Genomic DNA, 72089 nt, shown 5'->3' with positions numbered 1-72089 from the left:
TAACACGCATATCATGCTGGGTAGTTGTTGCATTATTAAACACAACAATTAGGGAAAATCAACAATGTCCGATAGTAATAAACTTTTAATAGCTTTTCTCTTCTTATGCCAATAAGTATTAAGTACAGTCAAAGTGCAATTACTACCATCTTCCTTCAGTATTTTGTGTGAGGAGTCCCTTTTTATCATGCCTTGTAGATGAAAATAGTATGCTTTTTGAACGTTCATACAAAAGAATGGTGGAGCAGTGCTATTCAGTCTGTATTTATTTACTCTTTGGTTTGAAAATATGTAATTATTGTATTCAAGTGACCTGGGCCTATTTATTTGTCTGTCTATCAGAACAGATTGTGAACAAAAGGATATGCATCTTTAATAAGATTATTCACGTGAGTGAGATTATACCAAACTTGAAGTACTGGACTGGCATCTTCATTGTTTCTTCCTGATTTTCCACTGTTGTCCCATTTTCCAAATGTTTTCCTTAGTGAAATTCTGTACTGCAGGGACTACTACCCTATACGCCATGATTCAGTGTGAGATACTATCGTCTGACTTTTCATTCATTAGGCTTTATGTTCTGATGCTCCTTCCACCGCACCCTCCTGTCACTTCTCCTTTTTTTAAATATTCTTGGAAGATGCCTGGATTTTTTCTGCTTCCCAGGGAAGAGATTTTTTTAAAAGAATACAGTCTGCTGGGTATATTTTTATTTTGCAGAAAGATTGAGTATACAATATTGTTTTTCAGCATGTGAGACTAATATAAAAACCCAATTACCCGTGGTGGGAGGGGAAAACAAAAGGATGAAATTGGTTAGCCTTGTGAATACAAACAAAAGCAAACTCAGCCCATATCTGGCTTCAATGCCATCTTTTCTGTCCCCCAAAAAAACTTTTCAGCAATAAATGTCTTTAAACATACAAGAAAGAATGATTCAGCACTCAGACCTGATAGTAGGATGTGTCGGCTTCTTGTCGTGCAATTATACTGCATTGTGTGAACTCAAGCAGCGCAACAAGGTAAGGTGAACTGATGCTGTGCTGTTTTATTTTTGTTCTGTTTAAGAATCTAAAAAGAGAAGTTGTTCTCAAGATGCTACCTATATATACATGTGTATATATACATATATATATATGTTTACACATCTTTTCAACAAACTAGTAGAGAATTTTCTGTTGAAACATTGTAGGGAGAAGCATCAGAAAGCTTGGGTCAGGCAAAGTGTTTTCAAGACCCTTTTGAAGCCATGCATATGTTAAGCTGGCGTAGTGAATGGAGAAAATGTTTAGACAACTGCATATGAAAAAGGCAAAAGCCAAGGGAATGATCCAGTTCTACAGAAACAAAAGGATATAGGGACTCCGTGAAATACTGTGCAAAGACACCATCATTGGTCTTTGTTCCTGTGAGTATTATCAAGTGGGATATTTCTTCTTAGCAAACGCCTTAAAGGGAAGGCAACTGGTGTTGGGAAGAAAAGGTGGGGGATATTTTGTGTACTCAGAAGGCAGTCATGATATCATGATATGATGGTGGGGAAGGAAGAAAATGGAAAAATGTGTTATGCAAAGGTAGTAATATAAAAAGTGGCATGAAAGTTAGGGTACAAAGAATTACTGAAAAGAACCACATCAAGATTTTCTGAGTACTTGTCCTACTGTGCCTCTGATTTTAACAAGCTGTACATTATTTTGGATATTCTTTTTCCTTTTGCACCAGATTTGCTGTAAAAGTATTTCTATTATTCCACTTGCACAGCTTCATGATGAACCTCAGAGCTCATGATATTATCCTAATTGTGACGGTATGTCATGCATATAGACTCGTGTTCATGTGCATGTACTCATGCATATGCTATATGTAAGGACTTCACTCCTCTTAGGGTGTGTATAGAAGCAGACTATTCTGGCCCTGAATAAATGGCATCTCACAGTCACCAGGGTATTCCGTGATAAGACCATATGCATGTTTCTAATTTAACTTTCAAAAGTTAAGCTATATAGGAGCCTAATTTTAGAAGACTTTCGTTTCAGTTCGGCTGGGTATAGTAGAAAATTAGCTGAAACACTGCATAAGCTGTCATGTTTTCTAACACCCTTTAAGCTGTAGCTGATATTTACAGCTTTGGGATGTGGTGAGTCTTTTCTCATGAGCAGTTTCTTAGCTTGCTCAGAGGAATGCCTCAAAGTCAGTAAAGACCTCCCCTGCTTGGCACTGTCTGCTACCCACATTAGAAAGTCACATGCAGGAATGATTCTCGTTTTCTCTGCCAGTGAAATGAGAGGGCTCCTCTCAACACCACCTTTGCTTTGAGTGGAGTGTATATGTCTTGTTATGTACAATTTCTTCTGGGTAATTTTCTGTTTAAACAGATCTATCTGCTTGGACCTTTCATCATATAGATCTGAATATCAAACCAATTTGTAAAGCTCAAATGTGTTCATGGATAATTCATAAATGGCTGGAGAGTTGTCTTTAGTTTTCATCTGTGAAACTACTGACACAGAGGGTTCACCAGTCTCACTGTAAAACTTAAAATGTAAATCAGCTCAAATCAATTACCTGCTGAATATTGCAACATGAAGAAAAGATTTTTGAGCTAGTCATGGGAAACTGAATGCTATGATTTTATACAGGATCCATGCCAAGGTCTCTGCTGAGATGGGATGAGTTTTCTGGCGCCGAGTTAGTAAAAGGAGGAAAAGCTGACTGTTTATATTTAATTTTACTTTTGCATTCATGTGGTTGAGAAGACTCTTCCACTTCTCCCTTTTGCTATAGCACTGTGGTGTTAGATGTTAGCTCACATACAGGTTTTGTTTTAAAATAAATGGAGATGGTTTTGTTAATGATATACTGATGACTTGTTAGATGTCTTTAAAGAGTTTTCATATCCTGTTTCAATTTGATTAAAAAACACTTGAGCTTATACAGAGAGTTTCAGGAAGGCCAAACCTGTTACAAAACGGACTTTTCCAAAATGGGCCTGTGTAGTTAAAAGAAGTTGTTTACAGCAAATATTTTGTTGTTTGTTAACAGTAGTTAAAACAATTTGTTCACAAGGACAAGAAGAGTCTGAGAGTCTACTGGTCCATGGTGAAACAGAGATTGCTGGATATCCGGGGCATGGCCATGAATTCCAGCTGGTTTAAAGACTCATGTTTTCCATCCATATGAAATAAAGTCTGGAAAGATACAGTTTAGCTAATAATAAGAAAGAAAGTGGATCTGATGAAAGTAAAGCTAGCAAGGAGAGAAGGTCTTGTTCTTGAGAATTTTTGAGTTTAGCATCATTGGATACTTTTTTTAGTCAGCTGCTGCTGGCTTATGTTATCACTTGTGCAGATGGACCAGCAATAGCAAACGCGCTGCTGTGCGTAATTGGCACGGTAATTTAGAGACCTGTTCTTAATGGTTAGCCAGGGTTTGGCAACAGATAACTTGCAGATGTTGGTGTATGGGAGGCAGTATGCCTACAGTGACCCCTGGTAGGTGTGTTATAGTGCTTTATTCTAATAGGTTTATTGTTGGTGTAGAGGCCAAAGCACTACCCTTTCTTTCCACTCAAGTCCACTTCCCTTCTTCACCTCACCTTTCCCAAACCTCCCCCAAATTATGGCTGAAACTGACATAATTTCCAGATCATGTGGGTGAAACCTTTGACCAGAATGGTGTTATGCTTGATTCTACTCTTGTGTAAAGCACTAGGCTATCGCTTAAGTATTTTAAAATAGATTTCAATAGATTTTTGTCCAGACACTGGCTTACTCTGGGTTTTGCTTTATTTATTAATTTTTCCCCCCTTCTCTTTTCCTTCTTTGACCTTTGGTGGCAAGGGGAGGGGAGTAGTTCCTATGAAGCTGGCATGTGAAAGGCTAAAACTGAGCAATTCTCACATTAGGGTTATTCAGATCTTGAATTCTAATTACAGCCAACACAAAACATAGACATAAAGATTTTTTTTGGCTGGATAAGGATTTTGAAGTGTAACAGTCTGTGTTACGCATTTGGAGTTGAGCCAAGTAGAAACAAATACAATCTCAGAGAACAAGAAAATCCTAGAGGAATATTACAACAATAATTTGTCAATGAAATCAAAATGGAAGTAGGATAGTTGTGGGAGCAGTATGATATGCCTCAAAAAACAGTGTCTTTGCTAATTGTTTAGTTTGATAATAAAGATATATTATATGTTAAAGTTGTGAATTGGACTGTGTGTGGGTTCCGTGATCAGATATATTTAATTTATTTTATAAGCCATTGATCAGGCTGAGCTTTTCAGATGACAGGACTTTTGATAAGGTAGTTCTGAGACCTCAATGTGGAAGTGATGTTGGTTAATGCTTGTTTTGATAAGATGCCTCACAGTGTAGCTGCATAAATTGCGTAAATAAGAAAAAGATGTGTCTGAAGAATGTTTTGAGAAAACTTTACCCAAGATGATATTCCACACCATTTGTTAGCCAACTTGTTTTATCAAGCCAAGGATATTCTGAAAAAGGCATCACAAAGTTTTCCTCTGTGGAAATGTGTTTTTTGCCTCTAGTAAAGGGTTAAATTTGCCTCTTAATTTCTTCTTAACCAAATTTAAAATTTTGTGGGACAGATTAAATTCTGCTCAGCCATATAAGCTTCCCAAAAATAACAGTAAATAATTGAATATTATCTAACTCCATTGTAACCTAATGGTCAGTGTGGGAAATGTATTTTTATTGATCATAGTAATCACAGAGAATAGCCTTTTAATGTATCCTAACCTGGTCATAGTAAGGTGGACACACAGTATGATATCCTCCTGTTGATTTTTTTATTTCTTTTTCCCTTTCCAGGACAGTGTCTAAGGTTCTATAATTATCACTTTAAACTTGGTGAGTTGTTTTTCAGGCATATACCTTTAGTATTAGATAGCATGCTTTCTCCATTTCTATGTTTCTCATTCATGTATGTTTGTTATAATTCATATCATGATTAAGTATAAAAGGCAAATTCTTCATCTGTTCTACCAATAATTCCCTATGAAAAGAATTGTTTTCTGGAGGATGCCACAGCAGGAATTTCCTCTTTCTAGTTATGCAACACCAAAGGGTAAATCTCCTACTGGTTAAATTATGTGTAAAAACTGCTTCAGTTTATGTGCTAAGTGATGCTTTAGCACTTAAGGCTAAATTAGTACTAATCATGTTTGTGTAACTCTTGACAGTTGTTATGACCTCTGGCTTAGTCTTTAAAAAGATGGGTATGTTTAATCTTCAATAGTAGATTTTAGTTATCCATAATTAACATTAAGAATTAATTACAAGCTAGGGGGGAGAAATAGCTGGGACAACAGAGCCAATGACAATTGCTCTCCCCAGTGGATGTAAGGACAAGGAAAAGGGTTAACTCTAAGTGGTGACCTGACTACATTTTCAAAGGAATTCCTTAATTTTTCAAAAATGGGCGCGGGGGGGAAGTTAAAATCTGTGTCTCATCCAAAGCAATCAGAAAAATCCTTAGTGACCTGGGTAACAAAAATAGTTACCTTATATAAGTCTGTGTCAATTTATACTGAAGTAAAGCTCAGTTTTGATATACCTTTTCCAGGTGACTGCGGGGAAGTTATCTAGATTCATAATGGTGAGAGAGAAGAGCCATTTATAGCAAAATTATAGCAATTTGCCAATTACAACAAAAGATCAATAAGCAGGATGAAATTTGTCATGACAGTGGTTACTCTTGGAATCTTTTTCAACATCTGTTGAATTCATATGAAATATCAGTAAATTTGAAGTAAACCTTGCTTGGAGGAACAGTATGACTACTTTCTTCCAGAAGGCTATGATTACAGTTTGTTGGGGACTTTTTCCCTCAGTAAGAAACTTTACAATTTGTTGTAAATTCTTTCCTCTCCCTCCTCCCCACCAAATAACATTTCTAGTAAAAATAGACTTCTTCATATTACCTATCTCACATTCAAATAAGATATATACGTCTTGTGAATATATTACACTATATAAGATATATAGTCTCAGAGGTAAAGCAGAATGGTCGTGACTAATCTTCTGCCATCCACACCCCAAGCCCTGGCTTTGGCCCATGATGAGAACAGGAAAATCTCAATCTAGGAGGACCTAGTCTGTCTCACCTTAGTGGGCACTATTGCCTACGATTACCCTGAGGACTAATTCTTATTCCAGGTATGGTGGAAGAATAATTGAACTTTGAGTTTTTACTAGCCACTTGACCAGGTTTCCTAATCAATCCAGACTTTTCCTCAGGAAGGTATGTAAGTATTTCTATCCCTACTATCCAACAATACAGACTCTAGTTCTCAAGATAATAGGTCTAACTCAACATCATCAAATATGTCTCATTCATTAAATGTATGAAAATTTAATGGCCTTCACATCACAACCTTCATACATTTCAAAAGAGAGTTGTTCTTAAAGCATCACTACTGTTCTAACAATTTCTTGTAAAGTCATTGATTTTATGTTGCTTCAGGGAAGGTGCAATTTATTACTGTTAACAATGCTTCCGTGATTACATGAAAGGTTCCTTGTTGCCACCAATTAATTAACCCATCTGAAAGTATCCTTCCTTTTAGAATAGATGATGATGGTTTTTTTATAATATTTATCTGACATCTCTGGTCATCATGTAACAAGCTTTATAATGTGAAAATTCTGGAAAACATCTTTTGCTTAATTTTTCTGTAAACATCTGGTTCAAGTCTCAGCACAGTCAGGTGTTTGGCAAATTATTTGCTTAATCAGTTGTTACACTGTCTGCTTATGCAGTGGGATCTTAGTCTGTGGTTGGATTCATGTTATTATACTTGGTTATCGGTTGATTCAGTGAAATTACTGTCTTAGTGCACTTTGTGATGGGTCACTGGAAAAATCAAAGGTTTATAAGCTTAAGTAGCCAGTTGATGAGATTTTTTTCTACATACCTAAATAAGTACCTCATACTTGTCGCGCTGGGGAAAGGAGGGCTACCTGTAGTGTTGTACCCACAGCAATAGCTAAACATTGAGATGGTATTATTTAGGCTTACTGTTGCAGATGGTCATGTATAGCAGTTGTGAAATTCAGCAGTGCCACTATGAGAAATTGTCTTGGTGACGGATAGTCCAAGCAAAAGCATGTCAGGTTTGTTTCCTGTTGGGTCCATGCTGGTTGCTGCAGAGGCGGCTCTGAACATCAGGTGTGTGGGGGCACAGAAGCAGTGAGGGAAACAAAACCTTCAGTGCTAACCTGTTCCTGTTGACATCTTCAAGCTCTCAGTTGGAAATCTGGGCTCATCTTGTGTATGCATGGTTAGTATTGCAGCATTCCTTGTCTTTCTAAATACTTTTTGGAACACCTTCCAGGATTTTCTTTCTGTTCTTCCTACATATTCTCCTTTCTCTTCTCACCTGGCTCATTGCCTGGTTGTCTGAAGTTGCTCCATACCTTTTATATTGACTCATTTTATTTCTGTCTTGCTGCTGTTAGCTTATATGATAAAACACATCTGCACACCCATAAAGGAGCTCAGAAAGGCAGTGGCAGGAGGGGGATCCCAAATAATACCCTGCTGGGCTACTCCTAGGCCATCACAGGGGCCATCAACCCATCCAGGGCCCATATGCACATGACCAGAGAAGCACAGGAATGCATGATGACAGGTGGGAACCTGAATTGAGGACTCCAAAGGAACCATCACCTTGTCCTAGCCCTTCAAAGAGCTGTTGCAGCTGAGCCATCAGCTCCAGTGTCCAGGCATGAAATCCATCATGACAAGTCATTGGGAGCAGCTCTCTTTCACACTAAGAGGAGTTGCTGCCTAGGGGTGGGATACGTTGTGGGATGCAAGGGAAAAGCAGTTTGGAATCACACAGGATTTATGGGGTGTTTAGGGCAAGCATTAGTGGTAGGAAAAGGGAGGGGTTTAGGTGATTTTGGTAGGAACAAGAGTGGGAAAACAGGGAGGGAAAAGCAATTAAAAGGGTCCATCACATGTAAATCACAAGTACTCTTGTCTGGCCTTGCCCCACACATGCTCACCGCAGCTTGTCCTACTTGTTAATTTCCTTTCCAGTTCTTCCCTGAGTGGGTGCGTGCTCTTCTGTGTGTGTAGGGGGGTCTATGTGCAGCAACTGGGGTAAGATCCCATGGGGCAGAGGGCCGATGTGTTCGTGGTGCTCGCAACTGGAGCAAGTGCAGGTCTGTGAAAGTGTGTGTGAGCACTAGCGAAGATCAAGCCAGACAAGCTGGTGCGTAGAAGTGACCTGGGAGCAAGATGGTGAGCAGGTCTCTAGAGCTGACTCTGGGTGTGAGAGCACCTAGGTGTCTCTAGGGGCAAGACAGCACAGCAAAGGGTGGCTATTGGGACCTAGACATTCCTGGTCAACTTTGTGTATGTGTGTGTGTGATGGTCTGTCCCAGCAACTTGAGCAGGGCTGCAGCTTCTGTGTCTCTTATATCTAGATGCTAGCAACTGGGAAGCCTGGGCTCCAGGGACCAGCTGCTGGGCACACTGTGTGTCTGAGCCCATCTGCTGGAGGGATCCACTTTCTGTATGTGTGTGTGTGTCTATACACACACACACACTTATTCTAACTAGCAGACCTCCATTCTGTCCAGCCAGAGGGGAGCAGGATGAAGAGGCTGGTGCTGTCTGTTTGTATGAATGCTCTGTGTGTCTGTGATCTGTGTGGCCAGCTGTCTCTGTGTGTGTGCGTGTGTGCGTGCTCCTGTCCGTGTGCCTGCTGGGAATGTTATCTTCAGCCTCGCTACTGGCTGGACCTGGGGACGTGGAGCAGCAGCCTCATCTCTTTTGGGCTGTTGACCCATGAAAAACACATTTCTCCTGACAGCTCCCATGCTTCCACTATAGATGAAGTCTATTCCTGTGATCGGATATTTTTTGGTAGGTGTCTGGAATTGTAACCGCTGCAACTCAATATTTTGCGGTTTCTCCCCTCCCAAATCAAATAAAGCATTATATTTGTCAAGACTGTATCGAGCCTGTTTACATTGATTTGCTGTAGAGCTAGTAATACCATTATATGCTGACATTGAAATGCAGTCATGGTGATCACGTGGTTGCATGTAATTAACTAGTATCAGGATACATTTTTTGTTAGGTAGTCTGGCTAAACGCTAACAAACACAAAGACCAAGTAAGGATCATAGGAATAATGATAGGCTGGGACACCGGAGTATAATCAATGAAAGCTGAAAGGAGCACATCCAGTTTGCTTCTCAATAAAGCTATCAAAGGCAAATGATTTAGACCATTGCAGCTGAATTGCCCAGAAATGAGTCAGGAAAAATCCCTGAAAGGCTACGAAAAGCAAAAGGTTATTGCCTCTCAGGGGCATAGAACTTACAAACGGAAGAGAATTTGGGGACTGTTAAAAAATATAATGTTTTAAGGGGATTGTGGTGGGGTGTGAAACTTTACTATGAGACCAAATGTGGGGAAGGTTCAAGGTGGACCAGTAGGTCCATCTTGAACAAGTGTGGAGAAAAATAGACAGATGAGTAAAAGAAGGGTAAAAGAGGCTGGTTGAGGGCATACATGTTGACGGTTAATACTCTTGTCTGACTGACGACAGACTGTGGTAGTCAATCTATGTTTTTCTTAAATGCTGTTTCTAACCATCCTCCATCCACGCAGCACAATCTCTGCTCTGTATGTGGGTGAATGCCAGCAAACTGCAGATCAGACTAGTCCTCAAGTAGGGTAAGAGGTCTGAGTACCAGCAACTCCAGTGAGCATAAATCTCAGGGACATGATGTAGCAGCTGCTGGAGGAGCCCTGGGGTCTAGAAGCCAGCTACTGACCAGGCCAAGTGTCCACAACCAGTTAATGGAGAGGCAGGCAACGTATGTGTGTATCTGTCTGTTCCAGTGGTGGACTTGGTTCTGATCAGCCAGGGAGAAAGATCAGGCCATCTGTACTATTCCTGCTTGTGAGAGCCTTGTGCTTTTTATGGATACTGGTAAAGGCACTACTCTGTCTATGCGGATCTGTGTGACTGGATGTGAGTGTATGTAAATATATGTGGATAAGTATACGTTTATAGTGTGTGGCTGTCTGTCTGGGAACACGTGGGCAGCCTTGCCACTGGCTCCAACTGGAGACTAGGAGTCACTGCAGCCTTGCATCAACCCAGCTGCAGTAAGAGGAATCCTCCTGGGTCCTGAAGCCTGGCAGATTTGGCAACCTCTAATCTTAACGTCTTTTTGAAAGAAAAACAGGTAAATGCATTCAAAACGTGATCTTGACAACTGGTAACTACATTTTAATTTTAAATGTCTAGTGCAGTATGTGCACGTACTACTCATTCATTTTGTTAAACTGAAATATGACTTAGAGTAAACACCAAAGTCTGGTACAGAGCAACAAGTACTAATGAATTTTAACTTGCCTTACTGTGTAAATGGGTTCTGATTACCTTCCTATGCTGATTGCTAAAATGAGACTTTCTGAATAGAAAAGTCATGTAGACTTAATTCAGGAAAACAGTAATACAAAAATTGAGCTTTGCTCACTGGAAAGTATAAAATGAGGATTCCTAGAGAGATAACAAATTACCTGAGAATAATTTGGCTAATCAGTCAGCCATTGAAAGTGGTGCTCCATACTTTAGTATTCTTAGAGCTTTTGTGCATGTTTATATATTTTAATTTGAAAAAATACAGATTTTTGCCACCTGGTGTTTTTACATGCTGCTTAGCTGTGGGATATGAATAGATTGCGATATATGGACTAATAATCTAAATAATAACATAGCTATTAATTCAATATTATAGTGAAAAGGAACAACATGACTTGAGTGTACTGAGTGTATTCCTGCCTGCCTTTCTCACAGAGTTGTTAATCTACATATAAAAATTATATTGAATTACTGCTTGCAAAGGAGAAATTGACTGCATAGGGGATGATGCTATTGCTTGATAATAATGGTGTCTTTAGTCTGTCAAGCAAAGACATAACAAGATCCAACAGCTGGAAGTTTAAGTCAGTAAAGCCCAAACTGGAAAGACAGTGAAAACTGCTGGCAGTGAGGGCAAGTAACCATCGGAGCAGATTACTGAGAGGCATGCTAAATTTTTCATTTTCTTGTTGCATGTCTAGTTGTCTTTCTTGGGAATATAATCTGATTTGGCAGATACTGAAATTGTATGAAGGATTTTTATATTCTGTGTAATGCTCAAGGTTGAGCTAGTTCAAAAGAAGAAAATACCAACTGTAAGTTATGTCTGTCTTTGTCTAAAATGTCTTAACAACTGAAAAGATTCACAAAAGGCAGCTCAAAAAGTTCAGTGGGCTAGTAGGTCACAATGCAACAGTATTTAGCTTAAGTGACTTCTCATAGCCCATATGGTGGTGGGAGAGGCATATTTTGGTGACAGAATTTAACTAGGAAGAGTATATGACTGGTATATTTATCCCTCACTATTGTCAGTTCCTGCTGGAGTGGTGAGTTCCATGTCATGGGCTAGATGGTGAAAGGCCTGCTGCTGCTCACAAAGTGGTTTTGGTCTTGCTTGTTCTGGGAAAAAGATTACTCCCTTGCATCAGTTTACAGGATCATGGGAGTTGCTCAGACAAGCTAGGATGAAACAAGACAGTGACATTTGTTGAACTGCAATAATGTGCTGGAAATCTGCCTTTATGGCATCTAATCAACCTTCTGAGTGATACCTGGAGGAAGAAGACAAACTACTGTCAGTATGTTCTGCTGTTGGTCTTTGCTTTGGTCATGGCCAAACATCCATCAATGAGGGAAAGAAAGTTTCTTTTCTGTTTTTGTCTTTAGGATATCTTGGCCAAGTTAAACGTTTGTTTAGTTACAGCATGATTTAGAAGGTACCTGGATGTCGGTATAAAATATACAGGCCCTTGGAGGAGAGCAGTTGATTCTGTTAGAAATTGGTGCAGCTTGATTTGCAGGAGGATGATGTGACGGATACTTTGTTAACCAGACATCACACATAAAGTGTAGAACTGTAGAATCTTAGTGTAAAATTACAAGTTTATACTATTTTTGGATCTGACCAGTGCCACCATACTAGTTTGATACTTTTGTTAATGTTTAATATGTTTCTTGAACAATAATTTGCATTTTTTCAAAACAAAACAAGAAAAAACTATGATGGTTAAATTCCTTTTGCTACAGTTAATAGCAATGACTAACAAAATGAGCACAGAGTAACTTTTTTTGATAATATGAAGCACAAAGAATAGGGAATAAAAGCAAGTGCAGTGCTTGTCAGAAATGGATAATAGAGGAACTGTAATAGGAGGAAAGAATTCAGTTAAATTGCATGCTTGAAAACACATGGCTAATAGATGGGGGAGAGATACATCGGTTACGTTAAAGTGGATCAATAATTGATCTTTGCAAGGAGGGATAAGAGGTAAGTGTGTGCCATTAATGAGAAGGTATTAAATACAATCAAAAAGTCAAAAGCATGCATCATAAAATATGAATAGTGAGACTGAGTGATGAAACAAATGAGACTTCTATTCAACGTGAAGTTTTGTGGTCTTGCTAATAGCAGCTCCTTAGCTTTATCGGAAAAGAGGAATAACCTTTCTGAAGAAATGAATGTACTTTCATTTGAAAGTAGAAAATTAATAGCTCTTTAAAATTCAAAACAAATTATTGTCTCTGAACCAAAAAAGTTACCTGTTATCCAATCTTAAATGTCTAAAGATGATGAGTATAGAATGTAGTTAGTAAAGAATTCTGGGCAACTATAACTAATGAAGCAAAATGCAATTGGTTTAAAAAGAAAGGAAAGAGGAGAAGAGGTGAACTGGGAGATGTAAGACTGACAGATTAAAAAGTCCAGTGCAGGTATTGAAAATGGTGACATCTTTATTTCACTAGAATTTTTCTGTTGTTGCACAAAAGGAAGACTAAAATGGCATAGAACTAAAGAAAGTCATACCTGTGTCCTTTGTGAATAAAGAACTGAAAAATTTAGACAAAACTCACTGCCTACAATAGTGAGAGTTTTTAAGTTGATAACTCTGTAGAGGAACAGAGGGGAAACATAAGAAAAAACCCACAATTTTTATACACATCAATAAATTAAGCAAGGAAAAGTTATTGACAGAAAAACAAAGAGAAGAAGTTGTTACAGTACAATGAGGAACAGAAATCATTATCTCATTTCCATGAGTAGCAGTTCCAGTATTTTTTACTGTAAAACGTGGTGTACATTTAAAATTTTACTACAGGCATAATAGTGTGTGAATCGGAGAGTCAAGCTCTTAGCAAGATGCAGTCTAATTTCTGTGGGTTCTCTATTAGAATTTGTCAGATTCAACCAGTTGCTTTTACTCCTGCCAGACCTCTGCTTCTGGCCCACATGTCCTGACCGTTACCATATTAGCAATTCTGTGATGCAGCCCTTTCCTATGAAAACTTTGTGTCATCCTGGTTCCTTCCCAATTCTGCTCTGGAAGAAAACATCCAAGAGGTCTGAAGGAGTTCCTGATTTACTTTTGGTAGGGACTATCGTGTATGGTTCCTGCACAGTCCCATGCTACTGGAGCTCACAAGTGGTTGTTTGTTTTTTTTTTAAATTCTGCTATTTAAATTCTGCTATTCTGGATGAAAAAATAGAGGGAAAGAGCTTCACTGAGGCAAGGTTTTACACTGATAATAAAGATATTGCTTACAAGCAATTAGTAACTGAATAAGGTAAGTTTGCAGGACTAGCTAGTTAAATATGTTCATAATACAGCCTTTTTCTATCTTCCTATGCTTTTTGTGATGAAAATGTTGAGATGGGAGGGGAAAAAAAGTAATCAGGATTTCATCCAAAGCTCACTTTAATTGATGAATCATCAGTAAGTTCTGGATAAAACATTCAGCTTCCTTTTTTTTTGGATTTTGGGAGTGGTTTTTTTTTTTTTTTAAAAGTCATTCTTATGATCTGGGAAATTCTTCCAAATGTTTTCACTCTAGTAGATCATTTAAAACTTTATAAATTAATCTTTGAAGGATGTGCTCTCTGAATACCTAGTGTAAGCTCCCCAGAATGCCGATGTGCTTTTTTGCTCTGTCTCTGCTGTAATAGCCATTTTGTGAAAGAGAAGGGAGGTCAACAGACACTGTTATATCTTGAACAGTGCATTATTTTCTCTTTGAATTAAGGCATGTGTTCAAGGGTTTGTCTTGTAATAGATACAGTATTTTTCCCCTTTTTTCTTTTTTTTTTTTTTTTTTTTTTTTACTATTTGAAGTTTATCAAGTCACTAGCTCTATCATCTTTACCTGTCTGCATTTGCCTTTTGTCAGGTGTTGACTGCAAAAAGTTTAGTGATGAAGAGTGGATGGTATTGCAGGGGGAGTAGGAGAGATGAAAACACCAGCTTGCCCCTATCCACTGGCAGAAGGTCTTGAATGTACTTACTCTTTCTTCCTTTGGACTAGATTACTTTCCCTACTCCCAAGGATGAAGGTCAAAGTCTATTCATTGTGCTGTTCCTGTCCTTATAACCTCAAGCTATAAGAAAATCATAGAACAGTTTAGGTTGGAAAGGATCTTTACATGTCATCTTGTCAAACCCCCCTGCAATGAGCTTCTTCTAGATCAGGTTGATCTTCAACTAGATCAGGTTGCTCAGAGCCCCGTCCAACCAGACCTTGCGTGTTTCCAGGGTTGGGGCATCTACCACCTCTCTGGGCAACCTGTTCTGGGGCCTCACCACCTTCAGAGTAGAGAATTTCTTCTTAATACCTAACCTAAATCTACCCTCTTTTAGTTTAAAGCCATTATCCCATGTCCTATTGCGAAAGGCCCTGCTAAAAAGTTTGTCCCCATCTTTCTTATAATCCATCTTTAAGTACTGAAAAGCTGCAGTAAGGTCTCCCTGGAGTCTTCTCTTTTCCAGGATGAACAACCCCAACTCTCTCAGCTTGTCCTCATATGAGAGGTGTTCCATCCCTCTGATCATTTTTGTGGCCCTGTTCTGGACCTGCTCCAACAGGTACATGCCTTTTCTGTGCTGAGGGCTCCAGAGCTGGACACAGTACTCCAAGCAGGGTCTCATGAGTGGAGTAGAGGGGCAGAATCAATTCCTTTGACCTGCTGGCCGCACTTTTTTTGATGCAGGGTACAGTTGGCCTGCTGGGCTACGAGTGCACATTGTCAGCTCGTGTCCAGCTTTTCATCCACTGGTACCCACAAGTCCTTCTCATCAGGGTTTCTCTCAATCCCTGCATCCCCTAGCCTGTATTGGTACCACAGGTTGCCCCGATCCAGATGTAGGACCCTGCAGTTGGCCTTGTTGAACCTCATGAAGTTCACACAGGCCTGCTCCTTGAACCTGTCCAGGTCCTTCTGTTATTAAAATTAATCAGCTAAGTACAGCACAAGCATGACTTGAGAATGCTTCCTACTATGCCTCATCGATGGGCATAAACACTTCTGAGTACATCAGTAATTGGTGTCATTTATAATAGTAGCTTTTATGATGTGGACACCTGTCCACTAGATGCTGGACTGAGAATAGTAAATTTTTTGTGTCTGGATGACAAAATGGGAGCTTGTGACGATGGTCCAAATCTCATAATTAGTGGAGAGATTTCTTTAAACAAGGTTGTAATGAAATTGCCCTACTGTGTCTGCATTATCCTGCTTGATCCCCCTAATTTTTGGAGACCGTATCTGAATAAGAGATACAATGTGGAGGCAGAAAAAGAGCAAAAAAAGTAGCACTCGGGGAAATATTAAAAATATATTTTCATTTTGTGCTAAAGGTATATATTCACACATAACTCACATACAGTTTTTAGGATGAACTTGAAATAAAAAATTTAAATATCTAATGTGCGTTTTAGAAGCAGTACCACCTTTGGTAGGGAGAGGGTAAGTGAGAATGGAAAAAGGAAGGAATTCCTGAGTGCATGTGATTCTGTGTCATCACCAATAGTGGTTGTTTTTTTTTTTACCCCCCCCCCAACTCTTATTGATAACTCTATTTTCATTGAAAAAATTCTGTTCTACTCAGAGGGAAACCCTTTTGATTCAGTTGGAAAGTAACTTCTGGCTAGTATCAGTAGAAACCAGTAGTTCTTATGTATGAAATAAGACACTGCCTGCAAGATTTCGACAAACCAAGAATTTTATAGTAATACAAGATACATCAACACTTTTCTGAAGATATAAGAAGTAAATAGAAGAAAATTGAGATAGGAATAAATGATAGTAAAATCCAAATATAAAATTTTAATAATAGCAGTCAGAAAATTCTACAGGTTATTGTAAAAGAAAGAAAAATAAATGCAAACAACCAACCCTGAAACCTTTAAGTATTTTCCAAATATATATGGGTGTAATAATCGGTGTAATATTTTGCTGGAGTTCACACTTTGTGGTAGATTAACTGGGCAATTTTTTTTATGGGCATACACCAGATAAATGGACACGTTTCATCTTTGAACTGTATCACCTTAAAACCATGGTAACACTTTTCGTGATTATCAACGTGATTACTACCAGGAAAAAATAAGAAGACAGAAAGGGAAGATAAATAACAGGAAGGGAAGATAAATAACCCTCTAACCTTCCATGCTGATTTAATCTTAGAAATATACCCCAATTTTAAACATCACCCAGAGGCAGCATGTACCTAAATGTGCTCTCAGGTCACCCAAGGCAGCAAAAGTCGTGTTTGGAAAAATTGTATGTATATACACATGCATATAGATATATATTTATTTACATATATGTAAAGTAAAATAAGATGCGGGATATTTTGTAGAGCTGTTTAGGAGCAGAAAGCTGATATTTGATATGGAAGTAAGGTTGCATGAAGAAAAGCACTTGTGAATTATGAGCTTAGAGAAAAGCTTCTAATGAACATGGAAGGTCATATTGCACATGACTGCACGACTGGCTTTTCTGTGCAATGAAAGGTAAAACAGAGGTGAGCAGCAAAGGCACTACACTGCTTCTGCATTCCAGGAGTACCTGAAATGAAAGTCATTCCAGCATTTCTGCATGTTGTTTTATGTATTTTGTTTGATACTGAAAATTACTGGCATGTGGGAGGAACTCCCTACTGTGCATATTATGACATGCTGAATATTTCAGAAGGAGCTTTTTCTAACACTGTAATAGGAGAAAACTCATAGCAGTCATCCGTTACTCTCCTCTTCTTTAAGAGGCAGGCTGGGGGAGAAAATGTTGCTAGGGCAGAGGGGATTGAGTAAGGAGAAGATGATACAAGGCTCAAACTATCCAGTATTCCTGATGAGCTTTAATATTTGAACCACTATTCCTGTGGTTTTGGATTATTATTATTATTATTATTATTACTGTATTTGGTATATTTTCCTTATCACTAGATCAGTGTGATAGGTAGGACCAGAAAGTAAACTAACTAATACGAGTGCTTGATGGGTTGACAGTATGCATGGGGATTACTGTTTTTTTTTCCTTTTCCTAAATCATGCATAAATTTGAGATACAATTTGAGGTTTCAGCAAAGTAAGTAATGAGGTCTTCTGGTTGGCTTTTTCTTTGTAAACTCCATATTTATAGTAATTATATAAAACCACAATCATATTGGTCAAGATCAGACTTAAAACAGAGGACTAGTCTCAAATTAGTGTAGTATATATTTTAATGTATTGCTACAATGGTATAATCAGCAACATGAATGTTATCCACCTAAAGAGAAATGCTTTATGTTAGGATTATTTTTTTTATTGTGACCAACACATTAGGTTAAATTTGAAAATTAAAGATCAAGAAAAATATCCTTTGAGAGTTTTTCAACGTATATTACCCTGGATTTTTAAATGTATCTTCACTTTTGTCAGGGTCTAACTTTAAGAATGAGGAATTTAGATTTTTTTTCATGAAACTGTAATTCGCTTAAATGTATACTGCTGGATATTTTACCAAATGTGTTTTATATTGGTTAATAATCATTGTAGTGTCTACTAGCTTAAAGGGATACTAAGGCAATACTTATTGCCTTTTATACTTAATTTGTTTTCTAACTACAAATCTCTGAGGACTCTGGCAGTCAAAGTTAGACTAAAGAAATGTGGATAGGAATGAATAAATTTTATTTTAACGAGTAATTGCTGAAAAATGTAAGTTTCAACTGATGGAGAATTTACAGTTTTTATGCTCAATACGCATCATTTTGCACATAACAGAGTAATACCACAGCATTTTCCCAAGTTATCTGTGGTTACTGCTTAGCTCTGGGCATGAAGGATCCACATTTTTTTCTTTTCCCCTACTTAAAAGGTTTTGAATTTGGGAGCTATAGTGGATGGGAATCTCTTTTCTCTATAGAGATAGCTATACTTGACATAAAATACTTAGGTATTCACTGTGCCTGAGAAAGTGTGAGCATGATTACATGCAGCTGGAATACATCACATACTACAATGCCTATATTTTGCCCTGCATTAGGAAGTTGTTTAGGGAAGCCAACCAGTCAACCATTTTTCAAAATGGATTAAAGTGACATCTTGAGACTTTCTTCTGGTGTCTGCCATTCGTCAGTAATAATGAACTTGTATTATTTTATTTCAGCAACTACTACACTAAAAGGTTTTGTTTCTGTTTCAGAGCCAAGGGCTCTAAGACAGTTAAACATTTGCCTGTCTCGGATCCTGCCAAAGGCTTTACTGGGACAACATCACAAAGCTGTAAAGATAAATGATCTCCTGTTTCAGAGCCCTGCTAAGGGCCTTCTCCAAAACAGTTCAAAGTTTGCACATTTCAGAGACCCACAAAGGACTTTCACTGAGACAGTTAGCAAAGTTGAAAAGATACAATGATTTATTGAAGCAACACTTATAATAGATTTGGGATTGCTGTTGATAAATGCACTAGCTGCAATAGCACTAATATACTACTGCTAATACACTAGCAAAATAAATGAGTAAATGAGCAAATGAATAAATACTGTCCTGGGAGTTCTTTCAGCAGGAGGTGAAGATGCAATGTTACCAAGAAGGCCTGTCTTGTATAGGAAGAGGAGCACAGCCCGTTGACTGTCCCTTCTAGGTCTCAAGTTCCTTCTTGCTCTGAAAGATCTCTCAATTGTGTGTATGTGTGTAGGTGTGTGAGTATATCCAGATACCCTCTGTTTTGCCCCTTATATCTTAATGTTATCTGATCCCATCCCTGGGGTGACATTTTAGCATGATTTGGGTGGAGAGGTGGATGCTATAGTCATATATGTTTAACTTGTTCTCCTTTTTGCTCATTATCATCCTTAAGGGTGTCAACTTTAATATTCATTTCGCGGATAATTAAGGAAAAGATCTCTGGGCACGATGGACTTCACAATTCTGCGCTGAAGCTGTTTATCTGCTTATTCCTTTGCTCCTGCAACTTTGACACAAATTAGGGCCATCCTGCCACCACAAGACTTCCTCCTTCCTCTGTTTTTCACATTGGCCTGTAAGCTCTCCCCCTTACAGGGTTTGCACAGGAGATAAGTGATCATCAGCGTTGCTAACCTGTTATCCACCAAATTCCCACAACATTAAAAATGTAATTTTGCTAGATAAAGTGAGCTTTATTTCCCATACCATTGTACATGTTCCTAGGAGATAAGAAGGTCTGGGTAGGAGTCTCTGCTGCAGTTACTGTTGTATTCAATACTTAGGCTCAACTGGGTAATGACTTACACCACGCTTAGGCTGAAATCCCCTGTAGCCTTATGGTTTGGGAATCCTCCAGGAACATGAAGGATATGGAATCATATTTCCTCCAAGAGTGGAGATAACTGAATCCGAGCTTCTAAAGCTAGGTGAACACCAGAAGCCCCAGGTTACTGGATAAAGAAAAAAAAAAATGTAGTCTGCCTCCCCAGCTGATGCTTACTTTTCATTTGTTATATTTTCTCCAAAATGAAATCTCTAAACGAACAAAAAAAAAAGAAACCCAAAAGCCAAACAGAAAAAAAAGTAACTATTTTTTAAAAAAATAAAAATGTGTGGAAGAGGTAAATCAAAGCTGTTTGTTTTGTTTTGTTTTGTTTTTCACCCTCTCTCAATTTTAGAGTCAAACTGGTAAAAGGAAAAGTAATTTTCTTGTGCAGTTATAAACGTGAGACTTTCCTTTACCTTTCAGGTTTTTCTCCCCTTTCTATCTAGAATAACTAATGTTTCGTCATGTTCTTCCATAGAAACAATAACAGCAATTGGAAGAGTTATGAAGTTGTAGTAGCAGCAGCAATCATTCTTTCCCTGTGAAAAACTAACGCAAGGAGGAAGGGAAGTCTTATAGTACTCTACCCTGTCCCTAGCTACTCTGCAATGGGTGAGTTGATAAGCAAGCTGGATTACTCCATACTGTCCCTTCTTCCACCCGTTCCCTGCACCTTGGCTAGAAATTGCACTATGAAAGTGCCCCAAAGGCTCAGTTCAGTGATACTCTGTAAAGAGGCAGGGTCTGTATCAGGTCTGATTCCTCCCCAAGGTACTGGATTGAGCAGGAAACAAGACAGTGCTAGAAATTAATTTGTTTTAGCAAGGGTGAGACATGCCTGTTTGTAGAAAATCTCAGTGGTATTTTGTTGCCTAACTCTTTCATCCATTCTCCAAAAAAGAATACATGGTAAGGTCTTAAAGACCTAATGTTACTTGTTACTGCTGCAGGCAAAGAGGATGGAGAACATGTAGCAGAATTTTGTGGGCTTTTTCTGTTAGCTTCAATTTTGTTGAATCCTCAAAAGACTGTGGCTTAGAATCATAGGATCATAGAACCATTTAGGTTGAAAAAAATCCTTTAAGATCATCAAGTCTAACTGTTAACGTAGCACTACCAAGTCCACCACCAAACCATGTCCCTAGGTGCCATATCTACACATCTTTTAAACACCTCCAGATATGGTGACTTAACCACTTCCCTGGGCAGCCTGATCCAATGCTTGATAACCCTTTCAGTAAAGAAATTTTTCCTAATATCCAATCTAACCCTCCCCTGGTGAAACTTGAGGCCATTTCCTGTCATCCTATCACTTGCTACTTGGGAAAAGAGACTGACACCCAACCTCGATACAACCTCCTTTCAGGTAGTTGTGGAGAGCGATAAGGTCTCCCCTCAGCCTCCTTTTCTCCAGGCTAAACAACCCCAGTTCCCTCAGTTGGGGTTTTCATTCAGGCTCAGGAGCCCCTCCTGAGCCCCTCAGGCTCCTCATTGGACTTTGTTTTCTCTACCCTTCACCAGCTTTGTTGCCTTTTCTTGGATGCACTCCAGCACCCCAATGTCTTACTTGTAATGAGGGGCCCAAAACTGAACACAGTATTCGAGGTGCAGCCTCACCAGTGCCGAGTAGAGGGGGACAATCACTTGCCCAGTCCTGCTGGCTGCACTATTCCTGATACAGGCAAGGATGCTATTGTCCTTCCTGGCCACCCGGGCATGCTGCTAGCTCATGTTCAGGCAGTGTCAACTGACACCCCCCAGGTCCTTTTCCACTGATTCTGACTTAGCTGATTTCAGCAGATAAGTGCAACGGAAATATAACGGTCACAGTGAAAGGTGTTCATACTATACTTCGGCCTGCTTTAAAAATGATTTGGTGAAGCCAGGGGTCCTACCAACAGCTTTCTGTATTGGATTAAGGTTTCCTATTTCCAGAGTTTCTGCAGGTGTCCCCTCTACAGCTCATTTATGCTCTGCTACTTCAGAGGCTTTTCTACCAATGAACTGACATTGTAAAATGAAGCAAGTTTTATTTTCCTTTGAACTTTTTGGTGCATGTGTTGTTTGCCATTTTAAGTTATTTGAAATTTTTTTGTTATGGAAATCTGAAAGGGATAGTTCACATGCTTTCATAAAAATGAAGTTAGTTAACACGTTTAAAGCATTTTGAGGTACGCTGCATTTCCCTGTTCTTCCTAACTTTCTTTCCCACTTTCCCATTTTGACATATCCTTGTAACTAACGTTTACTACTACTTAATTTTGGTTTGGATTCTGGTCTGATTTGATTTGTTTTACTTGCAAATGCGTGAAGGAAATATTAGCCGTACTTTATCCCATGTTAAACATCCATAAAAGATAGCTGATTTCTTAAATATTTTTCAATATCATTTTACATAAGTAATCTTGATCTTCAAGAAGAAAATACTAGATTTAGTTATATTAACTGTTCTGTCAACTACAGAATCATATGGTTGGAAATGACTCAGGTGAAAGACAGTTTTTGATGTTTGTATTTGTTTAAGTTCAGATCATATCTCTTTCACATAAAATAGCAAAGGATTTATTGCAAACCAAATGGGAAAAGGACATGAATGCTGAAAATCTGTTTTAATGGATCAATTATTGATAGCAGTTTTATTTTAAATAGGTGAAGAGTTGTGGTCTTCCTTTCAGGTCTTTGCTTGTGCATTATTCTTTACACACGTTTGAAAGAAGCCATTTGCCTTTAGGCTACTTGAACCACTGCTGATTTTGCTGGTATATCCCACTCCCATCAGCTCTGCTTTCCTAGCTGAAAGTGATGACATCTCAGTGAATCACTTTTGGAAGATTTTTAAGAGTAATGGGAAAGCAAACTCTGTATCTGCTCAAGCTTGTCTTATCACAGTGTTTTTTTTCAGCCAAGAAGATACCTTACTCTCTTGCTTGCTTCAGTTGCTGCTTCATGGTTTGTGCATGCAGCTTTTAGGCCTCCAAAATTTATTAGATAATATTATTTAAATAAGTTGGTGTTGTGATTACTCTTTAACTTGTACCAGTTTGGATTCTAAATATAAAAATAGATGGAGAAATTCCTTTTTCCTTTGTTCATTTCTCAATGTGTTCATTTTGTCTGGACATCAAGTGCACTGGTGGCTACTGGTGAGAGAGAACTACCACGAATTCTCTCCAGACAAGGTCTTGGTCAGGATTGGTGGTATGAATCGAAAGGTACTTCCATGCATATCAGTGGTAATTCAGCTGAGCAGTGAACTCTGCTACCAGTGTTCACTGAAAATGGAAGTTGCAAAGGGATCATCAGCCTCCTTAGACACAGATTTCAAATCATCTGACAAATTCACTGACCTATATTATCCATGTAAATAGAAGAATTTATTCAGTTATACCATGGCATGATGGATGAGCCAGTAAATTTATTTTTATGGCAACCTGCAAAAAGTGCTCTGTGTTAATGCCAGTACTACCTTTCGTATCAAAAGCTGTGTTTAAGACATGGATGTTTTTAATCTACCATGTTCAACTAGAAAAATTGCACACACTTTTTTTTTTTTTGGTAGACTAATGGTTAAAGTATATATTTAAAAAAAAAAGAGTAAAAAAAGTTCAATGTCAGTAAGGACATTGGAAGTGAACAACTTATCTTATTTCAGTTAGCCACGTGCATAAATTCTGACTTTAAGCCATCTTATTCTCTCTATTTTCTTTCTAGAGCAATCACATATTTATTTCTTACCATTATAATGTGCCTTACTGCAACAAAAATAGAGAAGTATTCCACTTGAGGTTTATAGACCCACCTAAAAGATGGAAATTTCCATACAAACTGTGCTCTTTTTCTTTCTGTCTTTTACATATCTCTGATAGTTTTCACTGAAGTGGGGTTTTGTTCAGGATCAGTGGCTGTATGATTTGTTGGGAATAACCTTGCTTGACTCTTGATCATTTGACTCAAAATAGGTTTAGAAAACCAATACTCCATAAGAAAGCTCATTGAATTCAGAAGGTGAAATATATATACAATACAAAATTATGTGTGTAAGAATCTTAAAATAGGCATTAAACTGCAAAATATGTGAAATTTGACTGTGTTTTTCATTTTGTATTAGGAACAAAGAATAACTATACAGAGCCTAGACTACAGTAGGGCCTGTGGGAAGAATGACTGGGAAGTGTATGCAAGGTTTATTTTATTCACTTAGAGTAAGAAGGGGCTAAAGTTGGCCTTTTCAGATTCTCTGTGCTGTTTAATTTTGTGTTTCAGTGCTGTATACTGACTTTCAATCTGAGACACTCTATATCTCCTAAACACACATCCGCAAATATGTGAGTACACAGGCAAATTGGTGTATATCTACCTGTCAACCTAACTCAATATTAAAGCTTGATAAACACTTGTTCAGAAAATAACTTAGGGTTATTTACTTATTTTTTGAAGACATTAAATTTCCATAAAATATTTAAAATCAACTGATGTAAAAATGAGAAATTCCTTTGAAATAAAGGGTGGTATATGCAAAAATATTTTTCTGATACTGATTTGAAAGTTTTCCATTGCAAACTTCTATTTTCTTTTTCATCTTAAAAGGATTATTGATACAGTGAATTATCTTCAAGTGAGAGTGAGAGAAAAAACATCAGTTCTCAAGAAAACTCGTCCAGTAGGAGTTAAATGCTTTTCATTATGCTACAGCTGCTCTGAACTTTCCTGCAGCGAGGAACACATCTACACAGCCTCTGTTTTTTTCATTTTACTGTTTTTAACTATATGATTACAAGTACTTAAAATTTTTAGTATTCAGAATCTCAAGATACCTTTTATGTTCTAGAAGATATAACTTTTCAGAGCAGTTGTAATTAGTCCCTATTTCATGAAGCTTTTAAAACGGGCTAAACTCACTAAATAGTTTTTTCCTCTCATGGAACATCTTGGGCAATACCTCACTCTTCTGTTTTGAAGGCACTGGGAATGAAAACATATGGGAAAGAGAAAGAAACTTCCCTTCTCCTATAGAATGTGTATATCTTTGGGACATTTCACCTCACCCTTCAGACATAAAATGAAAATATTGTTCCATCATAAAACTTGAGGGAAAATATTTATTTCAGAACATGCTTCCAAGCCTGTGGTCTTGTCATGTATTATTACTACAGATAAAATTAATGTAATGCTAGTTTGCTAACATGCATAGCCCAGATGACCATAATGTGTCATGGCTGTCAAGGAATGCAGAATTTATCTACTCCTAGCAAAAAAGGCTGATTGTTTTGTTTATTTTTTTTAAATACTATATTATGTTTTCTGTTGTTGCTATTGAGAACTGAGACATTGTCTTTTCTTACTTGGGAGCAACTATAGGATTTTATTATGTCTAGCCTTTAAAACTGACTGAGCAATTGATTACCTGAAATTCCATAAAAGAGGAGAAATTCTATATTGTTAAAAAGCTCTCTCTGAAAATAGGAGTGCTTACCAATTCTACCTTGCATAAAAATACAAAGTAATTAGAATGAGTGGGATGGGAAAGGGAGGAAGGGAGTTTTTCTAATACAGTCTTAGCGATTTTTTTCCTTTCCTTTTTTAATACTTTCTTGAAAATGGAAGGGTGGGTGGGGTGGGTTCATTTACCTGCTTGAGTGGCCTGCTAATTACCATTAAGGGTTTGATTTGAACATTCAGCCATCAAACGGGCACCACTCAACAGTAATTTCACTGTTAACAAAGCCTAATTTTTTCATGGCAATTGCTAAGAAGATGCATGGCCTTAAGACATTTTTCTTGCTATTTCCCCATATCGCTTACCACTACTTACGTTCTCTGACATGGAGCTAATATGTTAAGATTCCACTGTAACTAAAAGTTGAAAGTGTAACACCTTAGGTAGGATGGTCAAGAAAAATACATCATTAGTTTAATATTGTAGACCGCTCAAATTAGGACTAGCATAGCCGTAACACATAGAGTATGTAGTTTCCTCCTCAGCCTGGACTTAGAAGTTTGACTGGTAAATTTTAGTTCACTGAATGTTTTGTAAATGTCAGTAACAACTCCAAATGTGTCTGGTTAAATGGGAAAAATGGATTAAATTAATTTGGTAGTGACTTTTACTTAGTTAGAACATAAATAAATTTTATCCTTTAACTTACTCTCTGTATGTTCTGGTTCAGATCTAACTTTAGCAGGAGAGATATCTCTATCTAAAGAGGAACATATATAATGGGTTGTAGGAGAAGCAGAACTAATTGTACTTCCTTGCTGTCAGGCCTTTGTGTTTTTTATGAATGTTACTTTCTGGGTTGTATGAAAGGCTTGCTTGAAAACCCAGTGCTTGTCTTGGACCGAAATAGATCAAGTTTGGTATTAAGTACATCTGTAATAGTAGCAATATCCTATTTGTGCAACCTGGGCTTTCAGTTCCACCCATATCCTTGACCAAGCATGGGGAAATGCAGTTTAAAGTGATGGTTATAAAGTACCAGAATGTACCTATTTGTTTTCATTGTGTTTTTTTTTTTGGTTTGGGTTTTTTTTTGTGTGTGTGTGTGTGTGTCTGATATGAATTCAATGTAAACTAAGTAAAATTTAAATGAAGGAACACTTTGAAACCTAGTTTGTCTGTGCCTTCGAAGGATTTACTGTCTTCATAAAAACCAGTCATAGTACTAAATACATGCCAAGTTTTTTGGTTTTATTCCTGTATGTTTATGTGCATATACAAAGCAACCACAGACTTAATGGACTCCCACAGACATATCCTGGGATATGGGTGTTTTTTTAAAAGGAAAACAAATGGTATTTTTTAGAAGTGGTATCATTTACTTTCATCCCTGGTGACAGGGATGTATTGTATAGTTGGGGCTTCTTCCAGTTCTTTCTTCATGTTATTTAATTATATACACAGATATTTCACTTCTGTATTTGAACGACTTTCCTGAAATTTTTACTACTTTGTTCTCCAAACCATGATATTTCATGACTGCACTGCTCTGCTCTTTTTCTGCTTATGTTAGATAGATAACGCATTTTTAGGCAAAATGTCTTTGTATCTAGTTCCTTGAACCGCTCCATACCATCTTTCTGTACTGGGTCAGAAGAATCACTTTCAGGGAGCAGGAAAAGATATATATTTACATACATACATATATATATTTATATATTTGTTATTATTTTATTCTTTTTAAAATCTCTTATGTTTTCTTAAGCTAGCTAAAAAGCTTTAATCCCTCCTGTTGATAATGACTTCCTGAAAAAAGTATGTTCTTTTTTTCTGCTGTGGACATAATAGCTTAGACTAGATGATAAGTTAAGTTAGTTTCCGTATAAGGTTAAGAAAAAGAGGACGCGTCAAAAGACTTTCAAGATTAGGAGATAGTATGAAAGTCTGATAAATTCCTTTCTTACTTCCATGATGCTCAGGCTTTATTCATGTTTTTATTCTTAAACAGGGAAAATTATTTTAACAGAGCACTGTGTTGCAATGTAGTGGATGGTGAGTAGTTTACACGTTAGGGCAAATTCAAATTCCTTACATGAATTTGGACCTGTATTTCATTTATTAGTTTAGTTGATGTATTTGGAAATTCTTGGAGGCAGCTGAGAATCACAGAATGGTAAGGGTTGGAAGGGACCTTCAGATATCATCTAGTCTCCTTCCAAAGCAGTTTCACCTAGAGCAGGCTGGACAGGAACGCATCCAGGTGGGTTTTGAATATCTCCAGAAAAGGAGACTCCACAACCTCTCTGGGCAGCCTGTTCCAGTGCTCTGTCACCCTCAAAGTAAAAACATTTTTCCTTGTGTTCAGATCGAATTTCATGTGTTACAGTTTGTGCCTATTGCCTCTTGTCCTATTGCTGGGCATCACTGAAAAGGGTCTGGCCCCATCCTCTTGACACCCATCCTTTAGATATTTATAAGCATTGATGAGATCCCCTTTTAGTCTTCTCTTCTCCAGGCTAAACAGACCCAGGTCTCTCAGCCTTTCTTTATAAGAGAGGTGCTCCAGTCCCTTGATCATCTTTGTAGCCCTCCGCTGGACGACTCTCTCCAGTAGTTCCCTGTCTTTGTTGAACTGGAAATCCCAGAACTGGACACAGTAGTCTGTATGTGGCCTCAGCAGGGCAGAGTAGAGAGGGAGGATAAGTGGGGGGGGGAGAAACAATTCAGAATAATAAGATGTGAAGTACTATTTATTGCCATTAAAATTTGCTAACTGTTGTTTAGACTCTCCATTTACAGAACAAGTTATGTTTATCATAGTCTACTTTGTGATTCTAATAAGTATGCCTCTAACCAAACAGGGTGAAATTCTGGCTCCTCTAAAAGCAACAGCTCTTAGTTTGCCAAAAACTCACAGAATTTTACTTGCTGTCTTGAATTTAAGTTTTAAAAGGAGATGATATATTATCCAGAATTACTGTTTCTTGTGGTTAGCATTTGTGTCCCTGATTTGACATGACATGTTGTGATGAAACTTGACCAGAAAATCATTTCACTATGAAAATTATTTATGAAGGAAGGAAAGCAAGGAACCAGAAAATAAAGTAACAGCAGTGTATGTACAAGATACAGACAGGGAAATTATTTCTTACAATACTGATAAGCCATTATTATTCAATATTTTCTTCCTGTATGGCTTTAGGATGTTGATACTTTAAAGCCAGATGCTGATTGACCGGTATGAACACTTGATTGAATGTATGCATGCATGTGATGATGCATCACAAGGACAACAGGTGGACAGAAAAAAAGCATTTCATTTTCCAGGAATTGTGTGATAATTTTGATGTATTTTTCTACCAATTTGAATGATCTTCCCATCTCAACTCCACAGTTTTTTGGAACTATCAGTGAAAAGCCAAAAACCTTTGCTTCAGGCAGGCCTATGAGAGAGGCTGTCCTGGAGCCATGCAATACGGAATTTTCAGTGTCTTTGACCACTGAAGATCTTTGGGGCATCCAGAGGTAATTAGCCCTTTGTCAGGCTTGTGGGTACTACTCAGCATGGCGGACAAAATGATTAGGAGTTCAGAGCAACTTGGGGTCTTCAGCAGGTCACGGCTGGATTACTAGGAAAAAAAAAATAAATTAACATCTCTCTTATGAGCAAAGACTGAGGGATTTGGGTCTTTTTAGTTTGGAGAAGAGAAGACTGAGGGGGATCTTATCAGTGCTTATAAAAAGTTAAAGGGTGGGTGTCAGGAGGATGGGGCCAGGCTCTTTTCAGTGGTGCCCAGTGACACGAGGTAATGGGCACAAACTTGAGCATAGGAAATTCCACCTAAACATGAGGAGGAACTTCTTTACTTTGAGGGTGGCAGAGCACTGGCACAGGCTGCCCAGAGAGGTGGTGGAGTCTCTGTCTCTTGAGACATTCAAAATCCGGACCCTCCTGTGCAACCTGCCCTAGGTGACCCTGCTTTGGCAGGGGGGTTGGACCAGATGATCTCCAGAGGTCCCTTCCAGCCCCTACCATTCTGTGGTTCTGTGGTTCTGTGGGAGTGACTGAAACCTTTTTGGGTTTCTCTGAATGTGACCAAAACCAGACTGGCTTAGAGGAAGCTCTTATCTCTGGTGAATCAACAGGTTTTATTAGGTAGAGCAAGATGCATGATATTTTTTTGGCTAGCTCTATTTGGAGCTAAAACAAATGTGGAAACAAATGTGCTCCCTGTAGTTGGAATGCTCGTTGAAAAGCACATTTCTGAGGGTGGAATAGTTTAAAGACTTCAACTACATTTAGTTAGTGATTTTTTAAAATTTTTTTTTTGTCTTTTTGGACTTCTTGAAAATCTGTCTCTGCTCACTTTACAGTCCCTGTTGCTGCGAAAGTCAAAGGGATGGTAATTCCAAACTAATACAGAGATTCTGTTAAAGACTGGTGTAATAGAAATCATCCTAGACAAAAAGAGACCAGAGAGACAATTTTTTGAGTAAGACAAAAGCCCTCTGTTTCACAACCACGAAGTAATAAGAAATTCCTATAAGTCTTTCAGTATCAAGAAAATAGAAAAAAAATCATGTCCTTTAAATCATGCAATGACAAGACCTCATTTCGTCCCAGGGAAATAGACAAATTCTCTGCTTGAGACATTGCTTTTCATCATGAAGTGGAAAACGTTGTACTGAGATTTGAGTCCTTGGGTTCAGTCCTATCTCTTACATCCATGCATCTCAGCAGGGGGGGTCAGCTGTCTTTTAGCTTCTTAAAGAGTCCTCTATGTTCTACCAAAGGTGCATTGTACAAGCTTTTTTCCCTTCATAATGGTGTAATTCAAGGATGGTTCTCCCTGATGATGGAAAGATAATATTATGCTATTATGTTGAATATGAAATGAATCTGCCACTGTCTGCCACATCTGCCACAGTTAGTAAGATGAAGAAGATATTTGATGCGTAACTTCAGCTGTTGTTGCTGTCAGGCAAAATAAGCTATGCTTTGAGCAAAAGCTGCTACTCAGCTTCAACCACAGTTTGCATTACATCTTACTCATTACAACAATCAATTTACTGTACCAAGGAATAAAATTAACATTAAAGATAGGAAAAATTTACCAAAAACAAAACCCTTAAAGAATTGAAGTAAATTATAATATTCAGATTCTGCAGTTGGTTTTCGATATTGTGTATTCAGGAAGAACACAGGTGCTGGATATTGTAGAAATGCGAGGGAAACTGTAGGTGGACTCTGTTATTACAAGTCTCTCTACTATAATTAACTCATATTTATTTGCTTTACAACTTTTAATTTTTTTTTAGTAATTGAATTGTCGTTGGCTAATCAAGAAAACAAAATCTCACTTTGTTAGCAGGCGAACTCAGCAACTCTCTATTCCAAAACCTAGGACAGATGACAGTTTCTCTTGGTTGATTAGGTTGTTGTTTTTTGTTGGGTTTTTTTGTTTGTTTTTGGTTTTGTTTTTAATTTGGGGGATAATGATTAGTGTGAGACATTGTAGAATTACCATTTGGTGTCAAATGATTTTCAGTTTTGTAATCTGACTTGTAGACCAATACCAAATACTTTCATAAAAGGTTAAAATAATTCAGTGATTTTATTAGTGTAGTTTACTTAGAGTCCTTTCATGTCTGATATAGTGGAGGACAATATATATTGCCCTCTATTTGTTCTGCATTCAAAATATTGAAAACATTTTGCCCTGATGAGTATTGATCATCGAAATACTGTACTTTAGATGAGCATTCATAACTGCTTATTTTTACAAATAATTTATTGTGAAATTATTCTGCAGCAGTTTTGAAAATGAAGTATTTGCTGCAAGTATAGTTTTTCTTTTAAGCTTGGAATTGCCATAGTGAGGGAGATAACTGTCTGATGATTGTCCGTCTAGCCCATTTACTTGTCCCCAGTAACATCCAATTGCAGATGCCAGGCAAAGAATGTAATACCAGAGTAAAGAAGAGAAGCCCTTCCCCCTTTCAGTTTCCAGCAATGAGCAGATTAATGACTTTATTAGCCAGAGGCTACATCAAACCACTGTATTTAGTGGCTGTAAATTGATATCTTTTCCATGAACTTATCTCGTCTTCTTATGAATTCATTTATACTTTCGGTCTCTTGTGAGTTTCACTATTTAATCACATTTTGTGTGGAGAATGTAATTCCTTCCAATGATTTTGAATTGCTGACTGTGTATCATGAGTTTCTTCGTGCTATGAAAAATAAGGAATAATTGTTCACTGTTTAACTTTATGTTTGCCATGATGTTCTAGGCATCTGTTTAATCCCACTACAGTCGCTTTTTTTTTTTCCTCCAAAGGAAAAATCGTAATTTGTTGAATCATTTCTGAATACAGAAGCTGTTCTGTGTCTGTCCATTCCATTTCCCTTCTCCACCCTCTCTTTCTTTTTTTCTTTTTCCATTTTCTACTTGGCCTGTTTTGGGAGGAAATGACCAGAACTATGTGCAGCATTGATGGTAGGGGATGTTGTGCTCCATGGATTTTGATACTAGCATTGTTGGGATTTTTTTTTCTTTTGTCCTCAGTTACTGATAGCTCCTCACATCTTACTGGCCTTCTTGAGCTCAGCTGAACACTCACTACACTAAACAGGATGAGAAACTTTATTTTTCCTTTTTTGTTTAAAAGTTAAACTGCTTCTGATACAGTCAAGTTTGATGAAATTCTGTTAACTTTCAGAGAAAAGACTTGTGTCAGGGCAATACAAAGTTTAGAAGTTTCTCAGCAAGTAGTACTGCATCTCTTATTCCAAAGAGAGAGATTAAAAGGAGAGAGGGAGAAGTGAGCACAAATTAAAAAAAAAAAAAAAGAACCACAACAAAACTCTGCAGTCAGGCAGAATTTGCCCTTGACAGCGGATTAACTTTCAGTGATATGGGGTTAGGAGCAAATTGTGCTGAAAAACTGAGAAATTTGCTGAGATCCTTCATAATTTTAGGCAGGAATATGAGGCAACAGGCTAAATAAAAAGTAATGCCTGCTGTATAAATTGCTGTTATGTACAGTGGTGCATATAAGAGAGTAGTGTTTTGTTTCCTTTGGCCATGGGAGACCATGGGGATTTTGACACTAGCATGCTTGCATGCTTCCACATAATTAATGGGAAACAAGTGGGCTCATTACCACCATGATGTGAAAAAAATACTAGTTTTCCTTTACTGAATATTATATTTGAATCATATGTCTGACTGGTTCAGCTCCAGGAGAAGAATTTACATCTGTTTTCAAAAGGAAGGGAGAATAGTTGGGAAGGAAAAAGAAAAGGAAAGAAGATGAGAAGGAAAGGTGGAAAAGAGAACAATTCTGTTGTCTCATTCTCCTCTCTTAGTAAGCTTAATGGGTGGTGCAGCTGCTACCTCTTCCTTAAAGTTAGCACTCCAAAAGACTTCAAAATTTATTGCTAGGTTTTTATGAAAAACAGAGGAATAAGGTAATTTCTGAAATACGATAAGTGCAATGGGTTTTAAATAAGAGTATTAATAAGAAAATCGTCCTTCTACTCATTATGTGCAGTGGATATTTTATTGTGCTTACTCTCAAACCAGCAGCTTCCCACAGCTGTTAAAACTGTAAATGAATTCCGTAAAATTCTCCAAAAATGTGTCCATTTTTCATAGTGACGGGGGCTTTTCTGCATACCTGCTGCCTGTACTTCTGAGGCACCTTCTGGTCTCTCTGTGTGCTGCAGATTCTTTGCTCACAGTCCCTTTTCATGCCTTCTACTTTCTTAAAGGAGCTTCTTGGTCTAAGAATGCTCAGATGCATCCTTTTGATTTTAGATATAAGCCTTTCTGTGTAGGAGACGTAACACCTATCTAGGAAACAGCACATACAGTGCATAGTGAGGGCACAACTAAATTGCGCATTCTGATAATTAGTAGGTTTGCATAAATATCCAAATTTTTAACTTCTTGTTACTTCAGCAGGCATACATATACATGTTCTCTCCTTAAAGTAATCCAGAAAACATAATGATCAGAGAAATACAGTCTGCCATCTCCAGAATGATTATTGCTGAATAAGTATAAAAACCTCTCTGATTTAATTTCATTTTTTCTTGTTAGTTTACTACTGGTTTTGTGGTTTTGCTTTTTTTGTTTGTTTGTTTGTTTGTTTTTATACTAGGGAAGAAAGAAAAGTAAATGGAGATATTGGCTGGAATTTGATATCAGGGTTAAGAATGAGAAATAAAATGAAGTTATAAGTATATATACAGAAGCACAATTTTTTTTTTTTTCATTTCTCTTGTCTTTGTGTATCAATCCTTGATGTTGACCCTTCAGGTGCAACAGAAATTTAAAAATAATGTTCTTTTTAAGGTCTTCCTATATTTGCCTTTAATTTTTGTTTAGAGAATGGTAGGATACCTTTTTTCTTGATGAAAATAGCTTCAGTTAGGATGTTTCAGCTCTTACTGTTATTAGAAAATAAAAAGAATGGGATTTTTACACCTGAATGGAGCACTGTTTGAGAGAAGAGGGGCTCTTTTGTGGTCAGGGATTTAATTTTGGATAGGTATGAGAGAAGTCAATTCAAGAACATAACTAGCTTGGTTATGGCCTTGAAAGGTTTCCGATGAATCACAGTGCATCCTGAAGCACCAGAAAAATTGCACAGATTAAAAGAACAGAATGTGTGAAACTCTACAAATATATGCAATTCAGAAACTGGAGGAGGGGTAAGAAACAAAGAGACTTCATTTCTGGTAAATCACTTGCAGGGAAGAAATTTGGATGTAAATCGTTCTCTTAAGCTAGCATCAGAATTCAAAGTTACGCTGTGTTTGAATAGAAACAAAGTGTTGTTGAATGGCTATGTAATTACTTTTCATTCTCAAATCTGAAGTGCTGTTATGCGGGGCATCATGAAATTAATTCCTATTACTAAATTATTACAGTACGTAGGTGTGAAAATGTGTATATATAGTCAGCAGCCTGTAAGACTGCTAGCAAGAATCTTTTTTTAATACCTCAGTAGAACACCACAAAGGAGCATCATCAAATGATAAGCATGTGACTGGGAATTAATGAAACAGACTTATTAATCTCTTTTAAATAAAGCTAGCAGAAAGACTTGATGTTTGATAAATTTGTTTATCTCTGCAAGTACAGCTGTTGAATGTCTTAATTCTTCATTTTAAAAGAAAGTGTCTGTGGTAAATTAATAAAGTCTTTGATATACAAGTATAATGACCAGGTTTTTTTCCTACTCCTTTCTGCAACAGCTTCACTTTCATCTCTTCTGGAAAACAACTTACAATTTAATTATTACAGAAAGTCAAGAGGATTACTTAATGGAAGAAATAAATCAGCAATGTTATTAGAGCATGAAATCAAGTACATTGAATGTAAAACAGAGACCCTATATTATGTTTAGCTCACATGAGTAGGCTTATTCAAATCAATAGAAAGATGTGCATAAATAATACTTTTCAGAATTAAGTCCTCGAATAACTGTTTGTAGTATCTGAACATAATAGCCATACAGAAAATTCAATTGTATAATAGTAATGTTCACTGCTCCCTTGTTATTTTCTTAATGTTTAACTTGGTTTATTTGAGCTGGTTAAATCTTCCTGTATAATCTTATTCAGAAAATTACCTTAGTCTTTGCTTAAGTCTGTTTTTATTGATAAACTCAGGAACTGCTGGGTTTGCCTGCAGTGGATAGACATCTTTGGATGTATTCTTATTTATGCATCCGAGTAAGGACTGTGGAGTATAGGCAAAGAAACAGTATAAGTCAGATGTGTCCTGAGTAAAGTAACATATTTATGAAAAATAGGAGAAAGTCATACATTACCATTACATTTGTAGCTAGATCTATGAGGAAATACTTTCACTAATTCTGTAAGTGTGTCTCAAATGAAGCAAATATGTACAAAGAGGAAAGTTGATTTTTTAGAATTTTAGAAGCTCGTAACATAGGAAATGGATTCTACTGAAGTAAACACCTTTTTTTTGTCTGTAGTACACTTAGTTAAGTATTTATGCATTGGGTAGTTAGCTGGAATGAAATCTACAACTTTTTCTTTCTGTAGATAATTTGTAGTAATTATATCTAAAAACCAACATGAATGTTATTCTTTGAAAATAATAACCTGGCAGAGTTGATTGTAAGTACCTTTTTGATAAGCTGATTGTAGTACCTTTTTGTATTTTCAGGTGGCTTTAATGCAATGTCATTGCTTCCCTTTTGATTGTGTAATAGTGGACCGTTATTCCATATATTTCCATGGCTTTTGTTAAGAGTGGTCAGAAGTTTGATTTATGTATTTTTTCCCTGATGTTATATGTCTACAGTGAAAAGACTATATCAGGCGAGTTATCACAGGCTGTTTTTATAGTCAGTGAAGAAAAATAGACCATGATTCATATGACCTGTTTCAGCCATTTATTTAGAGTTAGATAGATTGTGCCCAGAGGTTACATTTTTCCATTTTCTAAAGTGAACTTAGATGACTATCTTAAATGGAGATGTCTCTACTGTTAAAAATCTGAGACTCAGTGAAGTGAAACCTGCCTAGGATTTCCTCATGTTGAATGATATCATGTAAGCAAGAGTTAATGTGTGGTTGCACACCAGCACTGTGCACTACAAAGTTTCCCCTTTTCCTTGGCTAGTTATCCACCTTTTTTCATATGTAAACAAGGGGAAAAATTGGATTAAGTAAGGGATCGTATTTTTAGGAAAATGGATTGTTGGCCCTCGTATGTATGACTTTGAAAGGATTTAGTATACTCTTCTCTGTGCCCTCTGTGCTTACCTTCAAAGTGTTTTTTTTTTTTGCCTTTATCTATTGAGGTTGGAGAAGAATTAAGGTTCAGTCAAGTTAAAAGCTTGGACATGCATCAAAATGATTCAAGATGTGGAAGTCTGAAGAGAAATCTCAAGAATAGTAATGAAACAGTGTGGATTCAGCTTTGGAGAACAGGTAAGTGACAGTAAATTCCTGTATATATTTACACTTACTCTAATTTATTCTGCTTAGGAAATGACTGTCTATCAGTTTTGTGTCAAAATTGCTGTAGGCTGTCTGAAGGTGTGTGTGTAATTTCTGAGTTTTGTGTTAGGAAAAAAAAAAAGCAAAATCTGAACAAATATGCTGCAATATAAGGGGTGTGCATCAGGGAAGTAAAATCAGAAATATATAAATGTTGAGCAAAGAGTTTGTTCATATGCCTTCCCAAGTTTTTATTGCATAAACACTAATAAAATTAATTAATTGGAAGAAAAAACCCAAACTTATAGAGTATGTGCTGAGAAGAGGGGAATATTTACTTATGCTAATATAATTTATTTTTGAGGTCAGCGAATAACAACTGAGCATAGTTAATTGGAAGCAAGTCTGTTTGCATTACAGGTTCCAAACTAATTTCCAGGAATGCATGGAAAATAAAGGCCATAGTTGATTGCAAATCCTCTTGTAATAGTCTTGAATTGGTTCTTTCAGTACCTCTAGGTTTCTCCAAAATATTCTAAGCATTTACAAAGCATGAAATATTGTCAACTTTGGTATGCTTGAGACCAAAAAAGAGGAATAAAATTATTAGTATAAAACCTGAGCTTGGCATTTAAAGTGTTGTTTCAGATAGCCAGGTGCGGCAAGGAGGAATTCGGATAGACTCACCTATGGTGCTGTGGTGATACAGCTAACAGCTCAGTGCAAATCACATGTTTAATTGGAAAAGGGTCAAATTTGTGGACAAGCTTAAATTACTGCATTTGAGTTCTGAAAAGCAGGAGCGAGCAAATTAGGCAGGTGAGCTTGGGTTAGTTGAGATAAACTGTCTCTGAGATGCTCTGTATCAGCTGTGACAAAAGTATCTTGAAATGAAGACAAGTCGATCAGAAACATTCAAATTTGGAATGTAACATTGGCTGCCTATAGAGTATAGGGACTGAATGGATGACATCAATAATGAAAGGAAATAAACATGAAAGTGAATAAAATTGCTGTGGTAGAAAGTGGTGTACAAAAAGGGGCAGTATTGAGAACATGTGAGAACCAGTTGAATGCCTATTAGGACCACACTCCTGATTTTCAGAAAGGAGCTGCCAGTGCCTCAACAAAAAAGTTTGTTTGTTAAATGATGGGAAAGGAAGGAAAGATGAGACTAAATATCGTGAATGACTGAACTAAAACTATGCAAAAGGGGCAGTTTAGTCATGGATTTACTATATTGAGTTCCAAACAAAATTGAGAAAAATCTCAATTTTAATGTTTTGACAACGTACCACGCTCAGTTGAATATTGTACTATAATTTTGTAGTAGAAAATCCTGTCCTTATACGTGTGTGCAATTACTGTTGCCTTTTGTGTAGGCAAGCATGTCTATAGAAGGAGGTGGTGCCATCACTGTGGTATAATATTGACATTTCATGATGCACAGAAATATATATATTCCCAAACACAGCACAAAATTTTTATGATTGTGGGATCTGAAGGCTGAAGTTCATGAATTCCTAAAATCATGGGATCCAATAGAGGTGACCAAAGGCAGAATTTGGGCTTTTTGAACTACTTTTGGGTTGGCTCCCAGGCATGCAAATTTTTTATTTCTTTTTTTTCCCCTTGAGGCCAATTAAACTGTTGTTTATGGTATAGAATATGGGAGAAGATAATTTGCTGCTAATATCACTACTTGTGAAGGTTCCAGGAGCATATATTTTTCTTCATCAAGCACTTAGAGTGTGTGTGTGTCAGTACACTGGCAGACTTTAGGTTGAAAAACCTGATCCTATTGAAGTTAACAAAGTTTTTATGTACTTTTAAAAGAAAGATTTTTTTAAAATCTTGATGTACTTAAACTTTCTTGGACAATAAAATTATTGATGCTGCATCATGCTGTTCTTTATAATCTGTATTTCCTTGGTATGGTATAGATTCACTAGGTGTGTCTTTCTACCATACTTTGCAAATAAAAAAGACACCTGATTGAAAGATATATATGGGAATTAAATAAATTTAGACAGAAAGCAGCAAATTGGTCTGAGATGAGAATATGAGAAATGTTTTTAATTATTTCATTTCAGTATTTATCTATTTTTTTAAAAAATAGGCCAATATAAATACAAACTTGTGTTGTTATATATGATACCAGCAATGGTATAATTTCTGGCAGTATCCAGAAAATACAGCAAAAATTCATTTTTCTTAGAATAACCTTTATTGGTATATTTCAGTTCATATGAAGTCACTGAAGATGTATTGCAGAACTCCTAAACACTTGCTACATACACGGGGGGGATATTGTTCCTGGTATAATGTACAGCAGTCTCTCTTGAGATTGCTGTACTTCACAGAGGGAACCAGAAATTACCTATATTGATCTCAGGACTTGGAAATCCTAAATGTAGCCTGAAGTCACATTTTCATCCGCTCTTCCCATCCTTATTTCCCACAAATCTGGGAACTGGCTTCAGTACATAAAGGTTATGTAGCTGCTAAAGCAAATTACCAGCTGAAGAAGTAGATGAAATTGATACTTAAAAAATCTCCTACATGGTGTTTTTAGCAATCTTTATTAAGACATCTTTAATTTTAGCTATACTGAAGCAAAGAAGGACCTAGGATCTGAGGAGAAAACAGAAGGAACTGACAGAATGAAAAGGGAAGCTCACACTTCAGTTTTGTCTGCAGGTGAATGCAATTGTTCAAAAGATGTTAAATTAAATGACAGTTCCCCCCATATGGAAGTACTTTGAATTCAGTTCCCAGAGTCACTCAAGCATGCACCAATGTCTAATGTGTTGGAATCTGCTGCCTCCGTGTCTGTTTCTTCTTTTCTCAGGCTTTGTGCTTGGCTCTGATGCAGGAAAAAGTGCAGGTATCTGTTGCCCTCTATCTGCCACTTGCTTTTTCACAGAGGATTACGTTATCAAACCAAAAAGATAGGGATTCTGTGTTACAATATATTGGGGAACTTAACTGCAGAGTCATACAGGCTAGTATGAATGAACAGCAGGTAAGGTTCACACTTAATCTCAAATGTGCTGGGAGTCCCACAACTGGTGTATTACCAGCTAAGATGTACTTGCTTTCTCTGAGCACCAATATCACCAGGTCCAATACTTGGAAGAAGAAACTTCCCAATGGACGTAGGCCAGTGAATGAGCTTCCTGTAAGGAAGACACAACTTCTGAGTTAAATCTCCATGGAATCCCAGTGAACAGTAAGAGGTGAGGACTTGTGTACAGAAACTCTATACTAGCTGGTCCTTTGGGAGCCTCTTAGGCTGAGGTCTAGTTCAACAGAGTGAGAGAGACAGCAAATTTTGTCTTCATGTCTCCAGGTTAACCTTCATAGTAAGGTGATGAAGAAACAGCATTAAAAAAATTTATGTTCAGAAAACTGTCTGTTTGACTTCACATGTACTTTGCAGGAGCATGTTGAAAAGCAATTTAAATTCTTCATTAAAAATGCCTCACAAAGCAGGAGAAGTTTTTAATTGAAAATGAAAGTTTTATTCCAAAATGCAAGTGTTTCAGGCATGTGTCAGAGTATTTGTGTTACACTGGGCTACTGAGAACCTTGTGAAAATTGAGCTTCAAGTATCACTTGCCTCTTATTTTGCTCTCCAACTACACTTTTTCTGCCATACTGTGATATTATAAAAAGCCAAAAAGGACCATCACATTCCCTTGAGGAACTGTAGCAGAAACAGAAATTTCGGAGTTTTTTGGTTTTCTTTTTATAACAGAAATTTGCTTCCTTATACCTAAAGTATGGCTTACCATTTTCTTTTTAAGCGTCTGAGCTTTCTCTGATTTGATCTGCAGAACTGTAGAGAAGCCTTGCTGATCTGACTGGTGGGGGGCTAGGACTGAATACTTGCTCCTCAGCACAGGTTGTGAGAAAGTAACTTGCACTACCTCCTCCCTACAGGAAACACAATGAAGTAAGAGGCAACTCATTGTGGTGCTCATCTTATACTATGAAAGCTGCCTTGCAATATAATCAATTTTTGAACTGAAGATAAATCTAGCAGTGCTGATCGGAGCATAATGCTTTTATGTGTCTCACAGGCTGGGCATACATAACTCCTCTGCACAGCTTCACAGAAAAGGCTTCCTTTCTGAAGAATATCTGGCAGGAAGCCTAGCTCTTGGGTAGGAGAAGCAAATGGTCTTATGATTTTCCTCAGGTGACCTTGAAGTAGAAGCATATGGAATGTACAATACTCAGTATTCCCCTTGAAATGTTGTTCTCGTTCTCTGTTATCCAGACATTTAAGACTGCGGTCTAGTTTATTTTTACTTAATGAAGGATCAGTTAGTTTTTCTTTAGAGAAATATCTGCTTCCTCTGAGTATGATGATGTTGGAAAATAAATAAAATTAATACTATATTCAGCACAGGTGTGTATAAATAAGCTGGAAAAAATAGATGCCTACCATTTTTCTTCAAATGTGTCACCCTGAGTGTGTTATTTTTTCAGCATTCATAAATATCTGTTTATTCACAGCAGTTGATGATCCAGACTTTTTCACTGGGTTGACTCTCTATGTATATGCTATGGATGATGGCTAGGAACTTCTATGTCAGCCCTACAGTCCTCACGCTCCTCAAACAACAGAGGACTCTTGGAACTCAGTCTTAATTACTGTGAGGAATTTGGCTACAGTTGTGAAAATGTGGCTTACAACTCTTGTTCCTTTTCCATTAGACTGCCTTGTTGTTCCTCTGTAGTGCTTCTGTTGAAGTCCTCCCTTGCTAGGTTGTGTTTTTTGTTCTCATCCTTATCTTCTCTCCTGCCCTTCTTCGTCTTCAGCTTGTCTGCAACAATTTCTGAAGCAATGAACAATTTTCTTAATGATTTGAAGATGTTGTCTGAACATAGTTCCATATCAAAAGAACACATATGGCATTAAATGAATGCATGAAATAATGCAATTTGCATCAAATTTTTGAATTACTTTTTATTTCTATCGTCTGTTATTGATACTGTTATTTAATGGTGAAATTAGAGTATTTATATTTTCATTTTTCTCTTTTATGCTAGGAGGTGTGACTGATACTTTAGATGAAAAACTGCAGCCTTCAGTCCTTTTGAAGAAGGCTGTGTAACCAGTAAAGCAGAGTCTTTAAGATAGAAATACCTTGCCTGGCTTTTTCTTGGTGAACATATTCAGGAAAATCAGCCAACCACGTTAAAAAGACCCAGAAGCCTCAGAACTTGGAACTGCTTATTGAGAAAAATTAAACAAAAGATTTAAATATACATCCCAATTCCTAGTGTAGTAGGATTCTTATTTCAGTCTTCTTTCTATTTCAGAAAATGTCAGCATATTTCTGGAGCAGATGGTTCCACGTAGTCTTGTCTTGTTGTGTGGGAAAGTTTTTCTTTCCCTCACTTCCAAGGTGTGCCAGTTGGATTGGCTCCTGTTGCACGAAAGCCCTTTGCTCCTCTTGCAAGATGTTTTGCAGGTTGTAGTCTGGGAACGTTGCTGTATCTGGAATACCAGCCAGTACTATTATCACCTTGAGGTTGGTAATAGCAATCCATGAACATCCATACAGGTAATGCAAGTGTTGGATTAAGCAAATTCCTGTAAGGGTTTGATTTTATGTTCACTGTGTCACTGAAGAAGGAAATTAATTAATTGCTTATTCTATGAGGAGTGTTCTTAAATGCTAACAATAACTTTTTGCTGTTTAAGAGTTGGAAGTTCAGGATCTTGAAGCACTTGCTGAGCCGTAGTATAAAAAAGTGATGGGTGACGCCAGCTGCTGTTGTCAAGGGGTCCAAATAAGCTAGATAGATAGGTAGAAATGCCAATATAATAAGAATAATTAATGACTCAACATCACCTCAGTTTCCAAAATATTTTGTTGCTTATTTGACTTGGGGTTGTGAAGTAAGGCTATTCTGTTTTCAAAAAATTGGCAACAAAGAAGAAATAGTACTTAGAAATATGTGTCTAAGAATATATGAATGAATAATTATGGATTTCAGATATACTTCCACCTATATTTTTGTATATAAATTCACAGTTTAACACTAAAACTGTTTATTGATGATCCACATTATTTTGAGTCTCTTGATAAAATAAAAAGACAAGGTAACTAGCCATTTTTTCCTCACTATGAAACTACCAGATTAAACCTCCTGCTATTCAGATCATTATTGCTTAAACTAAGTCCTCTGAGGAGGGCAATATTCTGCAATCTCTCCCTGCCTTCTCTTAGAGTGGATGATAGTTTCAAAATACTGCAGGCAGCACAATGAATATTCAATGAGAAGTCTGCCTGTGACACCTGCTTCTTCTGTAGAGCTTTAAGACTGACTTTTAAAGCTGACAGAGGAATGGTATTATGTGCCTGTAAAAGCAATGAGTTTCGTTTAAGGAGATATATGTTAAAGCTGTCGTGGGTGCCCTGATTAATGTAGCACCTCAGTGAATTTATTATTTCCCAAGAAGCAGCACCAAGCAATATTTTATGTCAAAAACACCTATCAGGTTCGATCCTCCTGTTAAAACCTCAGTTTTATGCCTAATCTTCTCATTCTGTCAGCAAAATGGATGTTATTTCTTAGTTGCATTTTTTTTTTATTTAAAAATACATATAAGTTTGAAGTCACATATATATTTGTATTTATCATGGAATTGCACTGTAACTAAGAGAAGTGTATTGTGACTTTTATCAGGAATTAGTAAAGTTTAGATATGCAATGACTAAAGCAGACAAGCTGCATGTGTTGAATCTGTTTGATCGTTAGGATTCTTCACAGACAAGTATGTCTGATATCTATCACATTCACAAGTATTACCAATCAACTGCAGTGCTGTAATAAAGGAAAAACAGTGCTGCATAAGAAAGCAATATATTATATGCCATTTAGCAGGTGCTTGATTGAGCACACAGAGCCTGTATAGCAGCCAGAGCTTCTCGTGAAATGTCCGGTGTGTGTATATATACACACGCAAACACAATTTTATATATTTATATTCTTTTTCTTCTTCCTAGATGAAAGATCAGCAGCACCATGTCCACATAGACACTAACAGCTTGGTAAGTGAGGAAAAGATTAGTGAGGCACATCATTTCATCTGCTCAGGAGAGTTAGCTAAATTGCTTTAAACAAAGAGTTGTCACGAGCAGAAAGGAATCTGAGAACTGCTGGTAGCTAAAGTATTTCCTTCCTTGGATCCAAGTTATAAGATCTAATAGACGGGGGACTTGCAGTCTCATGCAATGGCACCCTAAATAGAAAAAGAGTCAGTGTTGGATGAAACCTGGTTATTTACAACATTAACTAGGTTATTAAAGATGAGAGCTCCTGTGTCTTCAATGAAAGTCAGTGGGTTACCAAACACACCCTGTAACTTGAGTTTTATTAGGTGAAAATCTTAGAGCTGTAGCAAATTATCTTTTTTCTCAGATTCTCATTCACTGCTTTGGTAAACTGTCTGCATTACTCTGTCAACTCTAGTGGTAGAGAATCACTCCATCTCCCTTGGAAAGCAGAAACGCTTTAATTGTGGCAGGATGGAGTGGGATAGTTTCTGGCCAGGAAGGCAGGTTAGATACCCTGTGCTGGGTTCCCTGCTAGTGTTTTTCTGTTTCTTCCTGGACCTGATCCATTGCCATCTGCCACTGTGGTCAGGGAGGGGTGGGGAAGGGAAAACGCACATGGTTTTTAAAACTCTTGTTCTTGAGTATGGTGCTTAAGAAGGCAAGGGATTTCTTTTGCTTTGTTTTTTTTTTTTCTTTGCTCAGAAGCTTCATATCTATAAGTGTTTTCATTTTTTTGTTTGTTTTTTTATTATTATTATAAAGCATCAGAAGATGACTTATTAGGGTAGAACCGCTGGTGTAACCTTAGCTATGCCTATAAATATAGTCATATGTGCATATTCAGGGAGTATGCGCCACTTTAAGTATGCACTTAGTAGCAATTCTGTGAAATTAAAATTATTTGTTCATGGTACCTTTGAGAGCATGATGAACTGTTGATATGCTATAGAGCAGAAAGGCTTTCTGTTTTCTGTCATTGCCCTGTACTTGTGTATGGCTGGTGGTTAGCTACTGCCAAAACTTCATGTTCCAGACTGAAAAATGATAGGCTGAGATTTTGTTTAATGTGTGAATGCACGTGGGTCATTGAGGCTGGGTGGTTTTGGGTTCTGGGTTGCTTTTTTTCTTTTTAACATTCTTACAGTTCTGCTTATTTTTATAACCTTAAACCAAATACTGCATGTCACTTTTTAATATACAATATCCAGAGAGTAGTGCTCCCTTTTGACTTACAGAGAAATACTTATGAAAAGGAATCTTTTCCTATATCTTATATTATTTTTTTTTTTTCTAGGAGAGAGATTAAAGTGACCAGATAAATAAAGACTATTAGTGTCAAAGTGTCTTCAGTGTTTTTTAAAAAAGGCTTAAGGAACAGAGGGACACTTAGTGCCTACTAGCTCAGGGTGAGAGATTCTTCAGAATATTTCTTAGCTACTCTGTGTAAACATCAAGACATCTAATGTTTTCTACCAATAGCAAACAAAAGAAAATACATTAAAGGAAACATGCTTCCAGGGAACAATTTTAACTCAGAAGAATCCCCCTCCCCCCATTTCTGTGTTTGCAAGGAGTGAGAATAGTTTAGAAACACTTTGGAATGGAAGTAGCTTGTGGGTTTATGTTTTGTTTTGTTTTTCTCCAACTTGAGCTCTGCTCTTTCTGTGTTTCCTTGTGGCTTATGCAAGAAAATCCAATGAAAGATAATGCAAGTAGCCTCTAAATCCTCCTCTCTCCAAATCCGTCTTTCTTTTTACATAATGAAGTTACTCATGTTTCTGTGCCTACAACTATGGAGTCCAGAAAATTGAATATACGCGTTTTGAAAATACTGCTACAGTGTAGAGAATCTAACACTGAGTAATTGTCATCACCTGAAAAATATTTGACTCACTTCAGGATTTAAGAAGCAACATATTATAGCCTTGAGAACAGCCAAGAATACACTTGCATCAAGGTCATGAAGCAAAGATCCTAGTTGAACATGAGAAACGCATGGAGTTAACTTGATGTCTTCGGAACAGAGCTTAACTGCACAGTGATCATAGCTGCCTAGGTTATACATGTAAAGAGTTCAAGAATAATGTTAACAGGTTTCATACTAATAGAACTATCTGAAAATGTAATGATTATATAGTATAAATCTGTGTTGTTTTTAATTCTGCTCTAGTACATTTTTTTCAAGCATTGCCTTTGCAAGGATCTGTTATACACCTCCTCATTTCAGTCATTTATTTACATAGGCATTTCTGAGAGAAATAATTCAAGAAAGATGCAATTTTATGAAGCACACATAATCATTGTTCAGGAATTGCATGATGATGTCTTCTTTACATGAGCATGTGGGAGGAATGAAATAAAATATTGCTAATTAATGCTGAATCAGATAAACAGCAGTAGATAAATTGACCTTTCTGCAGGAACTTTTATCCATTACTGTATAAATTCATGAGCCTCCATCAGTGTCTGAATTTAGTGAGCCTACCACAATGAAAGAAAACAAAACATATGGTCAAAAACATTTTCAGTTTACATGAGTTAGAAATATTTTTCCCTCTTACTTGCCATGAAATCATACTAGAGATATTTGAAGAGTAAACTAATTCAACCCCAGAAAAAACATAACTTCTGATGATATTACTTCTGGTGATGTATATAATGTTTCAAAAAATATAGGGAAAAGTAATGGCTGAAGAAGAGTGGCTTGATTTTTCAAGTGTGCTGTTTGCAATTTTGTTGAAAGCTTCATTAGTTAAAATCGCATTTCTTGTCTATATGTGCAGAGAAAGAGTAGTATAAAGGATAAAAAATGCATTTTTTTTTTTTTTTTTGGAAGGCTTTGTCCTGTAACCTCCTAATTCTTCTGGCAAGTCTGCCATGTATACAGATACACTGGCTGTATTTGTTCTTGTATTGAAGCATTCAAGCATCTTGCAGTGTGCTTATATAAATGCATGTAAAGTCACATTGTGTAGCCCCACTGCTTACATCTTGCATTTCTTGAGGTGGTGTCACAGGCAGCTGTAGCATAGCTGTTCTTGCTTTTGGACTCTAGCTATGGCTGAGGAGGAGAGTGACAAGAATGACTCCACTGAAAAAAATCTTAAAAGCATTTCAGTGATGTGTATGTAACACACTTGGCAAAATGCATGGCACAGGAGATCAAACAGGCTATTTTCTAGCCACCAACCAGTTCTCATCTCTGCAGTCTTGTTGACTGCTGTTTGGCACCCTGTGTCTTGTGGTTTGCAGTGCAGATTACTTTCTGCACACGCTTACTATATCACTCTGTGCATGCAGGTAGTGGTGAAGATGCATTCCAACTCTAATTTAACTTTAGATTTGGAGCTGGAGAAGCAGAAATTGCCCCCCAACCAAGTAATGACCAATTTTATTGCTCTTTGTTATAACACGTGAAAGCACAGAAACCAAATATTTTCACAGGGACTGCCTGAGAACAATAAAACTCATTCAGTCTGATAAGTTACATGACACTTAGTCATTATCAGCATGTGAATTAATGGTGCTATTAACAGAAGAGATAATTATTTAAGTTAATGTACTGCTTTCCTTCCCTCTTTTAATAAACATTGTACACCTTTGAACATAAAATCATATTATGAGGTCCCTTCTGACCCTAACATTCTGTGATTCTGTGATATTGTAGTCTCTTCACTATAATCATCTCTAGGTACTTTGGCTTGCTTCGTGCGTAGTTGATTACTTTTGCGTTGAAATGAGAAGTATAAACTGCATTAGGTGCTGTAGGAACCAGAAGTGTTTATGGTTAGTGAAGGGAGGAGAGATTATTTTTCACCTTTTTCTTAGGTTTTATAAGAACTGGAAGAACCGATTTTGATAAGTGCATACTGACCTAGAACAGAAATCAAAACAGATGGTGAGTACCCAAGCTTTTGGCTTACTGATGTCTAAGAGGAACCTTGAGTCTTAAGTTTTCGATATGCATGGAGACTAAATTTAGATAGCTTAAAGATGAAGACACTCATCTACTTGCAGATGTCAAATGTTGGTACAGATAAATTGAATATGTTGTGTTCAGAAGGCTGAAGATGACTTGCAACTTAACAAGGCAAGTTTGATATTCAAAGTGGAGCTTTTCATTTATTCAGAGGAATCTCTTTCCTGGTCTTTTCCAGATGCCTTTTTCCTCATGCGGCTGCCAGTGACCTCTGTGGGGTGACGCTGACTCTGGGAGAAATACCCTGTTCGTAGCTTATTCATTCCTCCTTATTAGCAGTGAAAAGATACCAAATGTAAAAAGGTGTCAGTTTTCTCTAAGTTAGAGTGACTTCCTGAATAAATGTTAAATGGAGAGAAGGGAATAAAAATCTCAGAAGTAATAAAGTATAGCGCTTTACTTAATAGACCTTTATTTTGGAAAGGTTCTGAGAGTTTTTTTCTGTTTTACAGTATTTGTCTTGCACCCACGTTATGGAGTACATAGCAGCCACAAGTCTTCACAAGAAGTTTGTGAAGTGCTGCTTATATTTTCTTGATAAGCCTGAAGTACTAATTAAATTTTTTTTGGATGATTAGAAACAAAGACACAAAAAAAATAAAACACCTCCCCTCTTGCTTTCCAGGCTCAACTTCAGTCCTTCATCCTGAACTCCTCTGTCTGCTCCCCTGCCCCAAGAGGCACAGGCGAATGAAGAATGGGGAGTTGTATGTTGTCCATAACAGCCTCTCTCTGCTGCTCCTTCCTCCACGTGCCTTTCCCCTGCTCCAGCGTGGGACCTTCCCATGGGCTGCAGTCCTTCAGGATAAACATGCTCCAATGTGGGCGCTCCATGGGCTGCAGTTCTTTCAGGGCACATCCACCTTGCTCCATCATGGTATTCTCCGTGGGCTGCCGGGGATCCCTGCTCAGGGGCCTGGAGCCCCTCCTCCGCTGCTGCCCCTCTCCCCCCGGGGCTGGCAGGGCCGTGTCTCGCCCTTTTCCCCTCAGCCCTGGCTGCCGGGCAGCGTTTTGCCCTTTCTGAGAGAGGCTTTCCCCGAGGCGCCGCCACGGTGGCTGCGGGGCTCAGCCGTGCCCTGCGGGGGGTGGGTTGGAGCCGGCTGGAACCGGCTGTGTCCGGCTCGGGGCAGCCCCGGCCGCTCACCACAGGGGCCGCCCGGCAGCTCCCCCTCACAGCCCGGCCCGGGCACCCACGTCCTAGTACACTTGCAAATAGGCATTTCTATTCTCCTAACGTATATGACAAAAGGAAGGGGAAAAACGTGTCACTGTCAGTCTGGAAACTGCTGTTTTGTCTCAAACTACACCACTAAGTGACGCTACCAAAGAATCAACATATCAAGATAGCTAAAAGTGCTTTTTTACATCCATACAATTAGCAAGAAAAATTACCTTGTTGCCTGCAGGTAGTATTTCTACAGTTGAGCATTGCTTTGAACGAAGAACAAACATAAAAGTAGGAATGTTGTGTTTATAATGCACGATGTTTAAAAGATGAACAGAAAAAAATCAGTTTCATGCAGAATTTTGCTATGGAAGTGACAAAATTGGGAAATGGGCTATTTTGAGCAAAAGATCTTTTGCAGTAACGGGCAATGAAGATGTGTAGGATGTAAGCAGGCAAGGGGAGCATGCCATAGTGGGAGTGTTTTCACCCAGCCTCCCTAAAATTTTCACCTCAACTACTCATCCTGTTTCATTTAGGCACTTGACCTGCTGTCCAGACTGGGCACCAACAACCAACCCAACAAAAGTGTGGTTGCTCCATTGGTCAGACTGGTGTTGTGGTCAATGTGCGGGTGGTGCTCTGGGGACAGCAGTACTGCCCTGTTACCACCATGCGCCCCTGAAGAGACTGGAGCTCAGCCAGCAGCAGAAGGCATGCAGTCAGAAGCTGAGTTGCCATGCAGCACATCTTTTAAAACCATAGATCATCTCTTTTTAACCAATATTAAGAAGAAAGTTGTGAGCTGCTTGGGAAGCTAGTTAGAGAAATCAGGATGAAGCCAGGCCATGCATGTACACAGCACAAATGCTCATTTTCATGGAACAAATTTATGAAACTGGAGTTTAATATTGGCTTTGGAGACAGCATTTCTGTTTAAAAGGAAAAAGAACCAACAACAAAACCCCAAGATAATCCTTGTGTTAGGGTTTATTGCTTTTTCTTTTCTCTCTAATGCACTAATGTTAAGGTTCTCCTAGGACCTAGACAGCCTGAGCTTCAGATATAGAGGGAAAGAGCCAGGATTTACATAAGTCAGTTGGCACAATAAGAAATAAAATAACAGAACCCAAAATGTTGCTTAAAGAACATTACTGAAACTCTATGAATTAATAATATAACAATGTTGTTGCTGGAATTTATCTTTGTGGTCACTATAAGAATACACCCTAGACAAGAAGAAAAAGTAAATGTAGGACACCAGCAGAAATTCAATGGCCGTCCTCAGAATGATAAAGTAAATCTGTCCTTAAAACTCCCAGAATCAGATCAGATGTTATGTCTAAACAATGCAAGTGCTGATTTCAAGGTATTTAAATGAGACTTAGATGGGTTAATTTTTAGTGGCAGATGTAATATGGACCTATCAGTCCTCAGTCCCATATATAATCCCATCAGTCCTATAATTTCAAACCCATAATTTCACAACCTAATAGATAGGCAATCTCGTATCCTAAGTAATTTGTTTAGATTATTACCGTTGGATTCTCCAGTTGTTTAAAGATCTGGTAATTAAGGTGCCTGATCGGTAAGCTAAAGCATCATGGAATCATAGAATGGTTTGGGTTAGAAGGGACCTTACAGATCATCTTGTCGCAACCACCTTGCCGTGTCTTTAAGAAACTGACCACTACCTCGTGTACTGCATGTTAATTAGGTGAAGGAACCTTGATTTTTCAGACTGGGCTAAAGATTTGCCTAGAGGAGAAACACCAGTGTGGTCCAAAACTCAGCGACAACTGAAGGGGAGTAAGAAGAAAGGGGACCTCACTTGACAAAAATCAATGAGAGTACAAGATCATTGAAAAGTTTTTTTGGAGGATTTGTAGGTATGATATTTCATCAAGTGAAAGTGATAACTAATACTAATGTTTATTTCTCTTTATTCCATTTTATCACCATTTTGTTAAATGTGGCATACTTTCTATACTAGCAGTTGGATTATAAACGTTATTTGACACCAAACTTCAGAAAAATTTCCGATACGTCAGACCCCCTTATCAAATAGGCTTGGAACTTGGTTGACATTTCAGCTGCATGGTTCAATATTTCCAGATGACCTGTTCTAAAAATGTAATCTTGGATCTAAGAATTATTTAACAATCAGTCGGAAACTGCATGCTTGCTTGTAACTTTTCAGTTAGTTGACAGGTGTTCTAGACTTAGCTTTAGTGTGTCAGATTATGCAAATGCCATTTGAATTGTTTTTTAAAACCTGATGTAAAAGTGTAATCATTATAGTGCATATTATGTTAAAAAGACATTTTAAATACTAATAAGTGTATTAGGTAACAATATCAGTCACTAGGAAATGAGTTACAGATGCTACACTCAACATACACAATGGAGAGCAGAAATGTTGTGTAATCATTTTGTATAAATGGAATACTGGATGCGAGTTACACATTTGTTAATTTAGGAATAAAAATAGCACTGATACTTTTTCAACTGAAGAAAAAACCCAACATTTTCTTCCTGCTACATCAGCTAGGAGACTGATGAAAGTTTATGTGTTTATGTGCTTGCTTTTATCCTGTGTGTGGCAGGTTACTCAGGTTACATCTAAATCAAAATGCTTACTCTGTAGAAAAGGGCTATAACAGTTGCTATCTACCAGATGTGAGGAGGGTTTTTTTGCTTTTGATTTTTGTGCTGTACTTTAAAGTGCTTTAGTAGTAATGGTTGGGAAATGTTGCTTGGAATAAATTTAATTAATTGCACAAAGTACTGCTTTCTCCTAAGCTGTCTTCTGAGCCACTTAAAGTATTTATGGTATGTGAGCCTAGCATTCAGTTGCTGGCTCTTTGATCTGGAAATACCTAAGCAGAGCAATGAAAGGTGGCACATTACTAATTGTGTGGGTTATATGCAGTTTGGAAAAAAAGGAGGTGGTTATATGACTGGTAGCATAGGATTGTGCCTGAATGGAAGATGTTAAATTGCTTGCTTGTAATTCAGGAAGGCACAGTTACTCAGAAAGACCCAGTTACTCATGTCTTGACTTGAAATTTTGTGAGTGACTCAGAATTTACATTTAAGATCAGAGTGCTCAGCTGAGGGTTGGGCACCTCCTGTTAGTATAGCTACTCACAGTGTTAAGGAGTTTGAAATATCAGCAGTATCTGTCTTTTCAAGATAGTGGTTTTCAACTACTTTGTTCTCTTTCAGGTTTTTGTTTAGTCCTCTCCTTGAAACCTAACAGTACTTTCGAATAGAGTGATAAAGGAATTGACTGGGTTATGATTACAGCTATCCAAACTTTATAATAAATAGATTAATAGAAGCTGTATCAGATTTTCATTGTAAAGGCCAATTTTCAGTCATTGCATACATAAACACATTCCTTTATGTTCAGGGAGCTTGCTTCTCTTTTTTTTTTTTTTTTTAACCTTAAAATGGAAAGACAAAAGGTAGAGTTAATTAAGAATTTACCTTCTAAATTGCTGGGAGCAATTTATTCATTATTCACCTGAACTGATGCTTAGTAGACGGTAACTTAAACCTGTACATAGTATTGGTTTTCAATGGAAAAGTGTAAACAGGAGACGTGAACAACCATGACAACATCCAATATTCTTAAGACATGAAAAAAGGACACTAATTAGTTGTATAAAAGATGTGCTTTCCCTGTCTTGCTCTTGTCCTTTCTTACAATCTGATCAAATTCTAGGTGAAATTAATTAACTTTTCAATCTTTACCAAGTTGTTTTTTTGAGGAACAAGGAATTCTGAAGTAGTTATCTCAGAGTGGGGGGTCCTTTATTGTCTCCAGTATTTCTTGTGATTTTTATGGGAAATCTAAGCTAGGCAAAAAGTGAGTCCTTTAAAATACACAATGTTGTTCACTGTACATCTCTGATGACAGATTATAAAAAATGTTTGATATGATTTTCTCATTACTTATTGAACATAATATTTTTGTAATGTCTTCTATATTTAAAAATGAGTAACCAAGTAACATGTTTTCTAAGATTTTTGAAAGAATATGCATCTAAAGGGATTTCCCATCCCTTAGACTTTGTTGTCTCATAAATAATAATGATGTGCTTAAGTAAGGAATGCGCATTATGCACAAGCTACAACCTTTTAAAATTTAAATTATCCTCTCTTGACAATTCCTATTTTTTTAAAACCTTGCAAATTTGAACAATTTCATCCCTCCTTGACCATCTCAGGCCACCCCTAGCCCCTCTTCACACACTACTCAAGGTTTATAGAGACACTGGTATAAGAATGTTCTCATTGTTTTCATTACCCTCTTCAGATATTTTCTGTCTGAACATCCTTGATTAAAGCAAAAAGTAGTTTTATAATTTTCTGACATCTCTAAGAAATTGTAATAGATCATGGAAAGGCGCATAGAGTGGAGGAAATGTATGTTGATCTACTTATAACACGGAATCCAAACATCTAGCACGTAATTAAAACTATATCTTTTTCAGAGCTACAATTTTTTTTTCCTGTTTAGATGATAGCATTTTCGTATTTGTGTGTAGAGAACCTGGCATAAGAAAAAGCAGTACTCTGATACTCTCATATAGTTCTTAACACAACGGGATTTGCCATGGTTCCTGGCTCCTCTTGCAGTGAATTCAACCATCTCCAGGGAAGCTACTGAAGCTTCAGGGGCCTATACCCACTTTTTCTCCATTTTAACTTAAATTTCTCTTCTTTTATAGGAACAGTTTTGTAGTTGTAAGAGGGGACAAGGAAAGAGGCTGTGGATGTAAAGCTGTAGTTAGGGTTAGTTTCATGGAGGTTTTTGAACATCAAGATGAGGAGATCATGACTGTGATACAGGGAGTGCAAGATCAGGTAAAGATGAGTTGCTGATTTGATGGAGGGGGAATGGTTGGACCTTGCACGGTGTTCTGCCTGTGACATAAAATTTAGAAAGCAATCCTGGGGGTGTTGAATGTATTGGTCACCAGGCCACCTTTCTGGGTAGTAGGACTGAATGTAAGCTCTGGCTATGTAACAGCAGCAGCAGCTGGAATCCTTTGAAGCAGTGATAATTTCATTTCTGGAAAAGTCCAAGGCTGCACACATCTGAGCTCTGATGTCTGTGATAGAGCATGAGAGATGAAGAGAAGGTTTCTCCTCCTGCTTTCTATCATCTCAGCATTTTACTTGGGATCAGCAAATTTTGAGGAAACTGCCAATGCTGTTCATGTTTGACAGGAAGCATACACGGATGGAGATTTAGGTAAAGCCATTCCTAACTGGGTTTGTGCTTCAGGAAATTACATTTTCCTTCCCAAAAGGTATACTGTCGAAACCCCTTAAGCAGCTTCAGAAACATGTGCATTAGTATGTTGTTTGCTGCAGCAGTTCCTCCAGGAGATCACAGCTCTGATCTAAATGGAGGCTTTGTGCCTTGCAGCTGCATTGTGCGCTGCACTGCTGGTTACCGTTCCCAAGGGCAAAGCCTCCACCCTTCACCTCACTCCCAGTATATTCACGCCTGGGGCACATAAGAGAGCACCAAGACCATTTTCTGCTACTTCCTAATTCTGGTATAAAAACAGGGGATCTGTCAAACATAAAAAGGTTCTCAGTGGTACCTCACTTCTACTTGTGTTTCTGTCCTTGCTTTTGTTTAATATTGGTAGAGACTGTTTCTGAAATCTTAGTGTTAAATGCATTAGTCATTTTTAAAACATCTTTTTCTCAAACTAGTTCCGTGCATCAACTTCTTCCTAAAAGCTTTTTATCTCATATATATGTCTATATTTTCCCAACATGAGTTTAGATTGAAAACTCCTGAGTTTCTACAGCTTTTTGATAAATGTGACAATCTGTGTCATAAATAAATCAGACATACGTATTTTTGAATACTGGCATAGTTTTGTCTCAATACTTTCAAGGAACTGGGATTCTTTTGGGTTTTTTTACTGCTATGCAATATATTTTATGTTTAAAAGTGCATGCATGTATATGTGAAGGTAAAGAAGTGAAAGGAATTTGTTGTTTAATTCAAAATATTTATTGGAGAAATTGAGTTCTGTACAACTGATGTTGAATAACTAAAGAAAAATTCCTGAAGCAAAACAAAACAAAATCGGGAAGCTAATTAAGGTATGCTGGGGCTAAACTTTTAAGAAAATTCATATATTCATTTCCTACGTGGCCTGTATATCTTAAAAGAAGGAACATAAAAATCTGTGTCAAAGTGTAAGAGGGATGCTGCTCAAACTTGTCTGCGCAGGATCAAGAATCACAGCCGCAACAGATGTGTCAGCCGATACACATTTCAGGTAAGCTGTTTTCTCAGGGCTACGGCTTGTTCCTGTAAAGGCAGACTCCATAATGCTTTAGTTACGTTAGATAATCTTCTTGGTCCCATCCATGGGAACTGTGGAACAGCGTGGGACAACACTAATCTATAGTCTTCCTGAGCTAAAACATAAAATTTGCTTTTTTGCCCTCTTGCTTGTGCAGGGGCAGACTGATTTCTCTAGATTGCTCCCAAGTGAATATTCAAATTGATACACCAAAATAGTAGCCAATGAGATCCATGTTGGCAGGTGTCATTCAGCACACAATGCTTTGAAATTGCCTTGTAATTAAATTTTTTTTAAGCTATTGATGAAAGAAATCAGACTGATTTTAGGCTTTTCTCTAGGAATAAATATACAAAACAAGATATACTAGAAAAAGTTATTATGAGCCTTCATCAACAGAAGGTTTTATTACACTTTTTGCTGATTTGCTGCCAGGTCCATTATTGATGCTCAATACTATAGGATTATTTTTCATACTTTGTGCAGCTACTTTAGTAAACTGTAGAAGAATTGTGTTCCGGAAAATCCCACTCATATCAAGTAGAGAGGTGATGCCTGTTTTGCTAATGGCATTTCTTAAATATTCTGAAACAAATACACAGGCAGATAGAAACTTTCCAGCTTTTTCTACTGCACTGTTTTTTGATCTAGCATTATATCCCATCCATGTTTACTCTTTCTATTTTTAGGAATGTTGCTATTAATGATTCAGGGCTGATGTTTTTCTGTTGTTTTTTTTTATTGTTTTTTTTTCTTTTTTAGTTTTTCAATATTGAAAAGGTCTATATTTCCCTTATTTTTGTTAATATGAGTAAAGCTATAAGAAAGAGATTGCATATTGTCTAATCAAAACTACTGACTCCAAAAAAGATGTTTGTTTGTTTTTTTTTCAAAAGCCCAATGGAAGAAGAAGTCTTCTCATTGCAAACAGCTGCTTACATTGTGTGCAATACTAGTTTTGTCTTGTGTAATATGCAGGGACTTGCAAGGACTGGTGACTCTCTCGAAAATGTTCAGAACTGTAGAAAATTAAGAAAGGCAACAAGAAGAATTAAGGGCCTGGAAAACTTCCAAAACTAAGTAAAACTGAAATTGTTTGCCTATATTAGGAAACAGACAAGAGTATTTAAAACATGATTAATGTATACATAGCCTTTTAACCAGCTTTGGTGGCAGCAAGGGTCTCAGTTCATTGGTCTTTAATTAACATCTCGTCAAGCCCAAGAATCTGGACAAGTGAAACTAAACTGCTTTGATTATTCTGTAAGCTATTTCTTCTCACTTGCAAACGTTGACTCAAACGGCTTATCAAAGCAAGGAGAGAAGAGAAAGAAAGTGGGAAGATGAAGAAGATGAGATACCATATGCACTTTTCCTGAGACTTGCAGCTTCGAGTTCTCCTCTCTGATTTGGTGAAGCAGCTGCTGGAACAAATAGGCTTTTTTTCCCTGTGCTGTTAATACCCGCTTCACAGTTCATGTTTACTGGCCCTGAGACAGCTTTTATGTGTGTTGGCTTGGGTGATGGAGCCCTCAGCCCAGCTACGCTTCAGCATCAGCTGTCTGCCAGCCACCATAGCTAGCTGCCTCCTTGGCACTTTGGCTGCTCTAATTCTTCAGTGACTTTTGCTATAGCAGAATATATCAGCGTACAGGATGGCAGAAAAATCTTCATGCCCAAGGTTTTAAAAAGCGGTCTCATAGTATTTAACCACAGGTGTGTTACACTTAAACTCTGTAAGTCATTGCAAGCCATTCGGGTGACTGTATGTGACAGACATAGTTCAGCCTAGCTATTTTGCCCAGTGCTATTGCAGCTATGTGACTTCCGCTTTGTCAAGACTGGTTTTAGCACAACATAAAAGCAAATTAAATTTAAGTTTTAGTCCTGCCCTTGATACCTGAAAGCTGAATTGATACCTTTCATTCGACTTTATTTTTGTCCACCAGCTACCAATAGAATGGATATATTTTTCTATTTCTATGGGCTTGGCAACACTCTTCTTTTAGGCCTCTGATGTGGCCCAAATGTGCATATTGTTTGAAATACTTTGTGTTTTAAGTGAAATGTAAAAGAAAGATGTTGATCACTGCATTTGTTATAACAGAAGTGGCACATCTTGGAATTGAGAGGTAGCAAATGAATAAAAAGAAATATGTGTAAGTAGGGTGCAAATTAATCCAAAAGTGTAGTAAGATTGAAAAAAAAAAAAGATTGATACTGATCTAAGTAAGGGACGTCAGTAGAGTCACTAAGTATAACCAGTTTTGGAAAAGCTGTTAAACCCAGTGCTTTCCACTTTAAACTGGTCTGCAGCCTGCACAATCTAGTTTATCCCAGATTTGCTTACTACTAAATTCTTATTTCTTCACGTGAGGGATTTTGTACTGGCTATTAATTCAGTATTCTACCACTGATAATAGACAGTTAATAGTGCAATGTGTGAAACATTGGGTTTAACAGCTCTTCCAAAATTGGTCTGTTATTCATACCAAGATCGGTCCTTTTTTTTGAATCTTCCTAAATTTTTGGATTCATCTGCTTCCTGTATGAATGGCAGTTTCCTCGATTTCCTATGTGCTTTGGCAATTCCCAAGGAACATCAATTTTCAGTATAAATCAGCTATTTATCTTTTTCTCACAGCCTATTGTAAGGATGCACCCAAATACTTTAGTATTGGGTACTTAAGGCTTGTTTGTTTCCAAGAAGCTAGTGCTAGCGTGGTGTTCTCACCCCCACTGACTGTCCCTGCAAGGAGGGTAATAAATTAATTTAAATCATTCCAGACATCACACTAGCTGAGTTGCATAGAGGGGTCCAAATCTAGTCATATATATGTTTTTAACATTTCCATCCATCTGGTAGATTTTTTCCTCTTGTTCTGTGGACTGCTGCTGAGGATGCTTGAAGTTAATAAGGAGCAGAAGCAGGAGACATCTCTTTTGTTTGATGTTTTCAGGTGTACATCAGGCAGTGCACTGAGGGAATTTCTTCTCTCAGACTATGTGCTAAAAAAAGAAGCTAACAGAGAAAATCCCAACCATTAAAGGAGAGATTTATTTTTTCCCAGTGACTTTACTCATGGTAACTTAACTGAGGTTTCTTGAAAAAGAAGCAGTTTAAAGTTAATAATCTGAGAAGCAGACTGTAAGTGCAGGTTTGTCAGGTTAATTATGTCCATGCTCCTCCTGTACACTCCAAGTTACGAGTCAGTAAAGTACCTCTGTGTTTAGATGAACACTTAAGTGTGTTTAAGTGATTTGCTAAACAGAAAATAAGTGCTGAAGTGGTCTGTTTGCTTTTTATTAGTTTTGGCTGATAGTAGGAACCACTGACTTGTAAATGGTCTCTTTGCCATGGACTTTATGAATGATACCAGCATGTTCTCCTGATCAGGATCCTTGATTGTTCATCCTGATGTTGGGTGGGGCAGAAGGGGAGTTTGCTGCAACCTCACTGAAAAACACTGGAACTTAGAAGGTGGAAAATTCCCAAAGTATGCAGCAGAAACAATAAAAAAGAAGGTATGATGTTACACTCTGAAAGGGTGGAAACTCAAATGTATCAGAAAGAGATGAGAAGTTCCCTAAAATCATCTATTACCCACAACACTGTTGTGTTACAGACCCTGTTTAAAATGCAGCATTGCACGTCTCTGCTGGATAAAGTAATTTCATGATTCAGGAGATTTGAAGGTTGAGAAGAGGTTTTCTGCACCAATGGACCTTACATAAGTGCATTGCTAAGGAAATGAAAGAATTTAGGGTTTGTTATTGTGTCTAGACTTGTCTGCCATCTCATGTCTAAGAGCAACTGTTTAGAAGTGCTGCATGCGTACGTATTGTGCAGTTTCACAGTTCTCCTGGGATTTAATCAGTGGAGTTAAACTGAGTTAAAAGAGTATGAGGAGCTGCTACTTCTCCCATGCAGCAAACTCTTGAGCTGTATGGTTTCACCTTCCAGAAAGAGGGACTTTGGCAAAATGAGTGCCTAGATTATGTTCAGACACTAAAGGCTGAGCGTGGAGTGATTTAGTGATTGGATCAAAATGGTGTATGTGCCAGGTAGATGAGCATGTGTAAAGTACTTTGAAACAGGTTCTTGATAAAGATCATTATTTTCTGCACTGAGCTAGGATATTCTTTGCACTCTGAAATTTTTTCAGTTATCTTGTGTCCTCATGACACAGAGAGCGTGTGTGAGAGCGATCCCTTTGGAGTGTCTCTGGGCTGTTTATTAATCAACTGGAGTGGTTGCTCTGAGTGACATTAAACAACTCTCCAACTTTCACCTGGGTGTGAATGTGTTGCCCTGCAGTGTACTTGTCTTCCTTGGCCTATAGGACATTAAAATGCACTTCCAGTAAGCTTCTGGAGTAGTATTTGCTCACATTTTTGTTTTTCCCAAGCATTGGCAAAGTCTCTATTCTAAATCTGACTTGAGCAAATATAAAGCAAGAAAACCCATGCTGCCTTTTGTAGATTTGCAGGGAAACAGGAGGAAAAGACAGACTACTTGTCATTATTACAATATTCCCCACCTGTTGTATCACCCCTGTAGCTAACAACATTTCAAAGTAAAATAGTTGTACATACAATGACCCACTGTTGTAGAATTTTTCAATTTCCTTTTCCTTTTTTTTTTGGAGGGAAGTTTAATTGATTATGTTGTACTGAAAATCCTCTGAAAGCAAGGCTATTGCAAAAAGATACTGAAGTCCACAAGTACTACAGTTAGTTGAGTTATTTAGGGAAAACTGTGCTATATTTTGTGCATAAGCGCCTTGCTAGCTGACCATAAAATTATTTGACTAATCATTTTGAGGATTAAAAAGAAAATACTTAGCAAAAAATTTCTATTCCTCCTTAGAGTTGAAAGAGCTGCCCTTTGTTTTGAAGCAAGTACAAATCTAAGAAGCAGCCATGAAAAAAAATAAATAATTGAGCAACATCAAAACAGTCAGACTTAGACCAAATAGATGTTAAATACTATATAATTTATTTCCTCTCTTCCTGAGGTTCCTCCATTTAGAGCAGTTTTGTGGGGGATGGTGTTTTTCTATTATGTGATTCCCATATAATTTGACATAACAGTTTTCCATTAAATACCACCTGCCACGTAACCCTGTACTTGAATAGATGTTCTAGGAGAACAGTTATGCTTTACTGAGTTATCCTGGGCATACCACAAACTACTTTTTGTTTGTTTCTTTGCTTTTGAACATGTCCATTAGGATTGTATTTGAAATGAGATGTTCATTCTAAACAGTTGAGAACAAAAGGAGGACTTGGAAGGACTTCCACTGTTTTTTTCCTAACCACTTTTTTGTTCCTTCCCTCTATTGACCATCATCAGCCATGTAAACCCTGTCATTACTAAGTGGTTGTTCTACTGAAAGAAGACTATGACAGTTAAGAAAGATTTTGATAGGCTGCCTCTAGTTTATTGTTATTTACTATTTAAATGATGGTGCATTTTCTCTCTCCTTTCTCTGAATCGTGCAGCTTGGAGCAACAGCAGATACTGTGGGTCGCATCTCAGAATATGCTACAGTAGTCAGTGTAGTAGTCAGTGTCCATCTTGTGTTGGGCAGGAGCAGGGTATGAACTCCAGATTTAGAGGAAGGGACTAACTCAACCATGGCGCATTTGTCAAGAAACAGATAATTTATGTACTATGGTGATTTTATTGTTTTATTGTGTTTGCAATACTAGGTTTCAGATGTTTCTAGGGTTATGTGGCAGCTAAGCAAGCAGCTTTGGAAGATTTGAATTTTTAGGTTAGAGAGTTGCAGTCCCTTAGTGCATCTGCATTCTTATGAATCCTGTCCCTGTGTGCAGTTTCCAGGAGGGCCTAAAGTGTCTCTCAAATAATTTTTAAAGGTATCTATCTGCATCACCAAGTTCCTAAATATGTTTTATAGTTTTGTTCTTTTAGCACAGCTCCATTCTTATTTCAGTGTGAGACAGGCAATTAAATCCTTTAGGTTTCTTGGAAAATCTAATTTAGGAAGTGCTACAAACTTCAGTGGGCTAAGTTGAGTTTTGAAGTAAAATCTGTTACTAGTGAATTGCAGTTAAGGGTGTCTGAGATGTGCATACATGTCTAGCTAAGTTAACTTCATTGCAAAGTGCATCATCTCCAGCATTTTGATGATGGAAGATTGTTCCTGTGGTTTTAAAAAATATGCAGAATTACTTAATTGCTGCATACTTTCTCATCTGTATAGCTTAGATTTCAAAACAGTTAAAAAACAGGTGTGCTATGCAAGAATCGCAATGCAGTAAGTGATACTCAAAAAGAATGAGAAACATTATGTCACTATTTCCAGAGCTGTGAAAAAGGCAATTTAATACTCTAACACTGACAAATGTTTATGTTTTAAAGTGTGCATAGGAAACTGAAATTGAATATTGCACAAACATTTTCTAATTTGGAGAGCATAAAGTCTTCAGCACCTTTGTACTACAGTGGTTTATTTAGTGTATTTTCATCTCAAGATTACATATATAGTAAATTCAATTTTCTCTTTAAATGCAACCTATATGTATTGTATTGCATTGTATTGTGCAAGTAATTCTCTGGAGAAATGGTGTAAGTGTTATTTGTATATATTATTTTCCATTGTGCTGTAAGACTATTTTTGAAAGGTCAGACTTCGTAAACCACAGTATAATTTTTCTCAGTGATGAGATTTAATCTTTTAGATTCAGTACTATGTATTTGTAATTACTCATTGTCAGAAGAGACTGATGAATTATGTTCCAAGGTTGAGAATTTGTGTAAAAACTGTACTCTTTCGAGCTGATGTTCCCACCTTTCATTGTTTATCAGTAATGGAATTATCATTAGTAAAATTTGTGTGAAGGCAGCCACTGCCTTTCTTTATTCTCAAGATAGTTGAAGGCAAATAGTTCTTACAATGGATGTTTTCATCATAATCTAAGGTATTTAATTTTTTGAAGAGACACAAAGGAGAAATAGACTGCTCACAAGCTACCTAATGGTGGAAGAACCTGAAAGACAGGAAAAGCCTAGGAGGCAATCTATTTTGAAAGACAGTACTTCAGCATAGAGCCGTTTATCAGAATAGATCTCAACAGGTACACCTAAATGAGAAACTTTTTCTTATGATGGTCAAAAATAGACATTGTTCCTTGACACTTTGTGAAAGTCTTTACACAAGACTTCAGGTTACACAAGACTTCAGGGAGTTAAAGTACATGGGAAATGGTCTATTATATATAATAAAAGCACATTATACAGCATAGAATCAAAGAGTAATATAGGTTAGAAGAATTGCTTCCCTGGACCTGCTGCCCACACTTTTGCTAAGGAAGACCAGGATGTGCTTGGCCTTCCTCAGCCCAAAGGGAAACTTGGCAACTCCTCTTCAGCTTGCTGTCTGCTGCGACTGCCACACCTTTCTCTTTAAAGCTGTTGTCTAATGAGTTGTCTAGAGTTTCTGTGAACTAAATGCACAGTGTTACTTTTCTCTGCTTAGAAAATTTGTCTCTGCCCAGATTATTAATTGACATTTTGGGAGGATTAGTTAGGTTTATACTTAATGTACAATATACATTTTTAGCCTGAAGTGCAAAAGCTGTTTATCTGTAACTATGGTTTTGAATGGCATGTCCATAATTAAGCATTAAAAAATGTTTCATTAGTGGATATATATGACAAGCAAGGTAACAAAAAGTCATGCCATACCATTTCAATTTCCCCTTAAGAAGACCTAGCTGAATGGCATAAGAGGTATCCTACGTAAATCTAATCATATCTTTGGCTTTACAGTGTTCCAAGTGGTGGAACACGCAAGCTACTAATGCAAAATCTTAAGACAGAAAAAGAAGCGAATAAGGAGTTATTCTAAGTTAGCATAGCTTGTTTTCTTTGAAACAACTTTTGTTTATGAAAAATTAATAATATGAGAGCACAGCAGCTCAGCATGCTAGGAGCTAATTTAACTGATGACTGCAGCTCAGTTCCTGACATGCTGGTTTGCAGGGTATGAAAACTGCGGTTTGCTCTGATTTTGCTGTTGATGACATGCATCGAGTGAGGCTGGAGAATTTTCTCTCATACTTTACAAAAATAAAAATGATGGAAGAAAGAGTGACAGCTCTTTGCTGATCCTATGCTCAAAGCTGTTAAAGTTCTTGGCACTTTGCTCTCATGAAACTGTAATCATACAGTGTTATTGCATACCATTAGTAGCAGTGACCATTAAATATGCACCATTAGAAATAACACAAACGGGGCGTTTGGAACTCTATTTCAGCACATTGCAAGTTCATGACAAGGAAAAAAGATTGTGATTGAACTAGCAATGAAATGAAAGATTGAGCTCTGTCCAACTAAAATGTACAGGGCTGAGAGGTTAGTTGATAATCATAGAAGATAAGGCTGAGTCACCTCAAGAAGTCATTGGCTCTAACTTACTCCTCCAAGGCAGGGTCAAATCCACACAAAAGTTCTCTTATCTATTTTGTTCTTAAAAATTACCACAAGTAGGAGATTCAAGAACCCCGAGTTGATTTTCACTTTTAGAATTTTTTTCAACTACCATCTGAAATGAAATTTCTTTAATACAGTTTAACTTGATTATTTCTTGTCCTGTCTTGAGTGAATGTGGAGAACATAAAATGTCTTTTTATTATGGAAGCTTTTAGCACACATTGGGCACAGTTATCATGTCTCCCCAGTCTTCAAATAAATCTCCTTCTATAACCCACACATCTTTTTCTATATACCTACTATTTGGTGGCTAAGTGCTTGTATTTGCAGAGATGATTGTTCTTACCTAATAACAATTTTCTCTTCCCATTACGGAATTACATCGTACATAATTCAGGGTATTGCTTCAATTAGTCAAGAGCATTTTTAAAATCACATCCTTCCTGGTAGCACTGAAAGCACTTTGCGCACCCCTCCCCTAACTTATGTATTTATATTGCCTTCAAATTCAAGGAAGGTCCTTCGTTATCTAGCTCAATAATGAAAGTATTGAGAAGTACTGAATGCAGGATAGCAACTTGAGTGATTTCATTCAACACATTTTTTTAGTTTGTTTTATTTCTACTATGAACCTTTGTTAACTACTCTGGTGATGAATTTCCACAAGATATGAACCCATTTTAAAAATGTTTAATCTAATCTACAGTGGTTTAGCCAACGTGTTTCTCAGAATATTACAAGACTGTCAAAAGCCTTGAAACACACAAGTGTCAAGTGTGACAAAGTGTCAAGATTCTTTTTATTTATAAGGCCTGTTAAGATGCTATAGAAAAAAAAAGTTAATCTTATTTTTGACTCTCATTCCTGTATTATCTTTTATCTGCTCACAAATAGTTTTTTGGAATGGGTATCCCAGGATCCTTCTATATATTGAAGAGCCAGAGAAAAAAAGACAGTGGCTGCTGCTCTTGGTTTTCCTTTAAGTGTCTCATTTTATGCTGAGATCATCAAGGAAGGACTTTGCAGTTAGTTATTTTTTATTTCTTTTATATATATATATATTTATTTAGAGATCTGTTCACAATGTGTATTTTAGTTACTGAATTATTTGTTCAGTTAAACATGCTTGTTTCTTGGTGTGGCTTTGTGCTATTGGGACTTTTCTGTCCATCCCATGACTTCTTCTAGAATCCTTCCCAGGTAAAACATCTGAAATACGATGTGGTAGAGTCACACAGAACTTGGAGTGGCTCATTGTAAACAGTACAATTGTAGTGTGGACTTCTGGCTCTGTTTTATGAGGTAATTTTTGGCCGTCTTTCCTTTTTGCAGAGCAAAAAACATGGAAATAAAGATGAAAGACTGAACTTTAGGTTTTTTGCATTTTTTTAATATACTGACCACATATTTTTACATTATTTAAGTACCGTAATCCGGTTCTTCAGACCATTCAAAAATAAGTGTCTGTACTTTTTTAACACTCTTAAGAGTTTAACACTCTTAAAGAGTTTAAGTATTTCCATTTCATTTGTTTTAGGGAACAAATTCAAATAATCTGCACTGAAGTGGGAAACGTTTTTACACTATTTCTAACTGAACTTCTGCAATATGTATTATTGAACCATGGACATCCTAGTTGTAGATGTGCCTAGATGTCTAGATACCCAGATACTATGAGCAAAGGGAACTCAAAATGGCAGTCATTCACTTAGAAAAGAGGCATAATAACACAGAGCTCTTGTTAAGGAACCTGGTCCCTATTTATTACTTAAGAGGCATTCAGACCACACTGAATTTTTAACTGGAGTAAGCTGTAACCGTTGATACAAAACTGGACATAGAAGAATGTGCGTGTATGCTGTATATCTATTTAATCAGTTCTCAGTTGGAAAGCTCTCAAATAGATTTCAGATTGTGGTCTTTTGTCTGTCTTCTGAACTTGGCCTTTAACCACAAATAACTAATTCTTTAATCAGTTGTTTCATTTTCTGTTGAGTCTTTGGAAAGCTGCCTGAAATAATTACCTCATCTAATCAAAGATTTAATGAATCCTTGATAGGAAGAAAGTAAATATGATTTGAATTGAGCCATAGGCATGAATTAAGATTGTTGTTATTACACTTGTTCTAAAAAATCATCTAAGTAATCTAAAAATAATCACTTTTTCAAGCAAGGGATTAAATACGTTCCTCTTCACTATTTATTTTATTGACTCAGTAGTCTGCTACTTTCACTGCTAGAGGACTGACTAAGAAGCTGCTGGAAACATAAGTTATCGTTCTCTCAGAGCCAATACAAAGTTAGTAGAGTAACTGCAGAAGACTGTTTTTGTAATCTTTTGTCTTGAATCCATATTAAAATACTTACTTGAGATAGTTTGCAAGTGTGTGATTGTGCATATTTTGAATTAAAACCTCTTCTGTATTTGTTGTGAGTGGTAACGGTGAATTAAAACAGGATGTCTTGCTGTTCACACAAATTACAAGCAGGCAACCAGTGCATTCTCTTCAGATGATTTATCTGAATCACTCTAATGCCTGTGCAAACTTTTTTGTAAGTTAATGTTTCTCAAATTCAAATGAAACCAGTGCATACTCTGTTACTGTCCCTGTCAGTAAATTTTATTTCCTTCAGCAGTCTCCTCTACTGATATCTGCATTTCTTCCTTACTCTACTGAGGATTTCTACTTACTGGGTCATGGTTCCGAGAAGAAGCAGAATTTGCTGCCTCTTGTACTATATTCAATTTCTAAATTTTGTTAATAATTTTTAATAGGGGTCTTATTCGGTCTGACTTTGATTTCTCTTAGGGAATGGGGGAATTGTGAGGCTTAAAAAAAAAAAAGGAAAAATGAAGAGCTCAGAAACAGACACAAATATTATACAGAAAATCAATGAGGATATGATTTGTCCTCTTTTTTTTTCTTTTTCTTTTTTTTTTCCATTTTCTTTCTTTTTCTCTCTTGTCCTTTTTATCTCAGTAGAGACAAAGTTAACCCATTTCCTCTCTTGGTCCCTTTAGCCTTCAGCCATCATAACTCCTGCAGCCCACCTGAAGATCTTTTGAATCTCTCACAGTAGTAGGGAGGAAGGAGGCTGAAGACAGATCTGAAATTTAAATGAATGCCTGATATTCCTTCTAGGGTGACATGTCTTATCATTGGATCTTATACTGGTCCGTGCTTATTCTTTAAAATATTTTAATCTGTTATTGTGTGGCTGATTTAGCTATTTTGGAAGGAGGAGAAGAGAGGAGAAGAGAATAAAGACAGTTATGTTGGAGACTCACTAGCTGTAAAAGAGCTATTGTAGATGGGTGGCTAGTAGAATAACTGTTACAAATTCTCTAACTAAATAACTTTGTCTCAGTATGAATTTGTAGAACAGGGGAAGAACTAATATATCCACCTACTCGTAAAAGGTAAGTCTTTATGACTTTTAGTGTGACTACTTTGATATACTAATATGTTGGTACAAGACTATGCCCTCATTCCATATTTTTGCTGTGATATGTTGTTGATTCAGGTAAAAATACTTGATCTCCAAATTCTAAAACAGGAGAGGACTGTTCAGTTTTATGCATACAAGCTTCCGTACTACTTTTAACATCATTTAGTAGCTTACTGATGGAAATCAATGACTGGCAACTGATAAACTGCTTAAATTAGTTTTATATGTTTAATGTATACACGTAACAACACCTCTGTTCAACTAGAAGTCCATATAACATGTTTGAAAATGATTCCTATAACATCTAATCCACTTTCATTGTAGAATACAATTGTTACCTTTTAATCTTGTTTGCCCAAAACACAATTTCGCTGTTATTCTTCGTAAAATGAATTGGATGGCATGCAATTCTCTAGTAAGATAGGAAGGAAAAGGATTGCTGAACTTGTCCAAGACAGCAGCTATGCAAATATTGCTTTTTTATTTTTTTTTTCTTACTATTAGTTATTCATTAATAATGTCTCTATCTGGTACTAGCATAGCTGAAGTTGTTTCTTCTGTTTTCTCTTTAGCAAACAAAGTGATCCTTCCTAGTGGAAAACCTCTCTTACTCTTAATTTAATTTAATTTAAGGGTGAGTACTAGGGAAATGCAAAGAATAAGTTACCAGTTTTCCTATGAATTGCTATTTTGATCTAATTGTGGTATTAGTTTCAGGATTTGAAATAAATTTAGTGTTAGTGTCCTGATTTGAGGTAGAACAGAACCAACTTTCTGTTCAGTAATTTTACTTTTTAGCTAAGCCTCTCATGACTCTCTGAAATTAACAGCATATTGTGCAGAAAATTTTTTGTTCTCAGAGTGATAAGACCTGTGTTTATAGTTAGTGCTGAGGAATGGTATGCAGAGAGCCTCTTGCTTATACTTATTGCTATGACAACCAAGATCGACTAACGTCATTATCTATCTGCCCCGCTGGAGGTTCAGAAATGGAAAAGCATAGAGGGGGCGTACCTGTGGGGAGGAGTGGACAGGACAGGTGACCCTAAACTGACCAACAGTGTATTCCATCCTATCTGCCCCATGCTCAGTATAAAAGCTGAGGGGTCAAAGGATCATCCCTCTTTCTTCAGTGGCTGATGTCCGAGGAGGACCCTGTCTGTTTGTCTGACTTTGATCCTGATCTGTGTGTTCCTGATGCCATCTGTTGTTGAGTCCTGTCTGGGACTTCCACAGTGCCTGCCAGTGATATCATCCCGGGAGCTTGATATGGTTTTGTATATATTCTATGTATTTCATCATTTCCTTTTTATTTTATTATTGATATTTCATTGAAGCAGTTTAGTTCCTTATAAACTCGTAATTATCTTTATCTCTTCTCCTTCTCTCCTTGGAGCAAGAGCTGGGGGAGAGCATCTGTTATCTTGTCAATGGCCTATCCAGCCTAAACCACAACAGTTAGATATCCTACTATGGAATACAGAAGAGAACAGAGATTAGCTTCAAATCCATATTCATTTGTTGGCGGCAAACACACACAGAATCAATTAAAAAATAATGATATATAAAATACTAAAGATGAAGAGAATATTACTTACACTGTTACTCTTTATCAACATCTGTTCTATAATGCTCTTTGCCAATTTTTTAACTATATAGTACTTTCTCAGTTCTGTAAGTACAATTACTTCAAACTGCTTTCCATTTGTGATGGAATGAAAGAACTAGGAACATGGAGTCTGTTCCACAGACCTCTCAATTTCTGTGCTTTCAATTTTTGCTATATACATGAAATTACTTTTTAAAATCTTCTCCCTTTAGTCTGAAATAAGTGTACCATGACTGCGTACTGTCGCTGAGAAACAGAAGCAATGTCAAAGCAGGTATTTGAAGAGTTCTCTTTGCTTGACTGCAACTTTGAAAACTCTTGAAATGTTGACGATTATGAACCCTATATATTATGCATGGTACAGATCAAGTGTGTTACCTTATTTAGCCTGTAACAAGTTCAAGACAAAGGGAAACAAAATGTTGATTTAAAAAGTCAGTAGGGGAGCAAAAATGACAGAGGAGAATGAAAATGCAAATTGACAAGCCACTGGGAATGGAAAAATACAAATCTTCTGTTAGAGTTATTTGGAATTCATTCGATGACTTCTACCATAGCAATATGACTTCTCCATATTGATACGCTCTTGGAGTTAACTATGTAAGCCACTGTAGGACAAAGGTTATACAATGCATGAAATAGGATGATTTATATTGAAAGGGATTGGGAGTAAGAATTAATGAGCTTTCTTTGTGTGCTTTGATTTCTTCCCTAATGGAGTGGGGCATCAGTAACAACAACACATAACAGCAAAGATACTCATTTATTAATTTTCTGTCTTTGAGGCAGCTCTTCTATTAACCATAGATACTGGTTAATAAGATGAAATTTTGTTTTTCTAATCTTTAATGTTTCTTCGGTATCGAAGTGAAATAAATGGCTTATGGTACTTCAGCATGTAGTCAGAAGTTTGTTTTCTCACTTTGTGGTAAAATGCATGGATTTGTACATGACCATCCCTACTGTTCTGTATTAAGGATAAATCATTACGAAGCGCGTTCTAGAGCAATTTTTTCCTTACATGAAAAAGTCAATAATAGCTGGTTCATTGTTATGATTTTATGTCATGTCTTTTAGCAAAATTTTTCTTTGTATCACTTGTATCACTATGACATATATTTGATATATCTTCTCAAGCCTGTCCATTAAAACTGTTCTATCTTTTTTGTAACTAGAATAGGAAAAATATTCTCTTTGCCTTTCGTATAATAATGTTTTGAATATGTGATGATAGGTATGTTGAAAAGAATTACAACATACTCTAGGTAGGAGCATTGCTTAGAAAGACCCTTGGAGGCCTTCAGGAGAGAAATGTTTTCCACAGAACGGTGATTTGTAAGTGACATTGAGGAGGCCTAAGGAATGTGTATGGACAGATTCTGCAGTCTGTTTTTGATTAGATCATGCTTGTGAGTTATAAGTCAGATGTCAACATGAGATATTTTAGGAAGTGATGATTAGTCTTTTGGATGTTAAAATGGCAAAGTACACTTAGCAGAAACCATTAAAGTTCTGGTTGCCTACGAATTACAATAAAATCTTGAACCTCAAGATCTTGGTCCTGGAGTAGTAAGTAATCATCCATATTAAAATATGTCTCAGGAATTAGTTGGTAATATTTACTTTGACAGATCCTATATTTCTATGCTTTAAAATGCATGAACAAAAAATTGATAGTTGCAGCCACTAGTCTTAGCAGAGTGGCTATGAAGCCTGATGGCTAGAAAGCTCATAAAATATTAGTCCCCAGCACTATTAAAGCTATGAAACTGACTTAGCCAAGGTTTAAGAGAGTTGGGGAGGAGGAATTTGTGGAGACCAGATGTACTAACCTTTGGAGGGAGAGGGATGGGCAGGGGAAAGGGAAAACTTGGTGGTTTAAAGAGGACTAAACAAGTAACCAACAATCTACTGTTTTCAGTCTTTTCTTCCTCCTTCTACATTGAAAGTGAAGTTGAGAAAACATATATGAGTGTCTGTAATGGGGGGAAGGAGGGATCAGAATTTTCTGCATGGAGCATAACAGGGGCGTGGTTACCTGCCGTGAAGGTTAATGGCATCTGGTACATGTGGTGGTCTTCACAAAACACTGATGCTTGTGCCAGTGTGGGTCACTTAGAGGAACTCGGGAAAACAAGTGTGTATGTTTTCAACATATAAGATTACATTGTAGTATACGTTTACCTCTAGGCTAGTAGCAACAGAGAAGGTTTGAGGCAGACAGCATTGAGTTGAAGCAGCATTGTGCAATGAATGTTTGTACTAGGCAGCAGATTTGTGGGTTTTGCACTGAGGATACCCTGGCAGAGGACGAGTTTAACTGATAATCAGGCTACAGCAGTGGGTAGATCTGATTATTAGGTGTTTCTTTGTATATCTTTAGGTGTTACTAAGGACCACATGGTGACTTCCTCTTGTGGGTAGTAGAAGGTAGTTGCCATGACCCTCTGTATCAGTGAGATGAGAGGAAGCAGAGGGAGGTTCTGGACACAAAGTTTAAGCTGTTAAAGAGGAGATAAGACTCCTAGGTGTAGTTCCCCCAAAAAAAGTCAAATAAGGAAGAAGGTTTTCATTTTATAAGAAGCTACCTGACTTTATCTTCTCTATCCCACCATTTGCAGGGGTTGACGAGGGGATAAACAGGAGGAGCCAGCAAATTAACTCCTGGCTCCGAGACTGGTGCATCTGGCAGGACTTCGGCTTTTTTGATCATGGGCTGATCTACAGGAAACCAGGCATGCTGGCAACAGGTGGGGGAAGCCTAACCCAAAGGGGAAGAAAGATCCTGGGACAAGAATTAGCAGGGCTCATTCATAGGGCTTTAAACTAGGTTTGAAGGGGGATAGGGATGAAACCAGGATTACAAAGGTGGTGCCTGGGAGCAGCATACCAGTGCTTCTGGGTAAAAGTGTTACCAAGGTCTTGCAGTCTGTCCCAGTGAAGGTGGAGGATGGTGATTTGTGTGGTAGCAAAGACATGAGGAGTAGTGATAATTTGGGAACTACAGAAGTGTCCAAGCACAGTCAGGTGCGAATTAGGGCTTGTCCCCCCAAGGAAGTAGCAGAACAGTTAGCCCAGCTGAAGTGCATCTACACTAGTGCACGCAGCATGTGGAATAAACAGGAGGAGCTGGAGGCCGTTGTTCAGCAAGGAAACTATGATATAGTTGCCATCAAAGAAACGTGTTGGGAAGACACACACAAGTGGAGTGCTGTAATTGATGGCTACCAACTTTTCAGAAGGGATAGGCAAGGAAGGAGAGGTGGTGGGGTGGCCCTCTATGTTAGGGGTAGTTTTGAATGTCTAGAACTTAACAGTGTGAATGACAGTGTTGAGTGTGTATGGATAAGGATTAAGGGGAAGGCCAACAAGGCAGACATCGTGATGGGAGTTTGTTATAGACCCCCTAATCAGGATGTAGAAACAGATGAAGTATTCTATAAGCAGCTGGCAGAGGTCTCACGATCATTTGCCCTTGTTCTTGTGGGGGACTTCAACTTCCCAGATGTCTGATGGAAATACTACACAGCAGAGAGGGAAGAGTCCCGGAGGTTCCCGGAGTATGTGGAAGACAACTTCCTAACACAGTTGATGAAGGAACCAACTAGGGGAAGTGCCCTACTGGACGTACTGTTTGTTAACAGAGAAGGTCTTGTGGGGGATGTAAAGGTTGGAGATCGTCTTGGGCACAGTGACCATGAAATAATAGAATTTTCAATTCTTGGTGAAGCAAGGCGGGGAGCCAGCAGAACTGCCACCTTGTATTTCCAAAGGGCAGACTTTAGCCTGTTTAGGAGCATGGTCGAGAGTGTCCCCTGGGAGGCAGTTTTGAAGAGCAAAGGTGCTCAGGAAGACTGGTCATACTTCAAGCAGGTGCTCTTAGAAGCACAGGA

This window comes from Chroicocephalus ridibundus, chromosome 1 (assembly GCF_963924245.1).
Source record: "Chroicocephalus ridibundus chromosome 1, bChrRid1.1, whole genome shotgun sequence".
Lineage (NCBI taxonomy): Eukaryota > Metazoa > Chordata > Aves > Charadriiformes > Laridae > Chroicocephalus > Chroicocephalus ridibundus.
This window is presented reverse-complemented; position numbering follows the sequence as displayed.